At 39.9% G+C, this 72,089-nt stretch overlaps 3 protein-coding genes and 1 long non-coding RNA gene across 4 annotated transcripts in view; 2 read left to right on the forward strand and 2 right to left on the reverse strand.

The window, feature by feature from the left end:
* Positions 1 to 13,626: 13,626 nt before the first annotated feature.
* Positions 13,627 to 37,488, forward strand: map3k10 (mitogen-activated protein kinase kinase kinase 10). Its single transcript, XM_002938812.5, has 11 exons — positions 13,627 to 14,658; positions 17,897 to 19,065; positions 27,182 to 27,362; positions 29,536 to 29,684; positions 29,892 to 30,067; positions 32,645 to 32,885; positions 33,181 to 33,303; positions 33,788 to 33,929; positions 34,733 to 34,845; positions 34,966 to 35,685; positions 36,271 to 37,488. The coding sequence occupies exons 2-11, from the start codon at positions 18,321 to 18,323 to the stop codon at positions 36,651 to 36,653; spliced, it is 2,973 nt and encodes a 990-aa protein (XP_002938858.3). The 5' UTR covers positions 13,627 to 14,658; positions 17,897 to 18,320; the 3' UTR covers positions 36,654 to 37,488.
* Positions 37,489 to 44,889: 7,401 nt separating this feature from the next.
* Positions 44,890 to 57,732, reverse strand: ttc9b (tetratricopeptide repeat domain 9B). Its single transcript, NM_001078791.2, has 3 exons — positions 57,304 to 57,732; positions 51,018 to 51,200; positions 44,890 to 47,124 (listed from the first exon to the last, which is right to left on the reverse strand). The coding sequence occupies exons 1-3, from the start codon at positions 57,668 to 57,670 to the stop codon at positions 47,030 to 47,032; spliced, it is 645 nt and encodes a 214-aa protein (NP_001072259.2). The 5' UTR covers positions 57,671 to 57,732; the 3' UTR covers positions 44,890 to 47,029.
* A 4,065-nt stretch (positions 57,733 to 61,797) lies between these two features.
* LOC116406758 lies at positions 61,798 to 71,832 on the forward strand. Its single transcript, XR_004219798.1, has 3 exons — positions 61,798 to 62,005; positions 66,021 to 66,081; positions 71,749 to 71,832. It is a non-coding gene; the product is annotated as an uncharacterized LOC116406758 (long non-coding RNA).
* The window catches only part of cntd2 (cyclin N-terminal domain containing 2), an 11,401-nt gene continuing 6,787 nt past the window's right edge, over positions 67,476 to 72,089 (reverse strand). The window contains 3 exon segments of the mRNA NM_001078818.1: positions 67,476 to 69,549; positions 69,668 to 69,846; positions 71,781 to 71,939. Coding sequence (NP_001072286.1) covers positions 69,363 to 69,549; positions 69,668 to 69,846; positions 71,781 to 71,939 — 525 coding nt within the window. The 3' untranslated portion in view covers positions 67,476 to 69,362.

Below are 72,089 nucleotides of genomic sequence, written 5' to 3' on the forward strand. Positions count from 1 at the left end.
GTTTCCAGATAAGGGATCCCATACCTGTACTGGCTTTAGGGCTTAATCATTAGTGCTGAACACCCACAGAATGTAAAATACATTTCTTAAATATATTTTGTGTTGATATGTATTATTACATGAATAGCTAATTTAACATTGTTAGAACGTAGCCATGTTTTTCTTGCAGACACTGGCCTGAAGATTGCCTTACCTTAAATCACAAATGCTCCACTTATTTACTAATGCTTCACACACATCAGTCAACACACTGCTCTTACCCATTTAAAACTTCTCAACCAAAATATTTCAGTGCCAAAAACAAATGACTTATCAACATCTTAATTTTACTTGATTCTGTCTAGGCTAGGCTTGTCTATCTAAGCCAGTGATCCCCAACCAGTGGCTCGGGGGCAACATGTTGCTCCCCAACCCCTTGGATGTTGCTCTCAGTCCCCCCAAACCAGGTAGTTATTTTTGAATTCCTGACTTGGGGGCAAGTTTTGGTTCAATAAAAACAAGATTTACTGCCAAATAAAGCCTCCTGTAAGCTGATAGTGTGCATAGAGGCTGCCTAATAGCCAATCACAGCCCTTATTTGGCACCTCCATGAACTTTTATGGTGCTTGTGTTGCTTCCCAAGTCTTTTTACATTTGACTTTGGCTCACAAATAAGAAAGGTTGGGGACCCCTGATCTAAGCCATTAGTCTGCCTGGCTAGTTGGCTCATTCATACATTCACTGTATTCCAATTGGCAGCTTCTAGTTATTTTGCACATAATGCACAGTATGAATGTTTGAAGAGCTTTATTTTTGCAAAAATTCAACCAATTTTTCTTTATGTGCAGCTTCCTTATAGTATAAATTCCTTAATCAGGAGCCTTGTTTATTTTCATATTGTGAGACATATCTGTTAAGACATTCGTTATGATATTTTGCTTTACATTCATGTCTCGTGAATGACAACATTTTTGAAATATAGGACATTTGAAATTAACATTTAGATGTCTCTTTAAGGTAGGGTGCCTATGAAACAAATCATTCTACATGGTTGCAATAGAAACTAATAGGAAGCAATTTAACCTTGTACATTCATTATTAATAAGTGTACTGCATAACACCTTTACAACAAGCTAATTAAAATAGTAAGGGGAAACTTACAAACCTATGTGACAAATTATTTTGAATGCTACAGGGAATGTGATGTATATTTCTGGGTCAGCTATTGACCCCAACATTGTTTTGTTTAGTTACGACTATAAAAATTTGGACAAAAAGTTTACTTTCTGATAACTTTTTCTCTGACTTCAACATTTTTAAACTCAGCAGAATTGTTTTACCCTCAATAAGGATTAATCATATAAATTACATCAAATACATATCAGTAACAATTGAATTTTTGAAAGTGGTGTTTAAATAAATTTGGCTATTTTTATGCTACCCTACTCCAAAATGTATTTTTCTTATGTCAAAAAGTTGGAGCAAAATATTTTCACCAGTTTAATTACATCATTTAGAATTTGACGTTATAACTGGCAGCAAAATTTAATTAGTTACGCCAAGAACGTAAAAACTGCCGTAAGATTAGTCAGACAGGTTAGTATGAAGTAATTCAGAACTCTAACTTTAGAAATTACAATTTTATGCTAAATTGTGCAAAATTGCCTTGTTTACAAAATTAAGCAAGGCTGGTGTGGTTAAAAACATTTTAGAGTAGGGTAAAAATTAAACTGTTAACTTTTCTGTCCTAAACTAACAATCATCTCACTGGGAATTCCCCACCTAAGGCTAATGTCACACAATGGGGCACATTTACTAAGACACGAATCTGAACCGAATTGGAAAAATTCCGATTTGAAAACAAACATTTTGCGACTTTTTCGTATTTTTTGCGATTTTTTCGGCATCTTTACGACTTTTTCGTTACCAATACGATTTGCGCGAAAAAATGCGAGTTTTTCGTAGCCATTCCGAAAGTTGTGCAAAATCTGCCGATTTTTTCGTAGCGTTAAAACTTGCGCGAAAAGTTGCGCCTTTTTCGTAGCGTTAAAACTTAAAAGGTGTGACGTTTCGCGCAAGTTTTAACGCTACGAAAAATCGCCAGATTTTGCACAACTTTCGGAATGGCTACGAAAAACTCGCGTTTTTTCGCACAAATCGTATTAGTAACGAAAAAGTTGCGACATTTTTCCGAAAAAATCGCAAAATACCGATCATTATGAAAAAACCGCAATCGGACGCATTCGGCCCGTTCGTGGGTTAGTAAATGTGCCCCAATGTGTATGGCGTATATTTTCGGCAAGCAGAAAAACACTTGCAGAGAATATGCGCCATACGCTCCTACCTGTGCCTGCTCCCGAATGAATGGAATACGCTCGGGTGCAGGCACATGTAGCAGAAATCTTAATCAGAAAGACTTTTTATTCTTATTCATTTTTAGGCGGATATCGGCTACGTGTGCCTGCACCCGAGTGTATTCAGTTAATTAGGATGCAGGCACAGGTAGGATTGTATGGAGCGTATTTTCAGCAATTGATTTTCGGCTTGCCGAAAATATACGCCATATGCATGGTGTGGCATTAGCATTAACTTAAAAAAGCTCAAAAAGGGGCCGTGTTAAGGCCTAAAATTTTGCGTGTTGTTGGAGATCCAAGCCATGAATTTCCAATAAAGGCTGTTTAAAATTTTCACTTTGGATGGTACTGTGACTTCTACTACTAGCTTCTGAGCAGTTGATGTGTGGACAACTTGTAATGGGCACCAGCTTAAGAACTTTAGAGTGGTGAGTGCTGACTAATCTACAAAGGAGCACAGAGACCTACAGCTGCCCCATAAATAAAGTGAAGCCTGCGTTCATCAGTGCTGTGTTCATGAGGGTTAGAGGGCCATACAGTGAAAAAATTTGCTCATTTGGTGAGTGCATCTTTTTCTGAGTTTGACCTGATCATTAGGCCAGTGATCAGGTCACACATGTTGGGGGTGAAGAAAGGGTTACTGTGGTCTACAACTGAACCAAGATTTTTAATCTGCTCAACTGCTATGAGAACAAGAGCTAAATAAATATCAATTAGGTAAGCCATTCTTTTGGATTCAGAAATGGACGTAGGACTAGGATGCCAACTCAATATTACCTGAGCTGGCAGTCAAAAAATTGCCTGTGCGTGGCTTCTTGAACATTCTAATTTGAATATTTTGATCTTTGCCAGTCCACAAAGTCACTCCCACAATCCACCCCAAACCTCTTACTTTAGTAAATCCCACCTCTTTTTGAGTCTTCACATTATAACTAGCTCTTGCAAAACAGTACTGCTGGAATGTATGACTAAAGGTGGCCATACACGCACCGATAATATCGTACGAAACGAGGTTTCGTACGATATTCGGTGCGTGTATGGTATGTCGGCGAGTCGACCGATATCGCAGGAGGCTGCTGATATCGGCCGACTCGCCGATTGGACCAGTTGGAAAATTTTGATCGGGCGCCATAGAAGGCGCCTGATCAAAATCTCCCTTCAGCGCTGAATCGGCAGAAGGAGGTAGAAATCCTATTGTTTCTACCTCCTTATCTGCCGATTCAGCCCTGAATGGTGTGTGGCACATCTGATGATGTTTCGTGCGATCGTCAGATCGCCACGTGTATGGCCAGCTTTAGGCTATAATGTAACATTTAGCAGCCAGAAAATATTTTATTACACTCAGTTTGGCAGTTTTGTAACTATAATCGTATGATAAAAATAATTAAATATGATCCTTTACGCTGCAAAGTTAGTGATGCAGAGTCACTGCACAAGCTCTAACTAGGCAGTTTCTTGAAAAAACAGAGATTTTAAAGACTATATCTGCTACACTATTTAAAGTTATTTGGACATCCTGGCAACCAATGTCAACAGAAGTCACTTCTTTAATGAACAGATCTTCATTCTCTTTGATGGCATATTTGTGTGCACTTACAAAAAAAATCTATACACGTATATGCTGGTCAGGGAAAGCCACTAAAGCTCCAAATAAACTACCAACTTGGCAATTTCTTCACAGGAAACCATGCTATGGGGTAATATCCAGATAATGACATTTATGGTAAAAGCCTATTTCTTACTTCACCAAGTGCTGGAATTGATATTTTTGTCTTGTTTTCATTTTATTGCTTTGTTTGTGGGACAATATGCAATGTGTGCTTTCTCTAGCAGCAAGTAATAATTATTTATGTTGAACTTTTTTAAAATGAAAAACTGAAGTGTCACAAACATAACACTTTGGATACCTCTGTTAATGCTTACCAGTATGCTATTCTTATGAATGTTTCAGGTATGCAAACTGCAGTTTCATACTTGCAAACTGACTGTACAAAAAATATTTTAATAATTTAATATTCCTATAATATTTATATTTAGTATAGATCTAGATCTTTGCAGTTCTTACTTCATGGAAATTAGTTTTGATGAACTACTTCAGGCACCATGTTTATTTCATCTGTAGTAATTCATAAATAAAAATACATGATTTTTTTTGCAGTGTGTCTTCTTTATGTGTCCAATTAGCTTAGCTTGAAACCTACCTTACTGAAAAGCAATAAGAGTGCTTCTGTGCCATATTACCCAGCTCTTTCATGAATTAAGCACACAGGGATCAGGTTCACTTTGTTGCTCTGCCATAAAAGGAACAAAGAGATCTGATCTTATCAACAATTGATGAGAGAGGTTTATTTATTAAGATATCCTTGTTGTAAAAGAACATAAATTATCAATATTATCAGCATTTTATTATGAACAAAAAGAACAATTTCATGTTGACAGTAAGATTATATGTAGTGTGCTATTGATTTGACTATAATTTGTGCTATAATCGTATTCTGTCAGCAGAGGTGCTACTGAGCCACAGCCTTTATGTATATAAAGGCAAGTTATAATTAGCAAAAGAAGACAACGACTTACAATTTTTTTTTGTTGTACCCTACATTAAAGTAAATAGCAAACCTTTATGTTAATACAAACTGCCCAGGTATAATCCTGACAAGAATATAGCATTTTATAGGTAGTTTTATCATTTATATCCTATCTGGGCTGCTATTCTGTGTATATAATGATTTAGGACAGATTACCGTTGGAACGCTGATCTATAATGGCTATTTTTCACAAGATGCCATTGAAATACTGCCTCACCATGCTCAGGAAAAACCTTTAAAACCACAGCTACTGGAAGTCAAGATGCCTGAACTGCATTGATATCAACCAAGGAATGACTTCCAAAAGCTATGCGAGTGGACAGCAACAGAGCAGCATGTAGTCAGAATGGAAGCTATAACCAGAATTATTTCCAGGATCAGCACTCCCTTTGCAATTTGGTGTTCTTTATTATACAAACATTATACAGGGTTTATATTGTTTAATAAGAGAATATGACAGTTTCCTGGAATATTATGTATTTGTAAAAATACCCACTGTTCTTTATTACTGGTCACAAATAAACTTATTTCTGAAATGTAAAATTCCTTGCTCCAGTCATAAGGCTGTAGTAAAGAAACGTAACAGAAGATGTCACTGTGGAATAGGTTAAGACTTACAATAAACCAGGAGCAGTGCTAACCTTTCACAGGCATTTGTATTTTGCTTCTATCACCATTAGCGTTAAGTTTTGCATTTGTTTAGGATTTTAATTAAAATAGGAAAACTCTGGAACATAGACAATATATATGAGAATTATTTTAGTAAGTTGGTGCTTGTGTTACAGCAGTGCTGTTTTCAAGAGGGTCGGACTGTGGGTGGCACATAGGTGCCAGAAACCTAAGTTAAGGAGCCCCAGCAGCAGGGCCAGACCTAGGGGTAGGCAGAAGATGCACATGTCTAGAGTGCAATGGTCTGGAAGGTGCCTGAGTTCGGAATTTTGTCCTCCCACTGCTCCCAAGTCTCCCTCATATTACTTTTCACCCCCATCTTCAGCGCTACTGTGCGTGCTCATTTGCGCATACGTCTGCAAGAACTTGCACTGTGGGGTTATAACAGGGTGAGATGAATCCTTTAGTGCTGTGCACTTGCATCTGGGACTTTTGTAAATAATCCCTATAATATATATAAGATATATATATATAATCTTTGCTTTGTTTGGTTAACAGCTTTATTGTTCTAATGGCTATGCAGAAGGGTCTACCATGTTCTTAGTTAGTCACTAACCACACCTATAGGTGGGGGTCAAAGGCACATTTTTATTTCCTTTTTAACCCTAAAGCTAGTAAGAACTTGAAGTTGAAGAGTTGAAGAAGGTTCTTCCTAATATTTTTCAAGAAGTTTTAAGGTTTTATGCAATGTGAATCTGAATTAGTTACTAATCAGTACCTGAATTGTATAGATACTGCAAATTGTGAGTCGTCCCTAATCTCTGGTACACTGCCAGCAGGCCAGCGATTTGAAAGAAGATAGTAAGCTACAGAGAGCATACACTGTATATAGAAAGTCTACACACAGGTTTTTGTTAAATAAAGAAAAAAAACTGAGATAAAACCTGTCAGAACCTATTCCACTTATTCCATCGTAAAATTGCAGTCTATACAAAGAAGTTAAAAACTCAGAAACTTTTTAATAAAAGAAGGTAAAGCAAGCATACAAAAACCTGGTTGCATTACTGCTCTTAGTATAAAGCCACACGAAGCGTATGGCGAAAAATGATTGTCGTTAATATGCTCCATACACTCCTACCTGTGCCTGCACCCGAATGAATTGAATACGCTCAGGCAGATGTAGCCAATATCCGCCTAAAAATGTGAAACTTTGCATTTTCTCGTGTTTTTATGCGGATATCGGCTACATGTGCCTGCACCTGAGCGTATTCAATTCATTCGGGTGCAGGCACAGGTAGTGGCAGTTTCAAGCATGTGGAGCACATTCTCGGCAAGCATTTTTTGGCTTGCTGAGAATATGTGTCATAAGCTACGTGTGGCATTAGCCTTAAAGTATGTGGCTGCATTCAGTTGCATCAAATAGTAGTTAGTATACACCTGGCATGAATTAAAGCAAAACTATACCCCCAGAATGGATACGTAACCAACAGATAGTTTATTTTATGTTAATTGACCTATTAAAGAAGCTAAACTTTGCTGAAAGGTAGACCCAGTCTCCCTCAACCATGTGGAAAAATGTATTATGATCTGATGAGACCAAGTTGAACTATTTGTCCATAATTCCAAAAGGCATGTTTGGCACAAAAGTAACACAGCAGGTCATCACAAGAACACAATGGCCACAGTGAAAGATGGTGGAGGCAGCATCATACTTCTTTGAGGCTACTTTTTAACAGCTGAAACTGGTTCTTTAGTCAAGGTGGATGAAATTATGAATGGTATCAGTCTATTTTGTCGCAAAACTTTTAAGCATCTGCTAGGAAGCTCAAGATGAATAGGAACTTCACCTTTCATTATGACAACAGCCCAAACAGATATCTAAATCACCAAAGGAGGATCAATGTTTCGGAATGGCCCAGCCAGAGGCCAGACCTTAATCCCATTGAATATCTGTGGGTTGACCTGAAAAGAGCTGTGCACCGGAGATGCCCTTGCAATTTTACAGATCTGGAAAATTCTTGCAAGGAGTGGGCAAAAATTGCCAAGTCCAGATGTGCTAAAGTGATAGACTGATTGATTGCAGTTTTGCAGTAAAGGTGAAAATTGTTCTGAAAGGGTTTATCTTGGTTTCTTTTTTTAATAAACAAAAAAGTACCATTTTGCAAGAGTGCACATAAGTGTACATAAAGGCAAAGATCTTCATTTCTAAAGAGCTGAGGCTTCCTTGAGCTGGTACAGAACCCCAAAACATAAGATGTTGAAGTTCTATCTTAGTTCTTTATTGAATTTAGTTTTCTTTGAACTTGTATTACTTTGCATAAACTTACATACATGCAAAACCAGGATTAAAGCCTTTACCTGCCCCCAAAAATCCTATACAAGGAGGGTGAGTTCTAGTTTCACCTTTTGATCAATATGCCCCTTTGTTACTAATCTGCTGTTTCACTCCGCCAGTTGTTAGATCAACTCCCTTCTTGAAAATGCAGAATGTAGAATTAAATTCTATAATAGTTTTAAATATGTAACTGATAATGTTTTGAGAATTTTGACAACTCTTAGGGCTCTGGCACACGGGGGAGATTAGTCGCCCACGATAAAACTCCCTGTTCGCGGGCGACTAATCTCCCCGAGTTGCCTACCCCTGCCATCCCACCGGCGAACATGTAAGTCGCCGGCGGGATGGCAGACGCGGCGGGGCAATTTCCGGAAATCGCCGAAAAAGACTCGCGAGTTTTTTCGGCGATTTGCGCGAAATCGCGCCGCCGCGTCTGCCATCCCGCCGGCAACTTACATGTTCGCCGGTGGGATGGCAGGGGGAAGGCAACTCGGGGAGATTAGTCGCCCGCGAGCAGGGAGTTTTGCCGCGGGCGACTAATCTCCCCGTGTACCAGAGCCCTTAAACTAAGCTTTTCAGCAATAGCCCAGAGAACGTTGAGCATGTGCATTGTCAGTGTGATTCAAAAGATGGCCTAACAACATCTGAGATGGAGCAGCTGTGGACAACTACGGACAAGGAATGGATCATTCCACTCCACTTCCACTCCTTTTGCTTTCTAAGCATGCCTTTTCTCTCAGACTATGAAGACCTCAAAGAAGGGCCTACTTGGCATGCTTCTGCTTCAATTATAATCAATCAGGCATGTAAACTAGGCAACTCTTTGAGGTCATCATGGTCAAAGAAAGAAGGAACTGGCTGTAATAAAGAAATTAAATGAATCTGGATGCAGGGAGAAAGGCAATTTAGGGGATTTAAAAAACATTTTTTTTTTACATATAGTTATAAAGTGTTCAATTGTCAAGCTTGGTATTATAAACACTTTTGGATGTTATAAAACATGTCTTGTAGGTGTGTCACAAATTGTGACATGCTTATAGGTAGGTAGCGTCGGTCACTGTGTGGCAAAGGGTATAGAGGCTATGCTTCTCTTTGGTAACTTGGACCAATGCTAGCCATGCTTTTTGCTACCTATAAGTATGTTGTGTTTGTACATTGCCTCTGTGTATACAAATCTGTTATTATGACTCTCAACAGTTAATTATCACAGTATTAGTAAATCCCTGAGTATATTTGTGCAGCTGTTTCCTCATTGCTCACTTTTCATTATTTCAGACACCCACAGTAATTATAGTACTGGCTATGGAAATAATCTGGTATAAATGAGCTGTCTAGCTATATTGACTGGCTAAAAAGGTCATTGCCCCACATCAAGTAAGAAACTGCAGCGCCCCTCCTACAATTCCAAGGAGAGCAGAGCTGGAGAAGGAATTTAAGGACTGCGGAAAAACAGGAACTTCTCAGTTTCGAGTGATAAAAACAAATACCCCTTCACACATATCATCTGTTAAATATTAACAAGAGAACCGCCATTATTCTTCTGAACCCTTTCCATTCTAGATCTCAGTTTATAAAGGTTTGCAGGTATGAAACTAATTATTATAAATTATGCCATTACCTGTACTTCTAGAGGAAGTGGGAAGATGTTGCATGTGACAAAATTCTCACTAATACAATATTTCCCAGATATATTTATTAATAGTATTACGCACCTATTTTTTAATGTCTTTCTGAATGTGATGTTATTAATAATAACACCAAAAACCTTACAAAATACCTGTTGAGGTTATTTAGTACTCAAATTCATTAAAGTGACCTACATTTAACCACCACATTTATTACATGATGAGATTTAATGTGGATAAATGTAAGGTCATGCACCTGGGATGTAAAAATATGTAAGCCCCGTATACCCTTAATGGGACTGCACTAGGCAAATCCATAATGGAGAAGGACCTTTCAGTCCTTGTAGATAATAAACTTGGCTGTAGCAAGCAATGACAGGCAGCAGCTGCAAGGGCAAACAAGGTTTTGAGCTGTATTAAAAGGGGTATAGATTCACGGGAGGAGGGGGTTATTCTTCCCCTTTACAGAGCACTGGTAAGGCCCCATCTAGAATATGCTGTTCAGTTTTGGTCTCCAGTGCTCAAACGGGACATTATTGAGTTAGAGAGGGTCCAGAGAAGGGCAACTAAGCTGGTAAAGGGTATGGAAAGTCTCAGTTATGAAGAAAGACTGGCCAAGTTGGGTCTGTTTACACTGGAGAAGAGGCGCTTAAGAGGTGACATGATAACTATGTATAAATATATAAAGGGATCATATAATAACCTTTCTAATGTTTTATTTACCAGTAGGTCCTTCCAATGGACACGAGGGCATCCACTCCGTTTAGAAGAAGGGAGGTTCCATTTAAATATTTGGAAAGGATTTTTTACTGTGAGAGCTGTGAAGTTGTGGAATTCCCTCCCCGAATCAGTCGTACTGGCTGATACATTATATAGCTTTAAGAAGGGGCTGGATGGATTCTTAGCAAGTGAGGGAATACAGGGTTATGGGAGATAGCTCTTAGTACAAGTTGATCCAGGGACTGGTCCGATTGCCATCTTGGAGTCAGGAAGGAATTTGTTTCCCCTCTGCGGCAAATTAGAGAGGCTTCAGATGGGTTTTTTTTGCCTTCTTCTGGATCAACTAGTAGTTAGGCAGGTTATATATAGGCATTATGGTTGAACTTGATGGACGTATGTCTTTTTTCAACCCAACTTACTATGTTACTATGTTACATGGAGTAATGTGAATCTAATGTTCTTTTAACCATATATTCAATGATTATGTACTTTCTATTTGTTCCTTTGGTTCCAATAGGTATTGTCTAGGTCAGTGTTACTCACTGGAGTGATATAGTTAGCCATTTGTTCATATTGTAGGTTTGACTTTATTGTTTTAATGGAGGGTATGTAGCTTGCCAGTGTCTTGCAATCAGCAACCTTGCTGCCATTGTAATGTGGAAGGTAAGATTTCTATGTGACTTTTTAAAGTTAGGTGTACTGGTTGTTTTGTTGCATGTTAAAATAACAACCGAGTTCCATGAGTCTCTTATTAAAGGGCAGCTCTGTCAGACATGTTACATTTCTTAGGTGATATAGCCCCTCTAAAAGTTTGGTACAGTATTGGGGTATAATTTGTGCAGGGTAACTGGTGTATTTCACCAGCATCATATGGATTTTGTTTGAGCTGCTAAGTGGCTGGTATGTTTTGAGAACTTATTTGGGATAGATGGTATTTTATATCAATATGCTAGTGGAAATTATCTAAGATGCAAATCGGCTTTAGCCGATAGGAAGTCATTTATGTGAGCCCAGATGATAGTTCAATAGTTGTCATCTTAAAATATACATAAATCTCTCAGGATGGGGGCCATTAAAATCTTCTGCAAGGTTAGATCCAGCTACCAAAGCACCAACCTCCTATTGGTGAATGTTGCGGAAAGCAGGTTGTATTACAGAAATACTAATTAGATTTAGCACACCAATAATTTCTTATAAGCCATTTGGATGTCTGGTAAATATGAACAGGTTGAAGACCTCATTAATAGCTTACTGTATTATGGTAGGTACAGGTATAAAATGCATTAAAATGATGTTCAAATACTTGTGAATTTGTTGTTTACCATTTTCTGGTAAAAAGGCAAATTTATTAAAAAGCTTGTGGCAGACAGTCTAAATCCTTGACAAAACAGAAAGCAGATGGATCAGTGGATTATGTCTGCTGTTTCTATGTGACGTCCAACCCATATATTGTGCCCTGTCTCTTGTTTGTAGGGTTAATTTACCACGTGTATTTGGGTGTGACCTTTGTTAAAGAACAGGAATGCAGTTTAACCTGTTTAGCGAGTTGCTATTTGACTCTACGTTCCTGTACACCAGAAACCAACGCCTTCTAAGGTCAGCCTATACCCTCATAACAGCACTTAAATATGCATGAGTATGTTTTCTGCTATACTATAAATGAGGGATTATTGATATACCTTTACTCAAAATTTCTCTCATTGGTTGGCATACATAAGACATATGTCAGTATTAATTAAAAAATTAAAAAATAGTGATTAATTTATTTGTACGTACGCAATTTTTGAGCTTTGGTTTTAAAAATATTTGATTTAGATAGCCTATAAAAGTCTTTAGGGCTGCCAAAGAATACATGCTAAAATATCCCCATAAAGATGGCAAAAAATGCAGCGTGTCAGACTGTGTGCATTGTTGTAACTGCCATTGTTTCTTAGTTTCTACATGTGTTGTGAAAGTTTATAGTATATTGTGATTTCCAGCTAGGCATCAGCAGGTGTTCGCAAGTTTTCACACTTCTTCAGTGCAACACTATGGAATTTCTTAAATCATGTGATGTGTAGGTTCCTCAGTATTCACTAGGGGCCACCTATTCCAACAGAAAAGGAAGTAATACACCTGTGCATTGCTGATATTGTGTTCTCACAGTGTACAGTCAGGAGACTGCTTCTACGTATATTCACCTGCCAATGAGCAAACACAGGAAGGATCTGCCTCTGTCTGACAAGCCCACAATCCACCCACAGTGCTTCTTAGTCATGGCTGGGACTACATTACCCACAAGCCTCTGATTTTCCGTAGGAGGAGTCAGTATACTGATTGTACAAGACCAAAGGTTGTTGAACAGGGAGATTTAGAGTAAAAACAGGTTGATGCTGTTTATTGTACATTAGCGTGGGTTATACATTACACCAGCTAAAACCTGAAACTGTGGCAGTTTTCTATTTGTAATCACCCCTTACACAAAATCTAGCTCCTTAATTATTTACTAGTATCCATTTCATTGCATTGTTGAAAGTTTTTAACTCTGTAGTTACATTTAAGGAACATTATAAATCATTTTTTAATGCTGATAACTATCCCAGTGTCAATAGTTTTTGTAAATATCATATATTAAAATTATTGGACTTGTTGGATGATATGTAGTATTATTTGCAGCTCCCCACTCTTGACTCTTTTAGGGTAATGGCAGACAGTGTGATTTGTTACCTGCGCTACATGCATATGACAAATCTAATGAGAATACCTTACTGTTAGTGTCAATGTGAATTGCCATCATTGAAACATATGAATTACATAACAACTGAAAATGGACTTTTGCTGCAATTCATATTTGTTACTGACACCAATGCTAAGGTATTCTCATAAAATTTGTTATCTCCAGGTAGTGCAGATTTCCCCCAAGTGACAAATCTCCCAGTGTGCCATCACAAGAGGGGCTTTAGTATGTTGGGTAAAACAGATTTCCCACAGGTGACAAATCTCATCTGCAGGTCCGATTTAACATCATTTTTGATAGTGGCTATCTATAGCATCTTACAGCAGCCTCTCTGGCATTTGCCAAAATCCACAGATTGCCAGTCCAAGCCCACTTATTTGCCACTGTCATTAAATAGACTCATGTTCTGTTCTGGAAATACTTCTCCCCTCACATTTTTATTTTCAGACATGAAGAGGCGTATTTACTAATACAAAATTGAAAATACAACAAAAAACTTTAAGCCCTAGTGCCAAACGATCAATCTCAAGGAAGACACAGGCCACCCAACCAGTTTGCTGATAAAAAATCAAACCTGCCCAATCCAAATCTGGATGATTCTGGCTAGATATGCATCAGGTAGGCCACATCGCCAGCTTAAATCAGGGAAAGATGCCCTCATTTTATAACTAAAATTACATTCATGGATGACTTCGCAGGGGAAGTGTAGGTACGTGGGATGAGAAAGCAGAGCGAATGGAAAACAAACGATTCTGCAGCCCTTAGGAAGAATGGAGGAAAGCCAAGGCATGACGTCGCACGGAGGAGGGTCCATGGATAATGTCGCATGGAGGAAGACCCAGGGATATCAACCCTGGGAGGAGGGAGGAGAATGAATGAGAAAGCTGGGACCTGTCATAAGAAAGTAAGATGAGATCCCGTAACTTAAATGGCAGGCAGGAGAGGGTTCGGACGGGGATGAATGAGGCAGGCGGGACCTGTCGGCACAAAGTAAAAGGAGATCGCATAGCTGTTAGCGGCAGTAGGGGAAGGATTTCTTAGCAATACAGAGGTTTTAAAAGGGGTTAGGGCAGGAAGCACTTGAATTTGGTCCATAGATGTCCTAAAATGGACACCATACAACTCCTATAATTTACGTATAGGGTCCAGTATTTCTACAGAGCAAATGAACTGGATAGCAGGTGCAAGGCAAAGCGACTGGTTTGTCACAGCCTTCCTCTATATAAATATACGATACACTTACAGACACAGCCAGACAATGAGTTTATTATCGCAAGGCTTCACCTTCGTCCCCAGGGAGACCATGGCGCTACCTGCTGGTTTGGCTTTGCAATTGTCCCTTCCTGCAATAAAAACTACATTCCCCGGCATGCACCGCGGCGTCGGCTGGGAGGTGGAGAGGATTGTGTGTTTGGACTGCCTGGAACAGCTGACAGCCTGAGTAAGGTGAATGGACACCATTACTCTAGGGAAAAGGGGGCTACAAGCAAAGGGTTAAAGGCTAGATTCGTGCAGGTGATGGGGAAGCCGCCTTGTGATGAGGGATGGAGAGAGGATGATGGAGATCGAGCTGCCTTCACACAGGCTAGTGGGAGAAGAGCTCTCTTCAATACATGCAAACAACCTGTGAATATAGAGCTTGCATTCCCTGACATAGGAACTCTAACGCTATGAGAAATGAGCAGCCCAAAGGAAAGTGTGGCCAACCATTCCTCTGGTGTGAATGGGAGAGGTGAGTGGGCTGCTACAGTGGGTGTGTTATTTGTGGGCACAGGGAGGCTGGCACACACCAGGGTGCTAATAGCAATGCATACAGAAGAGAGACATCTTTATTAAACACTAAGCTTGTCCCTGATAATATCTAATGTTAAATAATATACTGTTCTATTCCCATACATTAGCAAGACATTTGCCTACATAATGCACTTAGCACCCCAAATATTTACCATTTGATGAGCCTGTCACTGATATAATAGGCAACAGTATACCAAATATTAGCTGAATTTGCCATATATTATCAAAAAACAGACCTTGTTATCTTGTCCGAGGACATACTTTATTAAATCTTTATACATTAGCCAGAAACTCAGCACTGTGTGGACCTGTCGATTTATATAATGCATTCAGTATGTTCCCATATATTAACTAGAAAACTAGACCTGTGCGAGCTTGTCCCTAATTTTATTCATTCAATAAATGCCTAATAAATGGTCAGAAACCCAGCACATTGCAATGTTTTACCAGATATAATGCATTCATTAGGTCCCATATATAAGACAGAAACCTAGACCTGAGGGAGCCTGTTTCTAATAATGTGCATTCACTAGATACAGAAACCCTTAAGTTTGTAAACCTGGCCCCTGATATTGTACTGTTTACCTTGTCTGCATTTGTCCCTACTGATGTCCCTGATAAGATCCCCATATATTAGCCAGAAACCAAGCACTTTGTGAGCCTGTCCCTTATGATATACATAAATCATTCATCATACATAAGCCAGAATCACAGCATTTTGGCAGTCTGTTGCTGATAATGTTTGATAGAAGATCCATTTATGAATTATGATTGCCTTGCAGGAGCCAATACCTAAGAATAGGCAGTTAATAGATTCCCTGACATAACAACAAAACCTGAGATGTGTGATTTCGTTCTTGTTATTTTTCACTATTTAATACCCCTTCATTATTCATAAATCCATTGCTGCTTCTTTTGTCCCTGAAATATTCATAATCGGGTCCCAATACCATGCACGGAATAATATTCCTTACATATTTATATTTATTCCTTTCATATTTATTACAGAATTGTTGTGTATGCTCAAAAAATGAGTAGGTATAGATAGTGTTTGGCAACAACACAGGACTTACTCCAGAAGAGTAAATCAGCCAGAAACCCTGCAGTGAGTAAGCCCACCCTATATTATGACTAGTTATTCAAATTCCTATACATAAATCAGTAACCCAACATTGGGAAAGCCAAGGCAGGATCTTGCGGTGTTATTTTATTCACATATATTGGCAGGAATTCAGCAGTCATATGGTATGAGTAGATTCCCATACAGTAACCAAAAAGCCTAGTTATTTGTAAACTTTCCCAAGATTTTGTGCAGGCAGGAGATCCCCTGTACACTGAGCTGAAATCCAAATTTATGAACGTAGGTGATAAAAAGTGCAAGTGCAGTAGTTTATATAAACCAATCAGCTATTAATTTTGACCAAATTAGAAAGCTTGTCCCTGATCACTCTGTAGATACTCTGTAGATCAACCAAATATTTACTATACAGTAAATACTATAAGATCCTGTCCCTCAAAATGGGCAGTCTGTATATTCTCAATATTAACAAGAAACCCAACGCTATGGAAGACTGCTGTCGCCATGTAAAAATAAGTAGATTCCTGCTGCATTAAGCAGAGACCTAGAAGAGTTTGAATCTGTACTTGATAATTTACAGTCATTAGTCCCCCCCATGCATTAACCAGAAATCCAACGCTTTGAGACAAAGTGGTTCTAGTAGATCCCCTTACATTAGCAAGAAAGAGAGTACTGTAGGAGCCTGACTCCTGTAATGTACTCTCCAGGGACTCACTTGCATTACATACAAACTCTGCATTGTTTGAGTTCCTGATTATGTTGAGTTACGACATCACCTTACATTAGGGCAAAGCCCATCACAGGATGATTAATATAATCCAACATTATGTAGAAACAAATACTCCCTGAGCCGGTCCCTGATAATATGGTTAGGAAATAACCCCTCTTAAGACAGAATATTTAAAATTAGGACATGCTTGTACAGGTATCGGACCCCTTATCCGGAAACCCGTTATCCAGAAAGCTCCGAATTACGGAATGCCCGTCTCCCATAGACTCCATTTTAATCAAATAATTCAGAATTTTAAAACTGATTTCCTTTTTCTATGTAGAAAAAAAACAGAACCTTGTAATTGATTCCAACTAAGATATAATTAATCCTTATTGGATGCAAAACAATCCTATTGGGTTTAATTTATGTTTTATTGATTTTTTAGTAGACTTTAGGTATTGAGATCCAAATTACGGAAAGACCCCTTATCCGGAATACCCTTGGTCCCGTGCATTCTGGATAATGGGTCCTATACCTGTATTAAGTATTGCAACTGAAATTGTGTTTATATTGTAATTTGTACTTGGGACAAAAAAAACCAACAACAATATTAAAACTACAAACAAAATAACATAACAAATACAAAAATACTTCTGAGATTGTTCCTACAATGTAGTGAGGATGTCGCCTTACTTTAGGCTAAAACCAGCACTATCTTGATGGTCTGAGGACATGTATGACCTCGGAATGGTATTATCATACAAGATGTAAGCAATCCCTTAGACTGAAACTGTGACAGGTAGAGGGAGACAACTGTCATTAGAGTGTCACATACAAGCATCGTGTTTCTATACAGCAAACAAAGGCGTAAGCAAATTCTTAACCCTGTATGGGACAGAGCTTCCATCAGTAAACAGCACTTTTGTTTATACACGCTTTCATGTATCCATAGCATTGCAACTGAGTGCAAAACTGTGGCTATCTACAGCTTTAATATTGAGGCACTGGTGTAAATAAATGGAGGAGAGATGTATTTCTTGTGCAGATTTTGTTGTGTAAAATAAAAAATGTCCCAAGACAGATTCAATAGAATATAAAATCTTTTTATTGTGGGAAGGCTTTTTAATCCACTAACAGATCTTGACAGCAGTTTTTATTCTGATATACCATGATGCTTAAAAATATACATTTCCTACTTAAGGTTTTACACAGACCTAAAGCAACTAATGCAATGCTTTACACTTGTTTTTCATTTGTACATAAATACCTACATATTTTCACCTGTATTTTAAAAAGCACTCAAGCCAGCATGCTAAATATAACTTCATGTCTACTTCCGATGGTTATAACAGAAGTATAACATATGTTTTGTTTTTATTCTGACAGTTCCCTTCCACAGATATTTGTGACTACTGAAGTACCTGCTTGTCTTGCACAACGGAAGCCAGGAAAGTCACATATTATAAAAGCATTCCTTCAAAGGGAGTATTTAAGCTTTCTGAAGGTCAATACACTGAAGAGTTTAGGCCTGGAAATAACTTGATCTAAAACTACTTTTTTTAATGTGACATTTGGCCTGAAAAGAAATTGTTTTTGTTATCTGAATGGAGGCAAAGGTTCTATTTGGGGAAGGCATAGGTAGAGACTAGTGATGGGGAAAATTGGCAGACAGGATACGATCAGTTCTATGGATGGGTGGACCTGGACGTTTTTAGAATCCTTGTCAACCATCTTTAATTACTCATACAAGCCAGTACCCAAACTAAGCATAATGGGACATTTTCTAGCACCACTTCTTCTCTGAGTTATTATGATGGATGGTCCTCAGAAAAATGAGGGCTTTTTATGGCAGAGCTCGAAAGACAATAAAGAAAATGGGGTGTGGAATGAGGTGCAGAGTTATGGGGTCTCTAATCCATTATGGATGGCAGTTTTCGATTATGAGGCCACTGCAGAAGAGGAGTTAACCTTACATAGGGGAGACTTGGTTGAGATACTCTCAAAGGACTCTACAGTTTCTGGTGATGAGGGTTGGTGGACAGGAAAAATTAAAGACAAGGTGGGCATCTTCCCCAGTAATTATGTAGTGAGTGACAATAAATACACCACCCTAACAGGAGCCCCAAAGCAATGCCCACTCCCACTAGAAATCGAGTTTGAAGAGCTGAACCTGGAGGAGATCATTGGGGTGGGAGGATTTGGAAAGGTCTATAAGGGATTATGGAGAGGTGACGAAGTTGCAGTAAAAGCTGTCCGACATGACCCAGATGAAGATATCAATGTGACTGCTGAGAATGTGCGACAGGAAGCCAAGCTCTTCTGCATGTTGTGCCACCCCAACATCATAGCCCTAAAAGGGGTGTGCTTAAAACCGCCTCATCTTTGCCTGGTTATGGAGTATGCCAGAGGCGGACCATTACACAGAGCCCTGGCTGGGAAGAAGGTTCCAGCTCATGTATTGGTAAACTGGGCAGTGCAGATAGCCAGAGGCATGAACTATCTCCACAATGAGGCCATTGTTCCTATTATACATAGGGATCTAAAATCCAGCAACAGTAAGTGTTAAATCGAGAACTTTTACATATATGTATATAGATGTTTTATGTATGTGTTTATAAATACGTAGGTAGTTATTTGATTGTATTTGAGATATATACATGTAATGTGATGTTGGGCTGTTGACAAACACACACTTTTACTCTCACTTATACTCACTGTGAGAGGCTAACCTGGCCAAGCCACATCTTTTTAATAAAAAAATTTGATTTAGTTGCTATGTGCATGTGTTTGTACAGCCCCTGAACTATTTATGCTAGTGCTGTCCAACTTCTGTGGTACCGAGGGCCAGAATTTTTCTGGCCTCTGTGGTGAAGGGCCGAAAATAGAAGCCAGTTTTGACACTCCCCCTTTTTAAACTGCACCCACTTCAAACCACACCCATGTTATCACAAGAGCTTTTAAGACCATACCCACATAAATGGAGGTTGCGCAGCAAAAATCCAAATGGTTGGTGCTCACAGGTGCTACAGGTCAAATCCTCCCCTGCTTGCAGCTTATGAAAGGAGAAGACTGCCTATTGACCAATGCCCTTTTTTTAAAGGCATAAAATCACCATTAAAGGGACAGATGTGGGGGTGCTACAACCATATGGAAGTTTGCCTATTCTTCCTGCAGAGTAACTCTAAAATATACTGCTAAAATATACAAAAAAAAGGTCCAAATTAACTACAAGTATACAAAAGAGAGAGGGGGATTGATCAATGCACATTCCCTGGTCCCCTGTTCCATTTTCGCTAATGCATGTATTTTTAAGGCAGCGTAGGGAGTATGGCACACTCAGACAGGGTAGGGCAGGCAGAATATGTCACACACAGGCAGCATAGGGAAGGCAGAGTATGGCACACACAAGCAGGGTAGGGCAGGCAGAGTATGACACACAAAGGCAGCATAGGGCAGGCAGAGTATGGCGCACATAGGCAGCATAGGGCAGGCAACATATAGAGTGACACAATGCTGGCACTGCTCCTACAGTCTGACTGAGGTGTGAACTGGTAAACAATGTGGACTCTTACAGTCTGAGCCTGAGTTGTGAACAATGCAGGGACTAAACGGTGTGAACCATACAGGGGTTAAAGGTGTGAACAGTACAGGAAATTACACTTGTAAATACTACAGGGGTTTACAGCCTGAATCTGAGGTGTGAACAATGCAGGGGGCCAGTTAATCTCACAAAGCTAAGCAGTCACAGCAGCCAGACAGGTGGGGGGCCACACAGAGGGAACCGTGTGTCAAATGCAGCACTGATTTATGCAATGTTTAGGTGTGTGTGGTTGTGTACAACAGGGGTTGCCTGTGTTTGCCCTTTAGGCTGATGCCAGACGTGGCGTTTTTGTGCTGCGTATTTTCTCCGCCTAAAAACGCCGCACAACCCACACAGCCCCTGGCTATGGCGTTTTTCAGCCTAGTACTGGTGACGTAGCAAATCCCGTTTCCATGGTGCTAATAGTGCAAAATAGTAAAAACCGCTGCGTATTTCCGCAAGGTCTGGCAGCTGCCTTTGTGTATACATAGAAATAGGTTGCTGTGCAAATAACGGCGTTTTTCGGCAAACACATGAAAAGTCCGTGGTAACGTGTTTTCTAGCGTATTTACGCATAGTGTGTTTTATATCAAGACTGTTTAAGTTATTTCTATGGATTATGATATAGTGCGTTTTTCAGCTGCTGAGAGAATTAGAAAATACGCAGCGTAAAAACGCCTCGTCTGGCATCAGCCTTACTTGTACATTTATTTATGTCACAGTGGAATTGTATGACTTTGGGTGGGCTAACCCCCCCCCAATACTTGCTTTTATTCAGTGCAGTAACCGTGTTTTTTTTAATTGTAGAATTTATTTATTAATTTTATTTATTGCCATATTTATACTTGCCATGGCAAATACAGTGGTAAGTGTAATGCATATCATAGCTCCATGGCCTTTGTAAAGTTGCTGGGCTAAAGCCTATATCTGATTCATATATTGGTAGTTTTATTGAGCTATAAGTGGAGAATTCTGTCTTTCTTTTTTCTTTTACTGCTTTAAAATACAAATTTGTACCAAGAAAATTAGTCTTGATGTGTGTGCAGCAAGAGAAAATTTATTACATGATTATTATACTACATTACATCAACTGCAGTTTAGTGGGGTTTCTCAGTCAAAATGACTGTTCCCAATTACAGTTGTGTAACATGTAATTATAAGTTCAAAACTTGCTACAGGCAGCACTTTACGGGTTAACCCTAGGGTTAACTGAATCCAGAAGTCGCTTACATTCTGGGTGTTGGAGAGATCTTTTAATTAAAGTCTGCCTAGTAGTATAAAACTGTTTAGAACTGCAAATATCTCAGAAACCATGTTAAACAGCAATGTAAATTGTAAGTGCTCAGAGGACCTCTATGAATAATTTTATACCCATTCATATTTTGTGATTTAGATCCCCCTATGGCTATGACCATAATGACCATGTATGTCACTGACAGGCCATCCCACAGCCCAGTCGGGTTGAAGCTTAAGTACTGTAACTACCTACATGATTTGGCACTATATCCATCTATTAAATCAGTTAATACCTTTAAAAGTCTGCCAGTGTATGACCACCTTTAGCCTGTACTAAGGTTCACCTGAGGCTCCAAGCTGACTTGGCACTATTCCGTGACAATGCGCCCCAAACACTATTGTGAGCTGTGCTTAATTAGTTTTGTTTATGAAATGTCTCCAGCATTAAATGCAGTTACTGTAACTCCAGCTGTTAGTTCCTTAAAGTTTGCAATCAAGTATTATTCTGACTTTCTCCTTTAATGATCTGCAGTACAAATGGGCTAATGTGCATTGTACACCGGGTGTGATGGCAGCCCTTTAAATGTCATAGCCCAGATGTAAGACTCTTTTCTTAAAGACTATTTCCTGACATAAGTTGCAAAGATGAAATACCCTTTGTGCCATAATCCTAAAGATAGCATTTAATTTAGGGATGCACCAAATCCAGAATTCAGTAAGGGATTTGGCCAGATCCATGCTTCTGGCCGAACCAAATCTGAATCCTAAAAATCATGTGACTTTTTGTCACATAAACATGGAAGTTTAATTTTTTTTCTCAGTGTGCTGCGCGCAAGACGACCATTAACCCTTCTGGAATAGGATGAAAAAGGGCACTATTTACTGATATCTATACCAGTTTGGGGAGATTCTTTTACAGGTCACTTAACATCATATAAACTGTAAGTTGGTTAGGTATTCATTCTGGGGTATAGTTTTCCTTTAAACCACTTTACAATATACGTTTATTTTAAATGATTTCTGCATTTACTCCTGGTTCGAACTCCTTGTTCACCTTTAAATTAACTTTTAGTATGATGTAGATAGTGATATTCTAAAACAGTTTGCGATTGGTCTTCATTTTTTATTATGTTTGGTTTTTGAAGTACATTTTGTTCAGCAGCTCTCCATTTGAAAGCTGGAAAGAGTTGGAAGAAAAGGACTAATAATAATGAAACTATAACGAATAAAAAAATGAAAACCAATTGAAAAGTTGTTAAGACCTGGCCATTTTATAACATACTAAAAGTTAATTTGAAAGTGAACTACCCCTTTAAAACAATGCAGCAGAAGTAAGTTCTCCTTCAGCTGGCTTTTGCCACATTGCTTTGGTTATCAAAACCAGTGATGCAGTGAGTTGAAAGGAACAGACAAAAAACAGTGTTGGGGTGGGGGCAGTTGACCCCCCACAGGGTCCAATAACGGCAGTGATCTGGATCCGGGATGATGGCCTTTAAACTTCTAGTTCTGCTACTGACAAAAAAGTGCTTTAGATGGGAAATATATTTACATTCATATTCCATCTGAAGCACCTAAATGTTGACTTATGTATATTAGCCAATCATGTGCATAGTAAGGGGGCCAGACTGCTCACTTGCCGAGCACTTGTGCCCTGGGGTGTCCTGTTTTCTTCATCGAGCACCACATTGCTCAGCGCAGAGAGCAGCGTCAGGAGGCCATCACAGCCCTCGACTTAATGCATGTTCTAACCTAGGGCATTCTTTACAAAGACCCTTACCTTTTGTCCTTTCAAAAGTTATTGAGTTACCAATTGTTGCTAAAATATTCCAAGGAGCTTTTACTGTAGATCAGTCATAGGCACCTAAAATATTTAGTCACACCCCTCAACATTATCTTTGTGAAAATCAAAACATTTGGGCCATAATGCTGGCACACAGGCTGGGTCATTTTCTCTGCTACCATATATGCACCTGCATCAAAAAAAATCTGCTGCCTTGAATACCTGGTATGTGTGTGCATTCTGACAGGCACTGGATCAACCTGTTAGCGCAGACACAGTGAGTGGATTTTGGTGGAAGTACTAAGGTATGCATTTTGTCTTAAAAGAATGTGTGCTAACAGTGCAATTTCATGGCTGTGCTGTTAAAAGTGGGATAACTGGATGGTATATTTATTGTGGTTAAACAGTTGTATCCACTGATGGTTAAAGCTTATTGTTTTCCCCTAAATTATGCAAGGCCTGTGTCTGGAGTTAACCTGAGGGGATGTATGTTGTGCTTCAGCACATTAACATGGGAGTAAGGTATTGTGTACATAAACTGCCTTTCCTCTGCTGCACTTGTCATTTTCTGGCAGGCAGTTGGTGATAAATGTGCCCCATTTATGTTAAGAGGCACACATACAAGGACATTTATTAGTAATGGAGAAGAAACACTTTCTTCTAATATTCTCCATTCCCCCACATCCATTTAACATTCATGTTAACGCCCCATTGAAAATAAATTGGGCACATTTTTCACCCATGTGAGGCCAGCCAGGGAATGGAAAACACAGTGAAGTTAAAGCAGTACAGTGATCCCCAACCAGTGGCTTGTGAGCAACATGTTGCAGATTTACTACAAAATAAAACCTGTAAGCTGATTGTGCTGAGTGTGCATAGAGGCTGCCTAATAGCCAATCTTAGCCCTTATTTTGCACCTGAACTTTTATGGTGCTTGCGTTGCTCTCCAAGTCTTTTTACATTCAACTGTGGCTCACGAGTAAGAAAGGTTGGGGATCCCTGTAGTAGTACATACATAAGTAGTGCATACATACGTAAGTTCTAAGAAGGGTATCTGAATGAATATTGCAATTAGCCTTATGTTAAAAGTAAATGTTGATTGTATACAGTATTGGTAAAAGTAAGAAAATATTATTTATTTTTTGTTTGTGTGCAAAAAGGTTTCACGTTTCAATACCTTAAGGGAATCTTGCTCTCCATGGGGTGAGAAGGTTCTCTCCAATTAAACAAAAAGGCGCGTTTAAATATATACATATATATGTTTGTTTATTAAAATCAGTTACTCCAACTTTTTTTGTTTGGTGAGCGCTCTTTCTTTCTTTCTTTCTTTCTTTCTTTCTCTCTCTCTCTCTCTGCATCCTGATATCACTATGTAGACTTAATGACACATATATGTGCGTGTGTATACAGAGAGTACACATGAGGCCTTTACTGTAGTTCCTAACACAGATGACAATTTATTGAAGTGCTCTCATCTATATCAGCCAGCTATAAAGCTTTGGTTCTTTACAACTGTTCCAAGAATGCTAACAGTTGTTCCTTTGGTTTCATTGGGATAATGCATTGGCAAAACTTGCAACTTAGTTTAGAGATGTAGTACAATGCACTGCTCCCAGTAGTATGAAATGGTTACTTATCTCTGTTTATGTTGCTTATGAGATACCACAATGCTCCCAGGAAATCTTAAGTCTGGTAGCTGTTTGGGGACAGTCAGGGGCTCCATAAGAACACAAAGCATCCTATGGCAAATCACCTGGTGGACTAGAAGCAGAGAAAGGGCCCTGGTTGTATTAATTCCTTTTCAATAAAAATGTCTTTTAAAGGGGAAGTTTGCCTCTTTAAAATCATATATAAATTAAAGGCTTTCTCTAAATAAATCCTCTATCATCTGACATCTATTGAAAAGTCTCCCTCCTCTCCTAAATAATTACTATTTTAATCTCCCCATTACTACACCCCCCCACCAATAATCAAAGATTCCACTCCCCAAGGGGTGGTCATGGGTCCCCTTTGCCCTTTTTCCTCCCTAACTCAAGTTGTATTACTACACAAAAGTAAGGTTATATATGTGTATATATATATATATATATATATATATATATATATATATATATATATATATATATATAGTAGCATAGAATTATATAATATTAAAGTTATATAATTCTGAGTGTAAAAAGACATTCAGTTTTTGGTCTAATATGCTAGTGCGTGCACTAAGATGTGGACAAGGAAGGGGAACCCAGGAAGCAAATAAGTTATAAGCAAATGAGTTTTGAAATAGTATTTCTTTTGACAGGGTTTTGTTTTCCTCTTACCACCATGCCCAAAAAAAATGGTGTGCTCGCCCCTTAAGGCAGTGGCACACAGGAAGTCACCTGCAGTTTAATATCGGTTACTGCACGCGACTAATCTCCTGAAATGCCTTCACACCGGCAATAGAATGAATGATGGTAGGAAGGCATACGTGGTGATAATTTTCTCGGGCTGCCTGTGCAGGGAAATAAAGTGCCACGTATGCCTTGCCGATGGCGATTCACTTTATTGTAGCTGGGAAGACATTTCAGGGAGATTAGTCACCTGCAGTTAAATCTCGCTGTGTGCCACTGCCCTTAGGCAGCAGGGTTTCGAAGAGGTTGTAGATTGTAGATGTTGCCTGCATAGTCAGTTATACCTTAGCTGGCCAACTCAATACCTTTGTATGAGAGTGGTAGAGCCAATAACATTCTAAAACTGCTAGCATCTCAGAAATTACTACACATTTACAGAAGCAGTTGGTTGTACGTGTGTACGTGTGGGAAATTGTTAGCCTAAAAATCATGCACCATGTAGTGATTTTCCTGGTCTAAAAAAAGTCAACTTATTTAGAATGACCACCTTCATGTTACCATTATGACTTTAGTTTCTTTGTTGTAGGCAAAAGGTGATAAGAGACTACCCTTACAAAGCTATAAGCAAAAAATAAAATTCATAAGAAAGTTTATAACTCATTTATATATGTTTATATATATATATATATATATATATATATATATATATAATGTCTTAGGTCATCTTAAAGGTAAAGACAAGCTGTTTTTCACATTTTACTGTGTTGAATAATTCACTCCCCCTATCCCCAAACACCACTACAAAACACTAAATATTGTATGTTGTGCCTCTATTGATTTCTTTCCTGCTACCCTACCTATGCTCAGAAAAGCTCACTGTGTGTCCTTTTTGCTTCTTCATCATTTTATATAGTCCCATAGCCCAGCAACACTTGACTTCATCCATCCTATCCTGTTGTTTATTTAATAGGTGTTGGTGGAACATAGCACCATTAAAAAGGCCATATATAAACCAGAACTGAATCAACTTGAAGGTTGAGTTTGCCTTTGTATAATGTGGGCTAATACATATTCTTCAGGGCTCCCTGCCCTGAAGAAAAGATTGTAAGCTCTTCAGGGCAGGGAGCTCATCCCAGCTGTGTACTGAAACTTAGGTATTTATTGTCATTTATATATAATAACTACACCCCTTTTTGTGTTACACCTTGTAAAGCACTGCATCCATTTGTAATGATATATAAATAAATACAATGCAATATACAATACAATACAACCCTGAAATACAGTGTGGTACACATGGATAGACACATACAATGAAAGAAAAAAAACACACCCTTTTAAATGTATACATTTTTTCTGATGCACTGCAATGCTGTATGACGTGCATATATTTCCTGACGTATCTGGTATTTAGTACAACCAAAGCACCAAACAATCTGCTGCCCTACAGTCCAGAAAGCGGTGTCTTGCTGATACACTGCTGGCACCACTGTCCCTAAAACAAAGCAATTTGCCATGTGCAGGAGTAACAACAATGATCAATTATGTAAATATTCTGTGCAAATTCTATATGTATGACATTATGTATGATTTATAACCCTACAAACTCCTTCACCTCTAATTATTTCTTTCCCTGTTACTTTGTAATAAAAAATGTGGATGCAATGAGTAGCATTATGACCATGTTATTTATTTAAATGAAATTATTAAATTGTTACTGACTTTGCCATTTGCACATCCCACAGTCCTTATATTAGAAAAAGTGGAGCATGATGACTTGTTTAACAAGACACTGAAAATCACAGATTTTGGACTGGCCAGGGAGTGGCAGAAGACAACCAAGATGAGTGCAGCTGGTACCTATGCTTGGATGGCCCCAGAAGTTATCCGTTTATCTCTCTTTTCTAAGAGCAGTGATGTGTGGAGGTAAATGTCCCCGTGGCTGCACTTTTTAGCAATAGTGGTAAAGAATTCATCTCTCATAGCAAGATGTTCATCTGTTAGTTGCTGACACTATCCCTATCTTTAAAAGCAGCTTTTATTTCAAGAACATTTTCACTGTTCTTTTGTGTTAAGTAGTCTGTCTTTGTTTTCCCATTGCTAGTTTCATAATGTACCTGATAACACTCATTGTGAGTTAGAGCTGGGCGGTATGACCAAAAATTTATATCACGGTATTTTTCAAAATTATATCGGTGTCACGGTATTTGACGGTATTTTTTCTTTCCATGCATGATTAAGTGTTAACCCCATTTCCTAATAAATTAGAGTCAGGCAAGCGAAGGATAGGCAACAGAAAGTCGTAAGGTAAATCAGGCAGGCTTAGTTTCCCAGGCAAGGCCGCAGACAACATAGCACAGGAGGAGGCGTTTGATAGCTTTAAATACCCCCCACGCATGCGCAGAACCGGCGCCGTCAGAGCGTCACGGACGTGCACGCTTTGACATGTACGTGCACCTGGATGCGCGTGCGCAACGTCCCGCGGACAACAGGACGCGCGTGCACGCAAGGAGGTGCACGAGACCGGGCCGCACGGGTGAGTACCCTGACACCCCGGTATTGCGGTATCTGAAAAATGAATATAGTTTTAAAAAAAAACACCGGTATTCTGTATTAAACGGTATATCGCCCAGCCCTATTGAGAGTGCCAGTTTATCTACAGTATTCCACAGTGTTTGTGTTCCTCCTCTGTACCCCTAAAAGTTTCCTCTTATTCATCTCTGTCACTTTTCCCTGATGTTCATTTGTTCCAGTGTTTCTTTTTCTGTTCTTTTGTATCAGCCTTACTCCGTCTGTATGCACAGTGTATCTCTTAGCTTGCTCTAGCCCAGTGCTGTCCATCTTCTGTGGTGCAGAGGGCTGGAATTTCTCTAGCATACATGGTGGAGGGCCGCTAATGGAAGCCAGTTTGACCACTCCCCTTTTTAAAACTGCACCCACATCAAACCACACCCATTTATCACAATGGTGGTAGTGCAATAGAAACCCAAATGCTTGGTCCTCACTGCGGGGATATCAACCATCATTGATATGTGAAAGAATTGTCATATTAAGTCATATGCCTTAAATCCATATGCCTCCTCCACCTCTCCTGTAAATAGCACAGCAACCCACAGCATATTTACACACCTTAGGGACCATTTAATGGCTATTTCCAACTACTGACAAACTTCCAGAACAAACACCTGCCAGGTTCACCTCCCACAGGCAGCATAGGGCAAGCAGAGTATGGCGCACATAGGCAGCACTCTGCCTGCCCTATGCTGCCTGTGTGTTCCATACTCTGCCTGCCCTATGCTGCCTATGTGCCATACTCTGCCTACCCTATGCTGCCTGTGTGTGCCATACAGTACATACAATGTCTGAGGTGTGAACAGATGAACAATGTGGGTGACTACAGCCTGAGGTGTGAACTCTGCAGGGGGTGAACAATGCAAAGGATAAAAGGTGTGAACAGTACAGGGGAATACATTTTCTAAAAATACAGGGGGATTACAGCCTGAATCTGAGGGGAGAACCATGCAGGGGGACAGTTAATCTCAGTACTGATACCATTTAAAGCTTACTGAAAAGTAAGCCATCAAAGCAGTCAGACAGGTGGAGGGCCACAAAGAGTGGCTGTGGGCCGCCAGTTGGACAGCACTGCTCTAGGCTATTGTCCATTATTAAATATACCAGTTTGTCCCCCTTTAGTATATTTTTGCCTGACAATTTCTGGCTTCTAACTGCATCAGTCAACTTCCTCAATCCCTTTGTACCAGTCTATCTATTTTCACCCATCCGACACCAGCTGTATTTTAATTTATCTTAGCCTGGTGTGACACTTGCCAGTATCTCTCTCACTTCTCCTGAGCCTTCTCCCTCTTTATTTTCCTGTGGCAGTCATTTCTGGTTATGTCGATCTGTCTCCTACTTCTTACATGCTCTTATGCCCCCATTGCTTTTTTAGTTCCCCTATTTTTTTTTCTATTTTCATCTTGTCTGCATCCTTCTAATCGGATTATTTTCATGTGACATTCCCCCTTACATAGGATGGTGTTGTTTTATGTGTGAATGTAATAAATAATAAAAATAATAAATATATCTATATCTGCTGCAGTTTTGGGGTACTTTTGTGGGAGCTTCTCACAGGAGAGGTACCATATCGGGAGATAGATGCTCTTGCTGTAGCTTATGGTGTGGCCATGAACAAGCTTACCCTGCCGATCCCATCGACTTGTCCGGAGCCTTTTGTACGGATCCTTGAAGGTAATCAGGACATAATGGCTGTGAAAACTAAACGTAATACAAGTAGTGCTGTAGAAAGTTGTCTTTCACAGCTCATACTATAGCTTTTAACACTTCAAGCCAGAGGAGGGCTCTTGATCTGTTTTGTTTAGCCACAAACATTAATGATTTAGGCTCCTCATGTTATTGGAAATGTGTTAATTTTACAAAATATTCTTTTGGCTGTAGCATGTTGGGATCCGGACCCTCACAGCAGACCTTCGTTTTCTTGTATTCTCGAACAATTGACCACTATAGAACAATCAGCCATGTTTCAAATGCCCTTGGAGTCCTTTCACTCTCTTCAGGAAGACTGGAGGCTGGAAATCCAGCAGATGTTTGATGAACTGAGGACCAAAGAGAAGGTAAATAGAGGAGAGGTTAGGGGAAGAAGCCATCAGTACTATTGAGTATGTTGCTACAGTTCAGTTACATTTTAAAGAATAAGTAAACCTATTTTTAAAAAATCACTAAAATTACTCTGCACAGCCCCAGAATAACATACCTTTCTCCCTGCATCCAAATTTATTTTGTTTCTCTATAACAAGCAGCTGAATGGCATCTCTTTTACTGACTTGTCTAGCATGAAGCCCGCCCCCTTTTGCTTAAGGAGCTACCTACTGTACGTGCCTGATTGATTTTAATTGAAGCAGAAGCACTGAGAATGCTCAGTAGGAACCTCTTTGAGGTCTTCATAGTCATAGAGAGAAGGAGTGCTCAGAGCGCACAAGGGGGCAGAGCTTCATGCTAGACCAGGAAGTCATTAAAAGAGCTGCAGTTCAGCTGATTGTAATAAAGAAACAAAATAAAATTGCATGCAGGGAGAAAGGTATGTTATTCTGGGGGTTGTTTAGAGTAGTTTTAGGGGATTTCCAAATAAAAGGCTTACTTATCCTTTAATATGTGTTATGTTACATGTGGTGTTTTTGTGCCCATTGTCACTTGTCAAAGAATTTAAGGCAATGCATTCTATGTAATAGCAAGGTGATAGCACAATCAACCTGAAGCAAATTTGCTAGGAAGAATGGCCCCATTTCAATCCCTAAGGGCTGTGACACACGGGGAGATTAGTGGTCGCGTGACAATTCTCACCAAAATGCCATCCGACCGGCGAGAAATCTCCCCATGTGTCACAGCCCTAACTGCCCTAACAGTGTGAAGCTGGTATATGACTAACCCAAAAGATCACAATACTGTAAACAAGCAGCTCTGCAAGATATTAAATGTGTAGGGATTGAACACTTGATTTTTTTTGTAATAAACACATTTTAAAAACGCTTTGAAATACAAATATCAAAATACTATTTCAGAGGAGGATTTTTTGTTTAGTAAATCAAGTAAACTGCTCAAGGGTCTGAATACTTTTTCAAGGCATTGTACATATTCTACCCCAGTGTATCATTCAGTTAATTTGTCTCCTTCCTAAACACTAATTATTGAAAAAGGGCACTTAATCAGATTTGTGTCTTAAAGGAACAGTAACACCAAAAAATTAAAGAGTTTTAAAGTAAATGAAATATAATGTACTGTTGCCCTGCACTGGTAAAATTTGTGTGTTTGCTACAGTAACTCTACTATAGTTTATATATAATAAGCTGCTGTGTAGCCCCGGGGGCAGCCATTCAAGCTGGAAAAAAGGAGAAAAGGCACAGGTTTTATAGCAGATAACTGATAAGCTCTGTAGAATACAATAGTGTTTTATCTGTTATCTGCTAAGTGCCTGTGTTTTTTCTCCTTTGATTGGCTGCCTCCATGGCTACATAGCTGCATTCTTTATATAAACCATAGTAGTGTTTCTGAGGCAAAACACCAGTTGTACCAGTGCAGGGCAGAAGTACATTATATTGGAATTTCTTTCATGCACTTGAATTTTTTGGTGTTACTGTTCCTTTAAGGAGAATGAGAGAAAAATGTGGGACAGGATTTTATCTGTATTTACATCTTCCAGTGCAACTGAGTGTTTCATGCCTTAAATAGACACTGAATTTACATTACAATAGGCTAGAAGCCACTAATGCTATATAGGTTTCAAAACTTTTATACATATACACTTGTATCCATATCACAAATAAAGACAAATCCTGACCATGGAAGGCCATATTTTCCTGTTCACATCAGATATTCTACTAGCAGGTTTACTAATATTGGAGCTACAATGGCTGTAATGACATGGTTACATAGCAAGATTTTAAAACATTATAAACTTACAAACAGTTAAGCAATCTACCTTTATAACAAGTATATACAGTGCAACTGCAGCTACATTGTGTATTTTCACACTATGCAGAGACATGTCCAGATTTCTGCACACATTTAAAGCATGGTGCTTCACTTATGGTCAGTTCCAGAATTCAGTTGGCTGTCTGGCCTTCACACAAACTATACATGCACAATATAATGTGAATATTCCTGTGAGCACCTTAAATGCAGGGCAGATCTTTCTTAGAGTCCATTTAAAGCAAACATTTCTTATTTATTTTAAAGATTTCCATTTTCAATGTAATGGTAAAACAGTTCCTTGTACTAGATCCTAACTAAGCTACATAAATCCATGTTGGTGGCAAAGCAGTCCTATTTTTTTCCTTTTACCAAGTATTCCAGAAAATATGTCCCATATTTGTAAGCGTTTATTTGTACAAGTATAGTGTACAAGGGAAATTAATATCAATTATACCTTAAAGAAATCAACAAAACTGACTTGGCAGTAGCCAGACTAACTTTATTTTCTGGTGAGAGGTCTGTCACTGACTTGCTTATCTCTAAAATCATATTTTTGGTTGGAAATTTATCTGTACAGTGTTTTTTGCACTTCCCTTGCATTGTATGGTAATCCTGATGAAGACTGTGTGACCCTTTAATTCTTCTTCCATATAATTGTTGGTTTCCTCTTTTTGGAACCATGTATTCACTTCTCCATCATTACATTATCTGCCATTGTACAGGAACTGCGTAGTCGCGAGGAGGAGCTGGTAAGAGCAGCTGAAGAACAGAGGATTTTGGAGGAAATGCTGAAGAGGAGAGAGCAAGAGTTGGCTGAGAGGGAGATTGACATTGTAGAGCGAGAACTGAACATAATCATGTATCAGATGTATCAGGAAAAGCCTAAGGTGAAAAAACGCAAGGGCAATTTCAAGAAAAGCCGATTAAAACTCAAGGATGGCAACCGGATCAGCTTACCCTCAGGTAGGGGGCCAGAGGCAAAATATGGTAGTGAATGACTATATGCAACAGTAGCTTGGGGCACATTCTTCTTTCGTGCAATGTAATCACTGAAGGTATTCGACATACAGAATAACAGCTCAAGGACAAATCCTGAACAGACATTCGATTTGAAAATTACTGGCTTGTTCTAGATTAAACCTTGTGTCTGTGTTGGTAGAAAAACAGAAATCTGTTCTTGTGCAGTGGGCTCTGGGTACATATCTGTTTTTGTCTCTCTTGGTTCACTATAACTTTAACGTTTATTTTTTGCCTTCAGGTTTTGAACATAAGATTACAGTCCAGGCATCTCCAACTTTGGACAAATGTAAGGGACAAGGATCAAGCAGCTATAGCCCACCTGGGAGTCCCCTAATAATTCCGAGGCTGAGAGCTATTAGATGTGAGTTACACTCCAGCACTAAATGTCATAGCAAAATAAAGGCTTAACACCTTATCCAGTCAGCTCTTTTAATGTTTGATTTAAGGTATATCTTGGATTAAATTTATCATTGGGATAGCTATGTGCTTGTGGCAAATATTTGTATATATTTTAGTGACATCACCACCACCACATCAGTTGAAATTCTGCACCTAACCAAAGTAAGTAGATTGTGAAGGAGGCTGTTCTCACACTATCACCAATGACCGTAAAAACAAGGAGGATTGATGAACAGCAACGGGTTTCTAAAGGCTTTCTCACACAGGTCTAAAGTTGGATTATTTTGTAATACTTTCCAGTAGTGTTTGTGCAGTCTATTATTTAATAAAGCTTGCCACTTTCCCAAAAACAGATAGGGACAACTGTATATGGGCAATAATCTTTTTGTTTGAAAGTCCTAAAAAAATCATGGAAACAAAAGAAAATACATTTCTTTCTCCCACAGTGACGCCTGTTGATGGCAGTAAGACATGGGGGCGCAGTTCTGTACTGAAGAAAGATGAGGTAAACACATCAAATAAGAAGAAAGGCAGGACTTGGGGACCTAGCTCTACACAGCAAAAGGAACGCGCAGGAGGAGAAGAAAGGTACCTTATAATCCATTCTCTTTCATTGACCACTGATGCCAAATGATGCTATAGTATAATGGCATGACTTACCTTTCAGTGGCAGCTCAATGTAACAGCAGGACTTACCTGCCTATTAGGGCCAACTCAGTATATGTTCATGATGCTCCTCAGAATTTTCAGGACTTAGCTGCTGCTTATGGCCTACTCATGATAAATTGCAGGAGTTATGTTGCCACACAAGATAAAGATAACAAGGGTTCGCTCAATGCAGATAAACTATGCATTGCACAAATACATCACACATTCCCAGCATATTTTTTGTAATAGATTAGGCTGTCTTCCACCACAAATGCATAAAATAAATCAAAAGGTCAGCGCCAACCAACCTATGTTCCTTAACATGCACTAGAGCTAATCGGTATGTCTCCTCAACATACCCTATAATGGGTCAGTTTGTATCCCCCAGCAATCCTTTGCAATGAATGGTCTCTCTCCTTAGCATCTCCATTTGATCGGTTGGCACACCACGTACTTGATCAGCATGTCTTCCTTAGGTCTGCATATTTCTGTCATGGCCCAGGGCAACCATACCTTGAGCAACCCCTCCAAAAAACACACACCCACAGTTTGACAGTGGCTAAAATCGCCAACAATAGCCACATTATTTGCAGTCATTACTTGCTGCTTAGGGACAATTCTGTGTAATTGTAGGAACTTCAAGTTTAATAAAATGCTTTGGAGACACAAAGAACATAGCTTTTAGCCAGCCAGTGAAAGTCATTTTGATTCCTACTAATGACCTACAAAATCTTTATCTGCAGGCTGAAGACTCTTGGAGAAGGCAGCAAACAGTGGTCAAGCAGTGCTCCCAACCTGGGCAAATCTCCTAAGCACACTCCCATAAGTGTGGGGTTTGCCAGCCTCACTGAAATGGGTAAGAGTCCCTTGAATAATGTAATTGTAGTGCATTAGGGCAAAAGGTAGGTTGGGAATAGCTGGGTTTTTTTTTTTATTTGCCACTGTACTGTTTAATCTATTGTTTTTTGGTTTCCAGAGGAATACGCAGATGCTGATGGCTCTGTTCCACAGTCCCCCTACTCTGCACAGTCCTACCTCACACTGCCTGCCCAGTCTGACCTTAGAAATCATCCAGAGGACACATCACAGGCTGCAGCACCCTCCTCAGACAGCCCTAAACGTGGTTCCCAGTCACGTCGGAAAAGTGAACTTGTGTTGCTCGGGTGTGCGTCTCTCTTAGCTGCTGTTGCATTAGGGAGTGACTTATCAGAGATGGTGCCTCAGGAAGAGAAGAGAAAGGGCATCTTTCAGTGGGCAGGGAGAGGTCCCAGACGGCGTACCAGTTCTCCCAGCCGCCCTATGTCTTATGGTGAAGAATCTGTGATTCCATCCAGCTCAGTTACTCTCATTTCCTTGTCTTCCATCTCAGACTGCAATTCTACAAGGTCTTTGATTCGGTCGGATAGTGATGACATCGGACTGGACTCTGACACCATGTCTACTGGGAGGGTGGTAAAAGAGGACAGAGGACAGCAACCAAATGTTGGCACCAACCCTCTTGTAGACTATAAAGTGGAAAGTTTTAAGAGGGATCCAAAGCAATCTCTGACACCCACCCATGTCACAGCAGGAAGGAATAACACAAATGAAACCAGAGGACACAGGAGAACCCCTTCCGATGGAGCCATAAGGCAGGTGACGCAGGGTCATAAACGCTCTCCGTCTGATGGAAGTGCCCCTTTTCAATGTGAACCAGGTGAGTAGTCTTATCCACCAACCACACAATAACATTGCTTTGGGTCTTGTCCTTTGTACTGTACTTAAAGTAGTAAAAAAAGCCTCATGTGAATTTAGAATTCCAATGCTCAGAAGTAGAGAATCAATCAAAGTGCAAGAGTTATATACATTTGTAAGACAATAAACACTTTATATACATTTATGTGACAATAAACACTTTATAAGACCTGTGAGAGTAGATCATTATCTATTATGAAGCGTACTATTGTGCTGGCTGCACCTAGGTATTCTGAACTGAATGATGTAAGTGTCTATATCTTGTTTACACATATATCCTGTATATAGGTATTAATTCAGCACTTTAAAATCATAGTCCTCTTGGTTGAGATATTGAATTGTGTAATCATGCACCAATCTAAAGGTTTCTTACAGACTTATTTTGTATGTATGCATGCAGTCATCATCCTTAGTTCAGTAGTTTGCACCACATGACTAAAGCTCATTGTTTAGTGAAAACTCACTTCCTTAGTTTTTTTTAGTATCTTGGCAATAATTCCTAATCAATCCTCTATATACTGACAGATCTGTCCCTTTCCTTTTTCAGGTTCCAAAGAACCATCTCCTTTCCCTCGCCTTCCTGATCCCCATTTTGTGTTCCCTCCTCCTGTCCGACGTAAGGACACAGGAGTAGAAAGGCCAACATCTCTAGAATTTGCCCCCAGGCCTCGACCATCTTCCAGTCGTCCTCGAATGGATCCCTGGAAGTTTGTTTCTCTCTCACAAACTCATAGCTCATCTCCCTCTAGTGGTGGGGGTGATGCATGCTCCAGTGGATCAGCAGAGGGACCTCGAGTAGCTGAAGTAGAGGAGACACTACTTGATATGGAGGTGGAAGGACAAAGACTAGACAGCACAGTACCTTTGTGTGGACTGGGTTTGAGGCCAACAACTGACCCTTTTATAAATATGGGAACAGATGTGTCTTAGTGGAAGGATGACATATTTCACTTCTGCAGCATAAAGTTGGAAGTGGGGTGCTTTTATGAATGTGTTTTGTGGTTGTAACCCAACAGCTATAAAAAAAAATTCTAAGTAATTAAAAGGGGTAACCCACTTTACTGCTTATGAAAATCCTGAAGCAAAACAAGGAGAGTGCTGGGTGTAGACTAAGTATACCTCACAGTGTCAGTCTTGGGGAGTATGGAAAAGCTTCTCTTTCTTCTGTGGCAACTGGAATCTAAAGGACCATATGAAAGCCCTTCTAAACCTCCATGAGTTAATTAAGGTGCAGTGATCTGGTCTTTTTGGATAGCAGCAGGTAAACATTAAGAGAGATAAATAAGTGTCTCTGTAACTTTAACAGGGGCAATGTAAGATAATACAGGGGTATCCCTGAAAGTAGATGAGTTGCAGGCTGCAATGCAGTCCAAATTACAGGTAAGAGTACAGATATATATTCCACACTACAGCCTACCTCATCCTGGTAGTGCTATATGAAGGAACCATGAACAGGCAGCTATACAAATAAAGCAAGACTGCATGACTGCTATAGTCTTATTTATTAACTTGGCACATGGAAGGGTAATGCTTTTAGCAACTGGGGTTGGTGTCCAAGAAGTTCTCTGGTCTCTTTCAGTTAAAACTCAATATCTTTTGGGTTAGATATATCCATTTATCTGAGCCTGTCTTATACTCTGCTGTCAAGTGCCCATCTTCTGTTAGCCTGAAAGGGGGTGGGAGCAGTAACTGGAAAATTTGTCTCTTGTGTATTCAAATGAAACCAATAAATGTGGGTTGGGCCAGAAACCTGATTGAGAAGCAATCATTAATATGTAATTTTTTTTGTTATTATGCAGTCTTCCCCTAAATATGCCTAAGAGTTATACCAGTTATGCATCTGAGGTTATATTTGCAAAGTATATATAAGGTGGCATTTACTAAAACGCAACATTTTCAGATCAGCTTTTTAATGGCAAAAAAGTTGTAGAAAAAGAAGCATTTGATGCATTGAAGCATTATGATTTATTATGCGACAAAACTGCGCAAATTCAGAATCTGAAAATGCTCATGATTTTTCTCTGACTTCTCCAAATACCACAAATACTTTCTGCTACTTCGAGTAAGCTAGCTTTAAAGGACATGTAAACACCACATACAAAAATGTAATCAGTGAACAGCCTCTTTGAAATCTTTCAGTACCTGCCACTCTGGTTGTCCAGAGTTTAATTGTAAGGCTGCAACATCTCCTTAGTCACTTAGATTTCCTTCCTCCTGTAACCCACTCGGCCCCCTCCCTCAGGAATTTGCTTTGGCTGTTGGCTTGTGGGCATGCTCAGTTGTTCTAAGCTCAGATTACTAAACACGCCCCCCAGTCTTGCAGCCAGTGAAGAGATGGCATTGCTGGTTCACATAGAAACTCAACTCTAGCTGTCTGCTTCATTTTTTTTCTCCTGAGCTCAGCTTTACCATTACAGAGCTCAAACAAAGCAGAACTTTTTTTCTGCCGGTGTGAGCCTGTATTCTTGATGAAATGTATGCTGAATAAGGGTCTGTGTCTGTATGGTGTTTGAAAATTTAAATGTATCCAGTTATGTATCAGTGGAAAAATGACCACCAGGTGAAAGCTGCTATTTGATTTAGGAAAATGTGATGGTGCTGGCAAGAGGAGGGGATACGTTTACATTTACATTTATAAAGCGCCAACATATTCCGCAGCGCTGTACAATAAGTGGGTTACATACATTGGACATACAGAGTAACATATAAAGCAACCAATAACCGATACAAGAGGTGAAGAGAGCCCTGCCCAAAAGAGCTTACAATCTACAAATTCAGCACAAATAATGCCATTTCGGTGGAGGAGATATGCCCAACTGATATACATTGTAGGCAAATGTAGGCTTTACATGTCCTTTAAGGGTTACTTCTGCCCTTTCTAAAAATACACATCAACTGCCATTGTGTTTGAAAATAAAAACAACCAAATAAGAAGCATTGAGTATGAACATGCTAGATTGCAGCTGTGCACCTACCCACAGCACTCAATATTCGGTGCTAGTTGTCTAATTAAAACAAATTTTTGATGGTAATTCCAGTGATGTAATTTAGTACAGCGTGTTATTAAATCAGGCCTACAGTGTAAAACATTTGCTTTCCAGTCCCTGTTGCTGCAAAAAACAAAAAAATCTATCAAAAGAAAAACTGAGAAAGATGGGTACCACCATGGTAACTTTCATCTTGTGGGTCCTAACCCATAGTTTCCAGCTTGGTAATAAACTGGCCACTAAGGTGTTCACTACCATTCTATACTTTATGTATCTTTATCAGGCAAATTAATCATTTAACACATGGCACCCAGTACTGCACTTGATGCCAATATAGTTTTGGCTTTTGAGCAAAGGATATGGTTCTTATCTATGGCCACACACCAACATATCCTAATGATAGGTGTCTTATGAGCAACATATTTGTTTGGTAGACTGTGAGATCCTTTGCAGCCCCAAGGTCTTCTGAGATGTTAGCAACACTACAGGTTATCCTGCCATAAACAACTGAGAGGATTGCCCTAATGCAGACTTTGCACATTTTTGGTAAGCTGATCATTTGGCCCAGCTGTCTATCTCATAGAATGTTGTTGGTTGTGGTTTCATCGTAGCTGGATCTGAGATTTGGCTGACTAATTCACATCCAAATTCTAGGTAATGTGCAGAGGCTCCACATTAGTATGTATGTCTGCCCCATCCATACACAGAAAAAGTGACATACATTTCAACTTACAGAGTTAAGAGCAGTTCAGTTACAGAATAACTTTTAGAATGATGTATGTGGTTATACTATTTTACAATTTGCTACTGGTTTTTGTGTTTTTTTTTATTGTAGCCTGTTGTTGTGCAGCTTTCCTGTTTGGGATTTTATGGGTGCTGTGCTCCCACTTTCCTTGGGAGGACAATGGTTCAATGGTTTGAATGGAAGCTGAAAAATGAGTAGGACAGAGCATGAAAAGAGAGACAAATAGCTCTATACATTTAAAGTGGACCTGTCACCCAGGCATAAAAAGCTGTATAATAAAATTTCAAATTAAATTCATTTTTTTATTAACACATCCATACCCATTATAAAAGCATTTAAAAATCCCAACTGTCAATCATATATTGCCTGTCCTGCCTCTATGCCTTAGGTATAAAGGTGGGGCAGACAGTTACTTTCACTTTTCAGAACTTCTTAGATGTTGCTGCACTCCTCACATTCCCCCCTCCCTTCTCACAATCTAATTTTGTAACCGGTGCATGGACATGGGCATAGGTCCCCCCATACCCAATATAAACAAACATGATGTGATGAACTTGATTTTGTCTTTGCACAAATGTAAAATATGTTAAAACGATGGCCATACACTGCCAGATCCACCAAACAAGCAGTACGTGACTGAGTCATTGGTACCAGGACCAACAATCATATAAGCCTGATATAATTGTTGGCCCTGGGGCCAAAGATTGGATCTTTTACTGAGGCCTATGGAGGACCATTTTATGGGAGCCCCATCAGCGCGTTATTGTGCTCCTTGTCCAATGCCATTTTCAAAACTATCTGATTGATATCTAGTAGATTTTTAGTCATAAATCAGTTGGGCAGGCCTGCCAGCTGCCGACTCTCCAGCTTTTATTTACCATGTATGGCCACTTGAACTCAAGCAACTTATGGCAGTCAGAATAGACAAGTCGTATTAAAAATAAAATAACGGTGGTACAAATGTCAAGATGGAGACAGAGGCAGAATAGAAAGTCTTATTTTTTAAAAAATATATGAATTGCAATTCTCTTAAAAGATTGCACTTTGCTTTATCTGAAAGTAAACTTCACCTTTTAAAGAACAATTTTGGTGATTAAATCTCTTTTGGCTTTACCGCAATCCATTGGTTCCCAGGATGTCACATTAAGAGGTTATGACCCCAGAAACAATGCTATTAATCAGAAGCTCACACTAAAAATGTAAAATAAACTAATTTATTTTCTAATCCCTATCGTTTGTGGTGCTTATACAGTATATTTTTTACTGATGTCCTTGGTTCTGTGACGCTATAATGTAATTAAAGAAAGACAGCTGGCAACATCTACAGGTAACTGTCAAAATCAGGACAACAAAATGAAGGACACAAAGTTCTCCAAAGCAGTTATTTGTAAAGAGTTAAAGGTATAGTTTGTTTTTTATATAAGAATAGTGGTTATGGTATGAAGAAAAAAAATCTCCCGTTTCAAATTTAACAATTTACTTCCTTTGGAAAAAAACTGTAAGAAATTTGCAGTTGGGATGAGCAAATTAGAGGGTGTTAGAGGCCAGAACAGAATTGAGCCCTAACACTCTATTGAGCAAAAAATGGCGAGCAGCCAAATGTTTTGTGATAAATTGAGAAATATCCTCTCTATCTTTGATAAATGTCACCATCTCTGACAGGAATATGTTCATGATGATCGAATAAGTATTGCTGTATGGTGAAAACTGCTTAAAAATTGTTTTGGCAGAACACAAAGACAAATAACTAATTACTCAAAATAAAGGCAGGTTCAAGTGTTGCTAAGATTGCATTTGCCCACAAGATACTAAAAGTACATGTTTAGGTGAAGTTTCTGCTTAAACCAACTAACTACCTCTAGAAGCTCCCTTGTGCAACTACAGCGGCATCACTCAGTGACTATAGCGACTGTGTTTAGAGAACATCACTGTCTTACCTAAAATGTACAGGAAAGTGTGCATTTAAGGTGCATAATGTGGACTGCAGGGGGATGCCTAGTGGAGATAAGGTTAATATTCCCACTCAGTCAGGTAATTATGTGGCATCTGAGAGAAGAGCAGCCTGTGAAGGTAAAAGGTTTGTTCACATATCTGTGGGCTCTTTCTTGGATGTGTGAAGGAGAGACACAGTCCTGGTTGCTCCTAGTGTTTGAGAGGAGGCCTGAGACACAGGGAGTGTTTAATAAAGAGAGTCAGCATACCTGAGCTTGAGAGAGAAAGTGAGTCCCATGGGGCCTTTGGCCAGGGTCGGACTGGGCTGCCGGGATACCGAGAAAAACCCTGGTGGCCCTGACCCGACCCTTGCCAGCACTCCCCCTGCTTACCGTTCCACCCCTGATGTGTTCAATTATGCATGCTCAGGGGAGGACATAGGGTTGGGGACCCTGTGGGGTCGCTCAGCGGGGGCCCTGTGGGGGGGGGTGCGGGGGATGCGGCTGGCAGGGGCACCTGCAGGGCACCTGGGGCAGTAGCCCCGGTGGGCCCTGCACCCCCCAGTCCGACCCTGCTTGTGGCTGTGCCTGGAGAAAGACAATGTTTGAAGAGAGTGCAGCAGTGAAGCTGACTTGGAAGTAGGCTGTGTAGAGCCGGACTTATAGAGAGAAGTTATCTCTATACTGTGCTAACCTGATTTACAATTTCAGTGTGCAGAGGCCACCCCTGTTCCCTGCCCCTGGCCAGGATCATGCCCATCCAGCTCACATACGGAGCACTGGGGACAGGATGCGCTGAAGTTTTCTGCACATTCTGTCCCCAGTGCTCCAAAGTTTATTTCAAGTTTAGGTGGGCTGGGCAATATGCCACCCCTAAAATTGTGCTGCCCTAGGCCTCACCACAAATCAGTGACCTTCTAAATTGTGGTGGCCTGGGAGAGGCCTGAGGTACAGTGGTGGAACTACCAGGGGGTGCACCTGGGCCTGCTGCTTGCACCCGTTCAAGGACTGCCATCTTATATATGTGAGTCCTGGGCCTGCACCCCCTTGGGGCCTGCTGCTTGCACCGATTAAAGGACTGCCATCTTATATATGTGAGTCCTGGGCCTGCACCCTCTAGCGGCCTGCTACTTGCACCGGTTCAAGGACTGCCATCTTATATATGTGAGTCCTGGGCCCGAACCCCCTTGGGGCCTGCTGCTTGCACCGGTTCAAGGACTGCCATCTTATATATGTGAGTCCTGGGCCCGAACACCCTTGGGGCCTGCTGCTTGCACCGGTTCAAGGACTGCCATCTTATATATGTGAGTCCTGGGCCCGAACCCCCTTGGGGCCTGCTGCTTGCACCGGTTCAAGGACTGCCATCTTATATATGTGAGTCCTGGGCCCGAACCCCCTTGGGGCCTGCTGCTTGCACCGGTTCTAGGACTGCCATTATATATATGTGAGTGCTGGGCCCATACCCCCTCAGGGCCTGCTGCTTGCACCGGTGCGAGGACTGCAATCTTATATATGAGAGTCTGTTGTATTTCGATGCCATATGAAGACAAGCACCTTGTTAATTTGTTTTGAATGCGTAATTAAAGGCAAATTTTTCTTATAGTCTAATTTTTCTACATCATTTGGGCAGTTCTTCTCTCCATGAAAAATGATTCCTATTCCTTCATTGCTTGGGGCACTGTGTTCTGCACCCTTGCTCACATTGCCACCCTTCACAAGAGAGCATATCTGCCCAAAGAAGTCCAAACAGGGCTTATGCTGCGCCTTGCTAGCACAGACTCTTCTCCTAATGCATGCTGAATGGCATTCTAGTAAGGGACCTAAGTACTACATTTAAATGGTGAGTGAAAGTTGTACATCTTTGCATGCCATTTACAGTCAGCTGTGAATCTGCACCAGTGGAACAGGGCACAAATTGCTCAGCTATCTCTCTGTGTTGGGGCAGAAATTAGATGCCCTCTGTGCAGAAACTGTTTTGGGGAAAAGGGTGAACCACAATTGCAGAATATGTTTATTGTGTTTATTGCAGTTTTAGTATCCAAATGAAATACCAGTAACAGCTCCTGGTCTCTCCTTCACCTTCCTGTGTAAGTTGGTCTGTGTGTGCCAGACAACAGGTAATGGTTTACCACACCCAGGCAACAAAAATCCACAGTTGTTTTGCATGTTAAAGATTAGCAATGAGCAGATTTATAGGCTGGAACAGTAAATTTGTGCAACCTGACCATCATGGTTACAGCCAAATTGTACATGATCCATGATGGACGCAGACACACTTAGTGCCTGTGGCACACAAACTACTAACCTGTGGGGCTCATTTATCAACAATAGGCAAATCTGCCTTTTTTTAGCTACATGCAGGTAGAACAATGAATGCAACAAATTGATTGGTTGGCATGGGTTACTGCCCTTTTGGAAATTTGCCCAGTGTTGATAAATGATGCCAAGTTGTGTTCTCTGGGGGTTTTAAAATAGCAAAGCAGTGTAGTTGTGGAATTCTCTAGAAGAAGTTGAAGAACAGAATGCTTGTCTGAGAGAGAGAAGTACCTTCAGCTTCTTGATGGAAGTAGCTCTGGAAAACAAAAATCCAGCCCAACTCTAACTGTTCCTCATGGTAAAAGAGAATTAAGCATTTAATTTCTGAAAATCACTTTCTTTGTGCTGTCGTAATTTACATTGACTGGCAGAGCCAGGTCCAGACTGTTGATCTGTGTATTCTGCCCAATGCCAGAGGAGCTGATGTAAGATACTATAGCCAGTCACTTTTTAGTGGGCCTAGCAGGGGGCTTTTTGTGCTTCTGTGTAATAAAATTGCCAGGGCCTATTTACACCACCTCTCTCTCTGCCTGCTACTTTAACATACCTCCAAGCTATATCTATGAATATTCTTTGCAATCAAGCAAAAGGATTAATAGGATTAAATATAACGTACTTTTGAAGACATGTTAACCTTCTAATAAAGTACTACCAATGCTATAGCGCTTACCAAAATGAACCTTTTTCCAGAATGCCACTCTTTTTCTAGAAAGCTCTTATCTAATCATTGTTCCTGATGCAGTGTTCCTGACTGATTTGCATCCCATTACTTTTAGTGGCTGCCAATTAACCATATTGAAATAAGCAAGGAAAAGCCAGGACTTTAAGATGACGAAGTCTGTATCAGCATTCTGGAGACAGGGCACTTAGTTTGCTAGCAGTTAGTTTGAAGAATGATATGTACTGGAAAAATATTTATTTTGGTAAATGTTTCTAAATTGGTGCTGCTTCGCTGAATGTGAACATCCCCTAATTAAACTAATACCTTAAACTAATACCTAAGGTCATATTGTCTGAGTGTCTATAAATATGGAAAATATTGACAATCACAGGAGGGATTAATGTCTTTGCACTCTATAAAACCACATGACATCCTTTTCCAACAGGGGAACTGTATGACCACAGGCAAAATAGGAATCCATCTTGTTATACAGGATACATTTGAAAAAAAAATTGAAAGGGGGAAGTACACAAACAAAATTTTCTATTTTTATTTACAAAACAAAAGTCCAGTATTCATTTGGTGGCTTGATAAATCAGTATGTGACCAACACAGCATTGTTTCACCTAGCCAGAACATGTAACTTCATTTACGTAGGAACAGCAGTCAGACGTTCTACACTGTATTAATTTGTACCAGGAGTCTATGATACACACTTCTGCCTCTGTAGGGCTTATGCTTAATTGACAGAAACCGCTGGCTCTGCTGCAAATTGTTAATGAGCAAATATGTTACAAAGCTCATCAGAATTGTGAATGAACCCCTTGGGATCCTTCTGTGGTGAATCCTTGCGTTTCTATTGATCTTTTTATCAATCGTTTTTTTTTTCCCCTACGTCAGGGTTATTTGGGCTTGAGTCACTGATGTTGTATAATGTAAAAATAGCTTTAAACCTTGTAATGAGATTCTGTTAACATGCTATCACAAACATCAGTGCCCATAAACCCGTTTTAAACCCAACAGACATAACAAATGTCCCATGAATACATTGATGGCATTTTTGTTACCAGTGTAAACAGGGGAAAAAGGGAAATTAGCAACTAAAGACTTTAGGAACAGGTGCAAAGGTGAATTCTCCTCTCTATTTAAGGATGGGTGAACCTTGTTTGTGTTTAAATCTCTTCTGTGTAGAAAATAGAGTTTTCAGTATTGCCTCTGTAGATTTAAATTCAAAATAAAGTCAAATAAAGATTGCAGAAAAAAAGTATTTTTCCTTAGTGCCCTCTAAAGCGTAGGTATTTCCTGGCTCTGCACCCTGAGGAATGTAGGGGCACTAAAACAACTTGCACTTATACCATTAGATATATATGTATAAGAACAAATGGAACCTGTAAAAGCAAAAGTGCTGGAAGCCTTTCATTTTTGCTGTAAAGTGTAAGGATGACTTTGGTCATGCATGCCATCTGATTCTAGACAAATGGCCCAGGCAGGCCTGAAACACTGCCACATTCATGTCTTTTTTTTTAGTTTGCAAAGCATGAATTGCGCCTATACAGTGCCACATTTATTTATTTTATTATGGGCCTATATTATGGACCTTAGCAGACTGGGCTATTTTTTGCAGGCACTTGTCACCTAAGGGTGTTTTTCCCTGGTGATAGCACACTATTCCATCAGCCTTTGTGGAGCTACACAGATTGGCCTGAAAATGTATGCTTTAGTGTTTTCAGGCCAATCTTCACTCCGTATAGCTCCACACAGGCCAACACCAGGCCTGGCAATTGAACTAAAAGGGTGAGTGCATGACAGTGCATCGCTTCCTCCGTCTGTATACAAATGCTACTGTATGTGTGCTGTTGCATTAATCTGAACTTTAATCTGCCCTTAATCTAAACAGTCATCTGAAACCCTAGACCAGTGTTTTTCAACCTTTTTTGGGCAAAGGCACACTTGTTTCATGAAAAAAATCACGAGGCACACCACCATTAGAAAATGTTAAAAAATTTAACTCTGTGCCCAGCAGCAGTGCCCCCCTAGTACATTGGTGCCCAGCAGCAGTGCCCCCCTAGTACATTGGTGCCAAGAGCAGTGCCCCCCTAGTACATTGGTGCCCTGCCTACGGCACACCAGGCAACATCTCGCGGCACACTAGTGTGCCGCGGAACAGTGGTTGAAAAACGCTGCCCTAGACCATCAGTGGGTATTCAGACTATAGCTATTATATGCCTGTGCAGAGAAAAACTGCCAAGTCTATTGAACATCGTTGTGGTTTTATAAATCATACATGAGGCTTACTCAATAAGCACTACAGAGGTCTCATATATTATATAGGTATATATATATATATATCTATATGCATATATATATATATATATATATATATACATCTATACAAACAAACATATATTTACATATAGGTAGTCAATGTGAGCAAAAGAGAAATGTGGATTTTAGACAGATTTTTTTTTTTCAGAAAGACACTTGAACAGTTTGACATCTGGCTAGTGGTACTCTCCTGATTATATTCAGTATCCTCATACACTGGCGGATACTAAAACAGGCTGGTTTAGCTGGCCATGGCTTTACATTGCAGCAGGTCATTCCATTCCTTAGATGGCATCCTAAGTCTGATAAAGGGCTAGAGAATGTATGAGGGAAGGAGTTAGTTATCCAATAACTTCTTTTAATCCTTTCCTCTCTTGTTGGCTGGATCTCTGCACCTTCATCTCTGTCAGCTGGATGTACCGAAGAACATTGGTATCTAAAATAGAGAAGTGAGAGATTCAATCTAACAATCTAACACAATAGCCAGAACTTTAAACGATAACTTTGGAAAAACTTATAAAGATATGTTTGCTTAGGAAATGTGTTTTAGAAATAAGGATTCTACAAGAAGCCATACCTTTCCCCCATTCCCAATTCCCTTTGTGCAAGTCCCAAAATCTCTAATTCGTTTCTGGCTAAAGGTGGCCATACACGGGAAGATTTACTCATTTGGCGAGTTTGTCAAGCGGGGCTGCATCATCAAGGCGATGTGGTCCTCTTTCTGATGGAAAATCAAACCTGCCTGATCAAGATTTGCCCAATTTTAGGCCAGATCTTGTTCAGGTAGGCCCTTCGAGGGAGCCCATACACGGGTAGATAAGCTGGCGAATTGGTCTAAAGGACCTGAATTGGCAGCTTAATTCTGCCCTTGTACGGCCAATTGCGCTCTCTGCACTAGCAGAGCTGAATTTCCATTTTAAAAAATGGAAATTCAGCTCTTAAAGTTATCAGGAACAGCTTTTTGCCGTCCCTGGTAAACTCAGGGGCGCTGCTTGCCTCATGGTAGTAGCAGCCCTGTGGCCACCTTTACATCATTTAAATCTATTCTGACTTTTTGATTTGTTGCCAAGTGTAATGGTGGCCATACATGCACCAATGTTATTGTACGAAAAGATACTATCATATGCACGAACGATAATCAGTGTGTGGATGGTGGGAGATGAGGCAACTGGTGTCGGTAAAAGCCTTGAATATCGGTTATCTCCTTGATGGGACAGGTCTGAAAATTTTGATGGGGCGCCTTTGAGGGTGCCCAAACATCGTAAACATTAATACTTAATAATTGGTTCAGCTCTTAACATTAGTAGAGTGGACAAAGGATCTTTCACGACCAATGGTCATGGGAAAGATCGTATTGTAGAATGTATGGCCATATGATATGGTATGAACCATACTATATTAGAACAACATAATAATGATAATGTAATATTCAGATATAGATAAGGGCAATGGCACACACAGTGTTTTCATATCCACTAAAACATCTTAGACTCACTATTATGTCACCACGGTAAAATTCCACTCTCTCATACTCTCTTTACATTCCCATGTAAATTTTAGAGGCAAATGTATCAATGGGTGAAAGTTAGAATCCACCATTTGATAAATACACCTCTAAAAATCCCAGAGGAATAGAGAGTGAGGGAATTTTACTATGTGAGCTCTAATTTCATACTTTACATTAATGTGAATGGAATGCAACCTATAGATAACACAGACAAATATCCCTGCAAAAGAGACTGGGGTAGTCAGAAGTTTTCAGTATGGATGTTTGTCCCCTTACATAGGCCAGTAGTCTGCCAACTAGTCAGGAGTGACCAAGTCAGCAGCAAATGTCTTCCTTGTCAGTTGGAACCTTACTTTTTTTTTTTTTAAAGCAACATAAATGGGGCAGGATAACTAACCAGATCTAAAACAGGTCATAATAAAATTGATTTCCTTTCTAGACTATAGAAGCAAAATCATTACTCAACAAAAGGCATATTCCACCCACTCACTCCTCAATCTGTTTGTATATGTCACAAAGCATAATTACTGTATATCAGTAAAGGAAAACACATCCAAATATCTCATGATATCACATAAACACTTTGTAAACCACAGGCAAACATGCAGTACCAGATCACATGCCATTATATCACAAATCAAAGCCTCTCTGTGTAAAAAATACCCACAAAAATAAAAAGTTAGTTAAATGGTTGTTTTTCTGAATAGTATTACTAGAATAAAAGAAGCTTTTACACACCCTTAATATAGGTATGTGTAGAGAAAAATGTATTGGGAGGGGCTATGCAGAAATCTGTATAACCCTATTCAGATATACTGGATTTCAATATTCTTCCTCCTTAGGTTGTTGGCACACAGGAATATTTGCAGATATGTGCTGTATTGTGCTCACACAGACCAGTTAAAGTTGCCACCTAACTGGTATGCTAAAATGATGTCTGATTCCAGTATTATTAATACTGACGAAATAACTTTTTTGTAGAAAAGGTGGGAACCTTAAGACCAGTGTTATAGACATTTTCTGTATAGTGGGCCTACACCACACACATTTGTAAGCTAAATTATGTTAAAATAATTATTTTTTACAGGCAAATCTATAGAGCCCTATAGCAGGAAGGATGGGCCACCAAATTGCTTATAGGGATTTATCCAGCCCAGCAATTCCTATGACTAACATGGATGGGACAAAGTGTTATCAATAACAAAATAACATAAGGCTACAGTCAGAGGTTTCTCAACCTGCATATAAACTCAGGTTGTATAACAGCCTATCCAACGTTTCTTGATATTACTGCACCTACAGGCACAACATTGGCCTGGGTGCAGACACATAGGGGCACATTTACTAACCCACGAACGGGCCGAATGCGTCCAATTTCGTCTTTTTCGTAATGATCGGTATTTTGCGATTTTTTCGGAAAATTGTCGCGACTTTTTCGTTACCAATACGATTTGCGCGAAAAACGTGAGTTTTTCGTAGCCATTCCGAAAGTTGCACAAAATCTGGCGATTTTTTCGTAGCGTTAAAACTTGCGCGAAAAGTCGAGATTTTTTCGTAGCATTAAAACTTGCGCGAAACATCACGCCTTTTAAGTTTTAACGATACGGAAAAGGTGCGACTTTTCGCACTAGTTTTAACGCTACGAAAAAGCCGCAACTTTTCGCACAAGTTTTAACGCTACAAAAAATCGCCAGATTTTGCGCAACTTTCGGAATGGCTACGAAAAACTCGCGTTTTTTCGCGCAAATCGTATTGGTAACGAAAAAGTTGCGATAATTTCCGAAAAGTCGTAAAGGCGCCGAAAAAATTGCAAAAAATACGAAAAAGTCGCAAAATTTTCGTTTTCCAATCGGAATTTTTCCAATTCGGTTGGAATTCGTGACTTAGTAAATCAGCCCCATAGAGTGAATTTTGGTATGAAAATGCATTCTCTCTCCCCTTTCCATTTTGATATCCATCCATGTGTCTTCACCCATATATTGCAATATATTCAAGCTGGCATACTGTATCAGTGTGGCACCCAGGTACGCTACTGCGCTGCTCTGCTCTTTTTAAGGTTGGGTTTTTCTGTAGGGCCAGTATTTAAAGTTATAGACTATGCAAGGGGGGTGGATGCAGGAAGCAGGGAGTGGATGCAGGCCAGTTAAGGGAGCTTTTATACCTGGGGGGTGGTGTAGTTCTCCTTTAAGAATTCTACTGCTTTATTATACATTTTACACAGGGCTGAGCTTTACCTGCATCTTACTTGCTTTCAAGATTAAGCTCCCAAATGGTTGCCGTTTTTATTGGCTCCACCGCTGGGATCAACTGACTGTAGCTGGGAATGATGGGAGCTACAACATGGAGCTGGCCATTGCTCCTGTATTAACTATAGCAAAAAAAGGGAATACGTGAGTGCAGAGGACCTCTTTTGCCGATCACTAAGTCATAGCCCCCCCGACGTCAGTAGACCCTTCCCTGATGTCCGCCCACCCTGCCTCCGTGTCATCACTGCCCACATCTCTGCCCAGATTACCTGTAAAAGTAAAGGTGTCGACTCTGGCTGGTGCTGGGCCACTTCTAATAAAAATTGGATTGAAGTACTGTCATTTATTCTATGTTACCAGGTATCAGTGGCAGCACAAGTAACATTGATTATAATGCAGTACATCTCTATGAACTGTTTATAAGCCATTAAATGACCCATAGAGTTGTACCTCTGTAGACTGAAAGGAACTGTGTCTGTAACAGGGAAATGAAATTCATTTAAAAAAGCACTGCATGCCTAGGCTTCATACATACACATATAATATTACACTCCAGGCCCCTGTGCAGTACAGTACCTGAGGGCTCCCGCCTTCTGGCTTCCTTCAAATACAGCAGGGCATTGCTATAGTCCCCTAGGTGGTAGAAGGCGATGCCAGCTCGGTAGGTGGCTTTGAAGTTGCTGTTCTGTCTCTCCAACACCTTCAGGCAATATTCCTTTACCCGCTCATAGTTCACCAGCTCCGACTGCAGCAAACAGGCTGTGGGCAGATGGAGAAAGAGGTGGGATGAGCATTTAGGAGTGGTTCTCTGTAATTATTATGCGCTGCTGTCTGGGGCCCACCTTTATTATATCATCACAGAGAGCTCATTACAGAACCTGCTGTGCATATTGTAATGGAGCGCAAATGATCAGATACACAGCCCCTAAAGAGCCAGCAGGCTGGGGCATCAAACATCCACTTCTAACTCCACTGTACATTGCTCCACTGTCAGTTGCTGTTTTTAGTCTGTGGGGAACCCTTCCTGCAGCCCTAGACTGTTTCACTGGGATGTAAACGGTGGAAAGAGAAACTACTTCCCTGTCCCTATCTTTCCCTTCTGCTGGAAAACTGTTGGCAATTAAGGGACTCTATGTTATGGTGTCCCAGTCTTATTGTAAATATCACAACCAGATCAACCTCTTTATTGGGGTTGCCTATAAAAAAGCATTCCGCAGAGCTTTCAAATGGATGTCTTCAACTCCAATGTACTCTTAAAGGAGAAGGAAAGTCAAAGTCACTTGGGGGTGCCAAAATGTTAGGCACCCCCAAGTGACTTCAATAGCCTACCTTTTACCCCGGGCTGGTGCCCCTGTTCAGAGAGAACAGCACCAGCCCGGGGTACCTGCAGCGCCTCCTCCTTCCTGTAGCGCTGCACGCGCATGCGCAGTAGAGTGAAAAGCCAAACTTTAACAGAGAAGTCGGCTCTTTCACTCTACTGCGCATGCACCTGTCCCGGACAAACAGCAGCAGCGCGAGCAGGAAGGAGGAAGCGCTGTGCTCCAGCTACCCCGGGCTGGTGCTGTTTTCTCCTAACAGGGGCACCAGCCCAGGGTACAAGGTAAGCGATTAAAGTTGCCTTTCCTTCTCCTTTAAGGGGGTGACCAGTCAGCCTACTCTAAGCTGTACTCATTGTGACATGCTGTCTGCCTGTACACCTAAATTTTAGGGGAAATTAGCTATGGTAGGCAGGGAAGCAGAGGATCAGTAGCATAGAGACAGGGACACTACTTCTTCAGGCAAACAGTTCATCAAACATATTCATGATTTGTCTTTTCTTTGAGGCTCTCACCTTTCAGGGTAACTCTCACACTCTAGAACCTTTTCCCGGGGCTTCTTACCATCCCCAGTGACTATCACACATCCACTGTGACACTCACACTCGTAAACACTTGGGCTACTCACTCAGCTATGCCATCTCTCCCTTCCTGGGATACCAGCTCACTAGCTTCTGGCACACTTTACCTCACTATACTTTGTCGTATTCAGCTTTTCCTAAACTGCTAACATGAAATCAGCATTAGTTGCTTCAAAACCAGGCATTTTTCCTGGTACTAATTGTATCCCACCTTTAACACTGGTGGAAACAGTGTTCTTATTCCTTGCATCTCTCACAAGGTGTATGTGCATACATCTAAAACATAAATGCCAATATTTAAAAAATATTTCCAAAGAAACTTTTCCCCTGCACTTTTGCACTAGACATGAATGTGCTGTACCTCTAATCTCTATGGAAAGCTAAAGTGAGCAATATAATGAAGGACACTGTTGGCACTGGGTATATCCCTGTCACTGCAAAGCTTCCTTCAGTTTTTATCGCATCCAATAGCAATCCATCAGCAGGTAGCTTTTGCTAGTCACCTGTTGAAAGCAAGCATTTAATTGGTTGTTATGGGTTACTGCACCTGGGCAAACTGTGCACTTTTTTATGACACATGCCTTTTTATGAAATGAAACACATATACAGTTTGTCCTTCCCACCGTATGGTGGTGGCTTTAGTGTTATGCAGTCACACTGACAAACAGGAGTTATAGATATTGCAGTCTGTCCCACCCCCCAGACAGGGTGTTACAGAGAGATGGGAGCAGTAGAACATGGGTCCTTTCCATCTCAATGCCAAGTCGCAGTGATAGAGACAGAATACAATGCTAGAGCTTACACTCAAGTCCTTCCTCTTTAGGGTAAAGGTAACACAAAAAGTATATATTCAAACAACAATGTGTTCCTGTTTTTTAGTGATATTATTACCCAGACAGGTATGTACCTATGGAGCTAATTAGATGTTTAGCCCATTATTATTACTGTGATGGGCAGGCTTGGCATTGGCTAGTATACAGTATATATCAGAGCTAGGTTAATTTTGTCATCCACAGGAACCAATTTACCTTCACCATGCCAGTTAAGCAATGTTCTCTGCCATATAACAGCACGCCCACCATGGTATCTTCTGAAGAAGAACTGTCACTGCGGAAGCAGATTTTCTTATTAGACAATGCTCTTCCGCTCCCTCTGGCCCACACCTGGTGCTTGAGCACCATTACTACCCCTAATAACTTGCCACCCTAGACTTAGGCCTACATGGCCTTTCTGCAAATCAAGACCTGGCCACCCAAAGCTTTTTAGGAAGATGATTTGTTACATATGAGAAACCATGCATCAGGACTCGATACCCCAGGGTTCTCCAGCTGTCCCTCAGCTTAATCTTTCTATTGTTAAAGGAGAAAGAAATGCAAAGTCACTTGGGGGTGCCAAAATGTTAGGCACCCCCAAGTGACTTTAATCGCCTGCCTTTTATCCCGGGTTGGTGCCCCTGTACGGAGAGAACAGCACCAGCCCGGGGTACCTGCAGTGCTTCCCCCTTCCTGTCTCGCCTTGCGCGCATGCGCAGTAGAGTGAAAAGCCGAACTTTAACAGAGAAGTCTGCATTTCACTCTACTGCGCATGCGCCGACCGCTGGCATTTTCGGAAAAGGAAGCAGGAAGGAGGAAGCGCTACGCTCCAGATACCCCGGGCTGGTGCTGTTTTCTCCGTACAGGGGCACCATCCCAGGGTACAATGTAAGCGATGAAAGTCACTTGGGGGTGCCTAACATTTTGGCACCCGCAAGTGATTTTGCCTTTCCTTCTCCTTTAAACCAGGGGAACTTATTGCAAAAATGAAAAATGTATATAAGTTTCTTCTCCTGGTAATAAGAATCTTTCTAAATATAATCAGTTAAAAATGTTGGACCAATGTGGGGTCCCTGGTTAGACATGCATTTGTTAGAATTATCCTGATACAAAATATCACTGTTGCTATATAATAAAGTGATTACATTTAACACTTGTACTGGATACTGTTTTTACCCCCTTTTCCCTTCTGTCTGACTGCACACTAATCATCTATACACTTGTTGTAGATGTTCTGGTAGTGAAAAAGGGGAAAGGTTCCACGACACAGCTTTATTCTAAACCAAGTAACTGTAATCAGTTGTTACATTGAGGCAGTTTCAGTCCCATGCATGTTAAAAAGTCAACTCCTTTGAGTCAGTTTTTCAGGGTTAAAAGGTTGGTGCATTAGGCATTTTAGAATAAATTGTAGGCCAGGGGTTACCCTGGAGAGGTTCTTGTTGGAGCACAAAACAGGATAACTAAAGATAGTGGTTGGTGAGTAAGAAACAATGCATACAATTTCTTACCCAGTTTCAAACAGAGTAGTATACAGTAGTGTACATAAACATTGGGGTATGTTGAAATTAACATCAGCATATTCTGACATTAAAGAATTTCAGTCTTTCCTGATGCTATATAGGAAGAGCCGCACAATACAGTCCCAATTGGTCTGATACAAGTACACTGGGGGGCTTGGTACAAATCTTCATAAGAATATGAAACCAGGGCATGTATCCTTGTCTATCATGCAAGCAGTGTAGTTTTGTGATTTTGTGGCAACCTTATTTACACATCCGAGAACTGGTATGGAAGTTATTATACCCGTTTAACTAAATTTGTGGTGTATGTCATGGTCTGTCTATCTGTCTAGTATGTAGGGAATACCAATTTAAAAAGCATTTCCCATCATTGTAAGGAAAGGTAACATGAAATTACCAGTATCCAGACATTTTGTTAAATGTGGGCACAATGAAAATCATTTGTGGTTCATGGTCTTAGCGATAGTTCCTATTCTCTGGAGGGGTGGAGAAAAGGATATTGAGGAAACATGAGGTGTGGTGGATCCACCATTTAAATACTTTAGCACCACATGGATTAAAGGGGTGGTTCACCTTTATTACAGTTTGGAATTATAAATAGATACAGTCATTTAAACTATATTTGCAATTTGGTTTAATTTAAAAAAAAAAAAAAAAAATGGATTGTTTTCAAAATAGCTACCTGCAAAGGTAGTGCCTCATAGAAACTTAGGTCTCTCATTTCTGCCCAAGCAAGGGGGATCACCAACACCCTAGCTGTATAAGGTCCTGTCCACTTCAGAATGATGTTACCAGCAGTCGAGTAAGGAGTGGAGCGAGCGCAGGCATAGATCGCTACTGCCCATGCTCCATTAATCTGCATATGTGTGATCTGATTGACATAATTCAGCCAACTGGACCAATGAATAGCACAAATGGCAAAAGAAGGGCTGTTGCCTGTACTTCCCTGCGATGTAAATTCCCTGACTGACAGAGCGAAGAAACTTTATGAAGAACTTCTTTTACAGGTAGCTATTTTGAAAACAATCCATTTTTTTAAAGCAAATTCCAAATATGATTTCAATGACTATTTATATTTACAGTATATACTATTATTCTGATTTAGGTGCAATATACATCACTGAGTATGATGCACAGGGTGGTGGAATGATGGCCTTGGGTGCAAATACTAGGACTGCAATGACCTAATGTGGGTTTTAAACTATAGAATGCATAGGTCTTTTGTGCCTGCACCTGATAACTTCTTTGGCACCAATCCTGAACACTTTTGCACAGAAAGAAGCTGCATTAATATATCAAAGAGATTACTATCTCTATAAAAGTTAATTTCAACCCTGATAAAGTTAGATGAGATTCTATTGAAATGTGTTGGTTGTTGCCCAAATATTGTTCCCAGAAACTCCAGGGGGAGCACACAGCAGAACAATAACTCACTCACATTAAGTATATAATAAAGCATCATTGGAATCTGGCAAGCTTTGTGATGAACCGTTAAACCTTAAATTTTAGTTGATATTTAAATATTGGATAGTTTACACCATGGACATGTGCCCCTTTCTTTCTATATTGTGGATATTGAACTGTCCTGTGTCCCATAATTACCAGAACTGAGACATAAGGATGAAGTCTTTCTTCCCAAAGTATTTTACTTATTATGTTGTCTACAGTGCAATACACTTCTGTTATATAAACACTCTAGATATAGAACTTATGAGAGGTTTGCTGGGCATTGCCAATGGATTCATTTCCTACATAATATATTGTTTACCCAGGTTAACACCTAAATAATGATTACAGACTTAAGCTGGCCATACACGTGGCGATCTAACGATCATCGTCAGATCCGCCACACACAGTCAGGGCTGAAACAGCAGATAAGGAGGTAGAAACAATAGGATTTCTACCTCCTTCTGCCGATTCAGCCCTGACAGCAGATTTTGGTCAGGCGCCTTCTATGGCGCCCGATCAAAATTTTCTAACCTGGCAGATCGGCGAGTCGTCCGATATCAGCAGCTTCCTGCGATATCGGTCGACTCGCCAACATGCCATACACGCACCGAATATCGTACGAAACGAGGTTTCGTACGATAGTATCGGTGTGTGTATGACCAGCTTTAGTCTTTGAATATAGACCACTTTTGGTTTATGACTTTGCCCCCACCTGTAAAGTTCCTGCAGATGCCCATGAAGACAGAGACTATAGAGAGCATAATGCAGACAGAATGGAGTTATGGCATGTGGACTCCCCACTGCAGGGCAGCACTGGCACATAAGAGACCCACAAGATATGGAGTCTGCCCCTCCTACTGCAGGGTGATACAGAAACAAACAGAACTGACAACTAGTCATTTGTCTATCCTGTTAAAGGGTGAAAAATGTGCACATTTTGTTCTTAGTCACACACCTATAAAATAAATTCTGCAGGTGTCTGTATCACAGGTATGGTACCCACCTGTCTCTCCCTTGCTTTGCACTACTGTGGAATTTAAAGGGTTAATGTGTGCGCCTGTGACTCCCCCACTCTTAGCCATACACCATTCCCACATTCTCTTCCTTCCGCATCAGTAAGCAAAGTAGCTCTGCACATCATCCCCTCCCTCCCTACATCCCTCCCTGCCTCCATCCCCACCTACCAGTCAGGTTGTCATAACACTCAATCTCTGTGGCCTCCACCCGGACTTTCTGAGCATCCGTCAACCTTGCTGCTTCCCTGCCATTTCCTTTCCCATCCTCCCCTTCTTCATGGACGCCCTTGAGCACCAGCAGAGCCCGGTGGTACTTGCCAATAGCATCTCGGAATTTCTTGTCTTTGTAATAGCGATTTCCTTCTGCCTTGAACTCCACAGCCTTCTGGATTCTACCATCCATTTCTGGCTCTGGGATGGGGGCAAGCCTTAAGCCCCCAATGCCAGTCTTTTGGTCTCCCATTGCCCTTACTGGTGGCCCATGCTGGGAATATCCCAAGGCCTGATCTCTTTGGATATATGTCCTGCTTTGCATATGGAAAGAGCCACAGGGATGTGAGGATGCTGAGGATGCTGAAGAGGGACGGAGAGAGGGAGAGAGGGAGGGAGGGAGGAGGAGGAGTGAGCTGCTGCTGTCAGTGCAATTCTCACTGCATTCTGGGTACCACACAACTGAAACCTCCCTCATTTAACTCCTCGCAGGGACACTGTACTACTGAATTTTAGTCATTAAATGATACCAACAAATGCTTCCAAAATATATTTAGGGCTTGTCAAGGTGGCTTGTTCTTGTGTGCAACTATAGAAGAGTTACTGAATGTTAACGTATCAGGCAGGTTGATTTTTATTATTCCTGTTGTTATTATTTACACGTAAAGTGCCAACATATCTGCTGTGCTGTACAATAAATATTTTTTATGACATAATACAAATAAATTAAAAGCCTGATAAAATGTGTGTTGCAGATAAGAGGAATAAGTCTGATAATAGGGAATTGCTTGGTTGGCTGTGTTTGTGTGAACAAAACACACAGTAATGGCTATTAGTACAAATCCAGCCTCCAACCCAGACTCCATTTAAATCAAATAATTCACATTATTAAAAACTTTTTCTCTGTAATAAAAAAACAGGACCTTGTAATATTAATATATAATTAATGCTTATGGGGGGGGGGAAATAATTATATTGGGTTTAATTAATGTTTAAATTATTTTTAGTAGACTTAAGGTACGGAGATCCAACCTTAAGACCCTTATCTGGAAAATCTCAGGTCCTGAGCATTCTGGATAATAGATTCCCATACCTGTATATGTATGGAATTCATCATAGAGTCCAGTTTAGGCAAAAAATAAGTTTTTTTTGTTAATAATTTCTGTAATAATAAAACACTAATCTATTGCGTTTAAATAACCTGTAAAAAGAAAAGGTTGTTATGAACCATTTGGCTTTACCAGTACTAACTTTAGTCAGAAATTGGCCCCCCAAGAATAAAATTGCCCATACATGTAAAGATCTGCTTCTTGGGGCAGGAACTGCATTAACAGGCTGATGTGTTCCTTACCCTCATGGGATTTTAAAACCTGCCCCATCAACATCTGCCTGATGCCTGATATTAGCCACCAAGGTGCCCCCACCGCATCCCCCGCAGCCAGTACAGGGGCCCCTGATCTCTGTTCCATGTACCTGCTCTCAGGAAGAATCTGTGCTTTTCAGTGCAGAAAAAGAAGTTGAGGAAGGGAGCAGATCTGCTTCTTTCAGTCTGCAGAAAAAAACGCAGGTTGACAACGGGGGAGCCAAGGATCTATGTGCCCATGGCCTTAAGGGTAAAGACCAGCTAATAAAAGGGATAAGAGCAAGTATATTTTCACCTCTTATATGTAATTGTTTGTACTTTGTGTTATCTTATTTTTGTAATAATAAACATATTATTTTCCAGAAGTAACGTGTGTTTCTTTTCACTTTGCCACAAGAGCAGAGTTACAGATTATCCAATCTTTACATGGGTATACTGCCCCTCTAATGAACAACTAGTTACTAGTTTAGTCCTTAACCTATAAAATGCAAGTGATCACACATAGTAGTTAGATAAAAACAGATGCACATATGCTAATGTCTGACACAGTTCTGTTTTACAGCAGTCTACATTTAAAGGCATGGTCTAGCAACCCTATGGGGCTGATTTACTAAGACACGATTTCGAATCCGAATTGGAAAAATTCCGATTGGAAACGAACATTTTGCGACTTTTTCGTATTTTTTGCGATTTTCTCGGCGTCTTTACGATTTTTGCGTAAAAACGCGAGTTTTTATAAGTTTTAACGCTACGAAAAAATTGCGACTTTGCACAACTTTCGTAATGGCTACGAAAAACTCGCGTTTTTACGCAAAAATCGTAAAGACGCCGAAAAAAATCGCAAAATTACCGATCATTACGAAAAAAACGCAATCGGACGCATTCGGCCCGTTCGTGGGTTAGTAAATGTGCCCCAATGTGTAGCCCTTTATAAAGTTTTTCAGCATGTAGAGTTTATCTTAAATTAATTTTAATGGCTTTTAAATTATTTCATTTTAGTGAAGTTCTGCACAGTATGGAATTTACTGTCTTGTTGCTGTACCCAATGTCCCAGGCATTTGTCAAAACAAAGTATGAAAAATAGGTCTAACTGAATAAAAAGACAGGTGCTATATAATAATAATAATAATAATCGCTGCCAATGACAAAAACATTTCTAACCTCGCACATGTATGTTTGTGTGTCATATACTATAAGTTTTTCCTCAAAATAGGGTAGCAAATGTAGGGCAGGGCGTTCACCAGTCAAAAATGTTAGCATTGTGTGGTATGGTGACAAAAAGGTCCCAGGTTTCCTGGGGAAAAGTGATTGACAACAGGTATGTTGGGCCACGGATTCTCAGACATTTTTACTGAGGTGAGACCAGCAGTGTTTTGGGGCATAGAAACACTTTGTTTCTCTGCAGTTTTTTAAATTGTTGATCCGGGGCTGGTCTTACTGGGAATCCGCAAGAGCAGGGTGGGTGGATTCCCAAATCCATAGGCCAGGTTTTCAGGAGGCCCTAGGCCTATTTGTAGTACACCTGAAGCTGTGCAGGGGGCTGATGAGCCTGTGTGTGTGAGAGAGAGACACGCTGCTGGATTTGCTCAGCTTCAGGAGAAAGAGAAGCATTTATTTTTGTGTTAGCCAGGAGGCTTGATATTTCTGTTCAAACTGTTGTTTTATACCCCCTGCGAGGGGAAACTTCTGCAGCCGCTGAAAAATAAACGCGGGCAGGAAGCCCTTACACCGGTCTTGGTGTGTGAAGTTGCCTCATTTGCAGCCTACCAGCGAGTGAACCCCCACAATTGTCATATCATTCAGCCCTTGGGCATAAAATAAAGCAAGCCAATAAAGCAACCCATGTCTCCCAGGTATAATGAATATTCAGTTATGCCTAGGAAAAAAAAACTGCTTTGTTTAATATCCTGTAGTCTACACTCTTGGTGGGGGATAAATAACCGAATGCAGATAAATCTTCCTATACTGTAAAAAATACAGTTTATAGCCATGTATTTTCCAGATGAGAAAGTTTGCAGCTTAACTGGCTTAATCTTTTGTCCTGGGTCCCGGGACTGGGGTGTGCGAGGCCACCAGGCCGCCAACCACCCACTCAACCGCTTCCTCACCCTGGGGCAGACAGGTTTTTCCTGGTGTCCCGCTGGCCCAGTCTTACCCTGCTTTTGGTTATATATGATCTGTCAGGAACTGTGTCAGTTTTTTGTGCCTTTTCTATGCAGCAAGATTATATGAGTTACTGCAAAAATAATCCCTAACATATCATGGCAGAACAATGGACTCCATAGATAGGAGTATCCACCACTTCATTAAATCCAGATACACCCTTAGTATTATTTAGAAGGTATTCTATACACCCATAGCATGGGAATATCCTGACTGCTAAGCTATTCTATACACCCATTGCATGGGAATATCCTGACTATTGATGCTATTAAAATATATTTGAGAGCTTATTATCTGCTTAGCCCATGATATTTAGGCAGCAATTTAAATCCTGAAACCTCAAAAAACTTTTAGTTTTTTTAAAAGGGTAAGTGGTACAGATTCAATCAGTATCATAGGGACAACCCTATAGGGATTCACTTGGAAGGTTTGAATTTGATGGATTTTGGTCTTTTTTTAACCCAATTTAACTATGTAACCTATTTAAACAAAAAAGACGTTAAAACCTATCTGCTATTACTTTTTGTATATTCTTTATTTTTCATTTGAACAAGGGAAGGGGAGGGTACAGAAAGAAAGGGGAAGGGGATGGAGATAAAAAGCATGTTATACATTTGGATTCTATGTTCTTAAGCTCTATCTGCTATTACTTTTATAGCTTCAACCAACCACCATTCATTTGATGTGAATATAACATTGGAACCTTTTTGAACATATGACAAGCTTTCTTCAATTGAAAGGATTCCCTAAGTGAGATATTATTAGTAGCCCTATTTTTGTCTGAATCTGTTTAAACATCCCTTTATTATCCTTGACAATGCCCCAATGCTGGGGTAAGTCTTTAGAATTCCTAGTTTTATACTTTCTGTAAAAAATGACTTATTTAGACCTTGCTTTTCTGCAGACAGATTACTGGTACAAATATAATGGAAGGGAGCCTGAGGCTCACAAATACTCCTGGTGTGAGCATTCATGTGGAACAGTGTAGAAACAAGACAGAAACCCAGGACACAACAATCAAGGAAAGGTACAGTCTATGACAAGGTAGGATTGTGTCTGACAAGGGCAAGATTGTATCTCCCTGGAAGAGGTAATAAAAACAATACAAGGGTATAGGTGTCAAGACACACACAGGTAAGCCCTCATGATAAAGAGGCCCTCCAAGCAGTTATATATCAACCAAGGTTTTTAAATTTCTATTGCATTAGCATTACAGTGCTAAATCTAGCAGGGCTTTTTATCAAAGTTCTGCCTGTGTGCATTCTGGACTGCATGAACTTTACAGTACACATGTGCTGTTTGCAGATGAAAATGTCACTGTTGATGATGCAGTTTGTTGTATGAAAATTTGATGGTGTTGGAAAACTGGTGGGATATATGTAGTACAAATGGTATGGTGTGGGTGAGGTAGATGTGCCCAATTTATGTACATGGTAGGAAAATGTAGGGTTTACCTGTCTTTTAAAGATTCTGTGTGTGTGTGTGTGTTAACAAGGAAATTTATGCATGTATATATAATAACAAAGATTATTAAGATTTGTAGAAATTGGTACACAATGTATTATACTGTATTTGAAGCAATGTTTTGTACTCATCTGAGGCCACTGGCAAACTACAGCACCACTGAGCACACATGAAATGGATTTTGGCATGGAAATATGAAAGTATACTTTTGCACATGGATGCAAGGGGGACCAGCCTGTTTTCTGCCTGCATCCTTACACAGGCAAGGGAAACACCTTGGTTCCACTGTCCATAGTACATATCTAGGTGCTAAACTCTACGAGAGGTTTTGATGGATGGTGGTCGGATCAACAGACCACCAACTGACAGAAAAGTCTAATGTGTAAACTACATGGAACATTTTCCATCCAACGCACCTGTCAGATGTGAACACAGCATGCAGTGTCTTAATCTGACAAGATAAATTCTGATGGTGTCTGAGAGACTTTTTACTCAGATCAAAGTATATTTAGTGTTGCATATAGATGCAGGAACAAAACACTCCATCTGACTTTATCTGATCCAACTTACATTACAGTAAGTAATGATTCTGAAGTGTCCTGTAGTATCCTAGAAATTCTTGTGCTGTTGCTGTCACATACTAGCATACAAGCATTTGTTATAATGAAAGCAACCTAAGATGACTATTATTCTGTATCTACTGTATATTGCACCCAATAGGGCTTTGTAACACACACTGAAGGATTCTAAGGAAGGTCCCTTATAAAGGCTGATAGTTTCTGCCCTACCTACATGAGATGTGGCAATACTTTCTAGCAGTGTGCTCTCTGCAGAACAGGAGAAACTGGTAATTCTGGTAATTGAAGTGTACGTTTCAGGTTGGACTAAAAAATCCCATCCCTTTTCCTATGAAAAGTAATAAAGTGGCACATTCTGCTTACTTTCAAATGCATGGCTATTGACCATCAACCCCATCTGTCAAGAGGAGGCAATAGAGACTCCGCCTTACTTAGATACAAATCCCAATGGATACATAAATGACTGTGTGGCCCCACAGGGCTTAAATTAGACTTTACCTTTAGGCTGTTTTATATAAATGACATACTCTTTCTCCCCCCTTACTGCTAATTGCCTTATGTTAGGTTCTGTTATAACCTGCAATGTCAATTCCTGTAGTTTTTGTTACAATGTACTAACTCCTCTTACTATATCTAGTATAAATAATTTTAAAGCAACTGGACTTGTTTGGTAATCATTGAAGACTTTCACTACTCATTCGAGCAGCTTCTTCAGTTCAACCTGAACTGAAGAAGCTGCTCGGATGAGTAGTGAAATGTCTTCAATGATTACCAAACAAGTCCAGTTGTTTTAAATTTATTTATACTAGATATACCATGACCTGGATGAATGAAAATCTTCATAGACATATTCCTCTTACTATAGTTCTGTTACATTTTGCAACTCTTACTATGGATACAGTATTGCATTTCCTTCTACTGGTCTCAGACAAACGTAAGTACTAGAGTATAAGACAGCAGGTGTGCCCCACGGGAGGCAGCAGATCTCCTTCACTCACCAATGGACATGTTGATTAAATAGTACGGACAATACGCGGGCCCCTACTGACAACTCCACTTCTGTTGCGTTTCTGCATAGGGTAAGGGATACCCAATTTATGTTGCCTGCATGGTCGGCATGAGAGAGGTGTAATCGACAACGATGCTTGGTTTATGGATCCCGTAACCGTAACTAATGAGCTCGCTATCATAGCAACGGGTGTACAGCCATAGGCATGCTTTGGCATTGACATTGAACAAACCTTTTGGTGACCAAGGTGTCGGGTGCATGTGCTGTCTGTTGGAAACATCCTTAAAGTGTTCTGCTGATCGGGTCCTAGGACGTGCTAACTATATGGTTATTGCTGAGCCACTCCGGGGACTGGGTACTCTACCACCTCCATGTTACTTACCTGGGGATTCGGTTCTGCACGCAACCATGATTTGTCAACTATGAGGTCTGTGTAACCACTTGGCCACTACTGTATTTATCCACTTGTATCATTGTCAGTTATGTTTATATTATGTTTTATGGCATTGTACTTTTTTGGCTTTATTTATATATTGTTTCATTATTTTGAATGTATGTTTTGGTTGCTTAGCAACAACATTGGCGCCAATTTAGGTTTATAAGCGTTTGTACTGCACTGTGGTGTTGTTGTCCCTTACCAAAGTTCCAATCAGGAACTAAAACGTTGGACTGAATAAAATCCTCAAACTTCTTCACTTGATGACTCCTGTGTAAAAATTCCTGTGAGTGTGGTCACTAACCCCTAGCAGTCTCCTAATCTGCTTCCTTTAGATTTATTTCCTGGTAAACATTAAAGGGGTGGTTTACCTTTAAATTAACTTTTAGAATGATGTAGACAATGATATTCTGAAGGCTATTTGCAATTGGTCTTCATCACCTATCTAGTTGCTAGGGTCTTAACCTTCCAAGCAATTAGGCAGTGGTTTTAAAAAGTGGCTGGAATATCCAATTTTTTGGATGCTGATACCCCTATTTGAAATCTGCAAAGAAGGCAAATTATTCAATACCTTTAAAAAATAATGAATACCAGTTAAAAGGTTGCTTGGAATTGGCAAAACATACTAATAATGAAAAATTACCTTAAAGGTGAACCACCCCTAAAAGTTCTCAAAAGTTCTGTTAGCCATATAAATACTGAGCCCCAAACTGGCCTGGATTTGTTGCTTGTTGGTGCCATTTTAGATCTGCAGGCGCACTCAGCATTCTTTCCAGGCATCTGCACTATTGTTTGCTTGCTCTTTGGTGCCACCTACTGATTTTTTGTTAGTTGTACAGCTGTCTCTCAACCAAAATAGGATAAAGTGGCTACAACATTTCTAGAACTAGCCATTTTGGGGTGCCTAAATTTGCTTTTAATTTTTTTATATATATATTTATAGAAGGTGTAATCTAGTAATCTCAGATTTGACTCCCTCTGCCAGATCTAAATTCATTTGGAGATTAAATCAAGTTTGCCAGTAGCTCCTCGCAGAGGTTTACAACTCTCAGTGTAATCTCTCCAAACCACACAGGTTGCTATTCTTCCCATGTACTGCATCTAGGAATACCATCCCACCCCTTTAAAAAGAGGACCTTATAGAATACACATGCTGCAAGTCCGATGCATGGATCAAGGATTTGTGTGCAGTGTGTGTGTTCAATAAGGTCCTTTTCTTAAAGGGGGAGATGGTAACCCTAACTGCACTCTGCTATCCCTGAACTTGTTTCCATCCAGCAAGTTGCTGTTGAATTTTCCAAACTGGGTTGTGAAGGGCCTGATTTAATACTAAAAAATATTAGGGTAGCCATAGCTAACAGTATATTAAAATGTGGTAGCAGTCAATTTAATTGCATAAAACACAGCTATATTCTATATGCGATAAAAACCGGGTACCAACGTAGTGACATTTTATTGTATCAGAAATACCCCCTCTCCCCATGGCTATCTTTCTCTCCTTAGGAAGTAGTTCAACCCTCCACAAAGTGCATAGAGACACAATGGACAATATTATACACAGCTCTGTGACCATCATTTCTTATGTAAATAGCCCTTTGGTAAAGGTATTTCTTATAGTATTTTCTCTTTTATGTGCACTAATGATGTAGTTTTGGCTCCTAGATGAAAGAATACATCTGATTCCTCTGCCTATTTGATACTGTTTTTTGGCATAGAGCACAGAGTAAGTATATCTGGCACGTAGGTATTCCCACTATAAGGAGGGGCTATAAAATCTGTTCAGTAATTCATTTGTCTATATGATAGGCTAATTTGCAGCACAGGTATGGGCCTGTTATACAGAATGCTTGGGAACTGGGGGTTTTCCAGATAAGGGGTATTTCTGTAATTTGGAAATAATTTAAACATTAAACCCAATAGGATGTTTTGCCTCTAATAAGGATCAATTCTATCTTAGTTGGGATCAAGTACAAGGTACTGTTTTATTATTCCAGAGAAAAAGGTAATCAGTTTTAAAAATTTTAACTATTTTAATTAAAATGGAGTCTATAGGAAATGGCATGGAAAAAGCATTCTAGATAATGGGTTTCTAGGTAATTGATCGCATACTTATGTTGGGACACAGTGATGAGCGAATTTTTTTTGCCAGGCACAAATTCGCTGCAAAATATTTTGTGAAACTGCTGCAAAAATTCACCATGAAAGATAAAAAAAAAAACACCCATTGACCTTAATGTATTTGGAGTGAGAAAGTTGCGTGTCAAAAAAGTTGCAGTCATGTCAAAAAAAGTCACGCATGTAAAAAAGCTGTGCAGTAGTTGCATTTTGCAGAATTTTTTGGCAAAAGGGGACAGATTTGCTCATCACTATTGGCACATAATATTTTTGGGGAAATTTATAATTTCTGTCCAATAGAAAGTATTTATTTACCATGTTAGTTTACATGTCTATGAAGATTCTCATTCATCCAGGTCATAGATTAAGTCTAAAAACAACTGGACTTTTCTGAATTTTTCTTGAAAACGTTTCACCACTCATCCGAGTGGCTTCTTCAGTTCCTTCTAACACCTGTCAGTTTCAGCTAACACCTAACTGAATAAGTTCAATGGAACCATTGTGATTGGATGTCTGTGACTGTACTACCATCAAGAGTTTAAATACCAGGAAATTCCCTACCAGTCATTTGAACTGAAGAAGCCACTCGGATAAGTGGTGAAACGTTTTCAAGATAAACTAAGAAAAGTCCAGTTGTTTTTTAGACATAATTCTACTAGATACTGTATGTTAGTTTACAGCTTACAATCTGCATTTAAATTTCAGATAGCAGCAAGTGGAAGTCTATAAACTATATAAAAGAGCAAAAATGAATAAACATGCCAGTATTCCTAAAATATATACTTTATTATTTATGTATTCTGCTTTTTTCCATTTTGAACACATTCATTCCAGATTTTGTCAAGATTACAATCTACTTACTGGGAAAGTAAATTAAATATAATTAGTTTGGAACAAAATCGTTTAAGGCCGCATTTCTTACACTGACATACACACATTATTTACAAGGTCAACTGGCAATAAAAAGCAGAGTACTAAAATATCTCCTTTCAAACCTCTCAATTTTTTTTTTCAAATACATATTCATTGTTACTTTTTTTTCCCTTACACACACACACACACACCAAAAATAAAAAATGCAATGTTATGGAGCACAGTTATTGGGGCTGTTTGATGGCTTTTCTGCAGTGCACACAAAATATGAGGATATAATTACTTCCTTCTAACTCAGAGACCAGATGCCTGGTCAGAATAATGGCCCTCAGACATTTGGATGAGCTGCTTAGTCTGCACTTAAATGGGAAGTACCAGCAGTTAGGTATTAATTAGGCTTTAAAAGTTTAAATGTGGCATGAACCTTCTAAATTAATTTGTTTCTTTCAGTCCTAGGTAATCTTCTGAAAGGGATGTATTAAATGGGAATTTTTATTATTACCTACTTGTCTGCTTTTGTGTATTATATTTGCACAGACCCTTCTGGCTGCGTCCTGCTACCAATTCAGGGTTTGTTTCACATGCACCACAAATTATATCCTTAATAGTATTTTCTTGTTACCCAGTCCTGCATAGCTAGTATCATCTTTACACAAAATTAGCTTTCTCTCACCTTGTGCGGCTTAGGCATTGAGACATGAGACAGAATACAAGTAGCACGAGTGAAGAGACAGCGGTGGCAATGCTGCACAAGGGGAGCAGAGGTAGTTCATATGCCAGGCCCCAGAGAGACAGAGGTGCTGCACAGAGCACAAAAGGAGCCAGAATAAATGTAAAAAAGGAAACATTACAATTTATGCCAGAAAGCACCAAGAAAAAATCATTTAGGAATAAGCCTACAAGATTAGGTCTCACGTTCTGTTAATATAACTGCAGAAGTGCTGTTCTGGAAGCAGATACCATTCCAGTTAATTAATTTGCTATATCTGTTGATAAACTGTCACAATATTTTTCTCTTTCTAAGGCCCATTTTAGTGATGCCTTTCAACTGCACCACACCACATTGTCCATGTGTTCTATATGTGTACACATTTCCTTTGACATATTTGCAAGCACAAATAAATGTATCTTTATAACAAAGAATTTTCCCAGAAAAGAGCAGAAGCCTGTATGCAAGCAAATCCAGTATTACCTAGCAATTGCCAAGTTTTCTGTGTGTCCTGTTCTGGCCTAAAACAGGGATCTACCCTTAGAAATATGTGAATAGATAAATGCATAAATTCTACATCCTCCCTTCATTTACATTCCTAGAAATAAGCTTGCAGCATGTTAGAGAGGCACTGCCCTTCTATTAACAATGCAGACCATGCTTGATAGAACATTTGATGTGCGGTCAATATGTTGTGTGTTCAATACAATGTTTCACTATCAGGTCAAAATAGATTAATAGCGTTGAACTATAAAGGGGTGATGAGCCACTAAATTATATTTGAATCATTAAATTGTATTTGTTGTAGCCTTCTTGTCTGAACTGGAATTACAATTTATATTTGTATTTTTGGTGACAGTATGCTAATAATGTATCCAATGGTGCAGTTAGGTTTAAAAATATCTGTATATTTACCAGATTTACCTCTAAATGTAGACCTTTAGGACATTCGGCTGTAAGTCTTTTTCTGTATTAACTTGAAAACTGCTATTTACCATGAACATTTGCAGCAAATAGTGTTTTTTGTGTTGCACTAGGAACATGTATCTTTATATTAATGGGCTCATTTGTTCAGCCCTCTTGGTGACTGCACATTAAAGTTTGGGGCCTGAGAATTCTGCTTCCTACTGGGCTTTTTATATTTACAACTATACATACACACTTCTTTCACAAAGAATTCAGCTGTTTGCCAAATCGATCTCTAAAGCCACAAGAGATGTCAACACTAATGAATTGTCATAGTGTTAGATTTCCAGCCCTGAAGTCATGTTAACAATTGATTAGGTTTGTGAGAAAACTGCCAGTGTTCATAACTGAGTGCTCAGTGTCCTCATGCAGCGGGCAAGGTGTTTCGAGTTAGACATGGATGATCCAGAGCTCACACCTAATTTTTGGGGACGGGAGTATTTATGCCAAGTTGATTTGTTTTCCATAGACCCAGCACGAAGCGCTGCCTTTGCCATTAGGTGCTGGCAGTTGATCAGTTGTGCATCACTGAAATGAGAGAAGAATGTAAGAAACCAAGGTCAGAAAATATCATGTAAATCGGGTTTCATGCTGCAATACAATATAATTAAAATGATCAAATGACAGTTACAAAGCTTTCTCAAACCTGTAGGAGAAATACTGTTGTACTCCATGCCACATCTCATCTGATGTAAGAGATCCAGACTCCAGAGACACCCTCTGTGCCAAGCTAAGTGCTCCAATGGCCAGCAGAGCTGGCTCAATCATTGATCCCTCGGCCTCTAGGAGAGTTAATTCCATAAAGTACATAGCAAGGTACAGAATCTGCAAAGGGATCACAGAGAGATAAGGCATTATAGATAAATACAAAACAAATATTGGTTAACGTAACCCACAGGCCCAGCATCCCTGTAGCACATTCATTTCTAAATGGTTCCTTCAACTTCTGATGTCAGCAGTCCATTTACAAAAAGCACTCACCTTGGGTACCATAGAGCTGCAGTACACACAGTCCTGCATGAAAGTGCTATTAGCACTGGTATACTATAACTCTATATTATTGCTAGATAAAGATGCTCCATGCCAATTGTAATTGTTTATCCAGTGCCAGTCACATTCTTTATTCATTATTTAGTGGAAAATTCCATTTAGCTATTGAAACCCTAGAACTGCCCGGCATCTTCCAAAATGCACTTTTTTTCTGGGAAAAAAATACCTATATTTTTTCTTATATCCATATTAATAACAATAGTGTTAAGCATTATTTTTTGCTGGCTAGGCACATGGCAAACTGCAGTGCAAACAAAGAATAAAATAGAACAAGCAATAGAATAAAAACAAGAATAACTTTGCCACTTCACCACTTTCAGAGTAGGGGGCATACAAACACAAGACATACCAGTTTAGATATACAAACAAATTGGCAGCCCATTTCCTATTTGATCAAACAGAAAGTAACTACCAGCAGAAAAATGCAGTTTTCCTAGAGAGGAACGTGACAATCAAAGAAATCAGAGAGTATATTACATTGTTATTACCCATAGGGAGATGTTACATTTAAGGAAATGTGTCTAATCGTCTGCCCTGTTGGCTAATCACCCAGTATGTATGCCGATAATAGTCACTTAGCAATTTGGTGAAGGGGCACAGACCGTGGGTCTCTACCCATGACCTGGTGCATTGTAAATGCGTTGAGTGACATTTGTCTGGATCTTGCCAAATTAGGTCTTGTCTTCAACATCACTTGACTGTGATGTGGCATTGGGCAGAAGAGTCAGAAAAGTTGTAAGTGTAAGCTTATAGTAAATTAGCCCTTCAATTACCACAAGCTACACCGTATTTTATCCCAGATGAGACTGTATCCTTCAGGGGTGAGCCCTCACTTTGTATGGAGGCCAGGCATGTATGTGTTGTATTTCTCAATAAATGGGCGTCAGTGGTTCTTAACCTTGAAACCATGAACTGTTTATTTACACAGCCACTTAGGAGGAATTACAGCACAGAATAGGTAGGTAGTAGCATCTCACAGCACAGGTAGTACTTACAAGGAATAGTCACAATAACCATTTAGCTGCAGGGCACAATGGGTTAACTCCCAGCTTTCAGGTATATGCTTCCAGTGGAACCTGGGTGATCACTATTTAACCCTAGGTCTGTACACTGTTAACCCTACTCTGGGCAGTATTATACCTGGGATTATAATCCCTCTACAATTCCTGGTTGGAGCCAAAATGCTGCTCACTAAATAATAATAATAATCTCTCTGCCTGCTTACTAAGCAAAGACATCACAAAATGGCCTACAGCCTCATGGCTGCTCAGCCTTTTATATCACAGTGTCACCTAATGGCCAAACTGTGGAACTGCACAAAGGGTCATGCTATGACCCAGGAACAAGGGACTTACTTCCCATTACATTAAGGACCCTTCATAGATTTCCAAATACTAGGGGACCACAGAGTTAGAAAAGGTACAATTTACCAGTTCCCTACATAAGGATAAATGGCCAGGACTTTGGTATTACTAAGCACTTGAAGCAAGCCCAGCAAGCAGATTGGTAACAAAAACAATTTTAAAATATGTTTTCTTAAAAAAAAAAACACACACAATAAACAATGTGTTTCTGTGAAATAAATCTGGAAATATTAGGTTTATCATACAGTTTCAGTGCACTGTGAACAAATCTGGAAACATTATCCCAAAGCTGATTTTGTTACTTTTACTACAGGGTTTCCTTGGGTGCCACAGTGACAAGCATACCTTCATGGGGCATTTCCCAATGGTGGAAAGAATGCGAAGAAAGTGCAAGGGATGAATATAATGGAGTTCAAATTTCAAGCGGCTGAGGATCTTCCTTTCCATTTTCAGCAATTCTTTCTTGCTAAAGGCATCTTCCATCATAAAGCAGAGCTCTGCTGGCTATGAAGAAAAGAATGAACTAAACATGGCTGTTTTCTGATAGACTCTGTTTTTCCAAGTTATTCTTATAACTGCCAACCATCATTGCCCTTAGCATATACATAACTGCACCAAGCTGCAGCATTAAATAGACATTATAATACATGTAGG

Source organism: Xenopus tropicalis, chromosome 8 (genome assembly GCF_000004195.4).
Source record: "Xenopus tropicalis strain Nigerian chromosome 8, UCB_Xtro_10.0, whole genome shotgun sequence".
Taxonomy (NCBI): domain Eukaryota; kingdom Metazoa; phylum Chordata; class Amphibia; order Anura; family Pipidae; genus Xenopus; species Xenopus tropicalis.

What these genes read in the sequence shown, in the direction of transcription:
- ttc9b (NM_001078791.2), bottom strand. Translation starts at nt 57,670, where the DNA reads ATGCAAAGCAGGACATATATCCAAAGAGATCAGGCCTTGGGATATTCC. An exon ending in GTGTTATGACAACCTGACTG is followed by an intron (nt 51,201 to 57,303) that starts GTAGGTGGGGAT and finishes ATCTGCCCACAG; the next exon opens with CCTGTTTGCTGCAGTCGGAG. An exon ending in CAGAAGGCGGGAGCCCTCAG is followed by an intron (nt 47,125 to 51,017) that starts GTACTGTACTGC and finishes TCTCTATTTTAG; the next exon opens with ATACCAATGTTCTTCGGTAC.
- map3k10 (XM_002938812.5), top strand. Translation starts at nt 18,321, where the DNA reads ATGATGGATGGTCCTCAGAAAAATGAGGGCTTTTTATGGCAGAGCTCG. An exon ending in AAGAGCAGTGATGTGTGGAG is followed by an intron (nt 27,363 to 29,535) that starts GTAAATGTCCCC and finishes TATCTGCTGCAG; the next exon opens with TTTTGGGGTACTTTTGTGGG. An exon ending in CGCGCAGGAGGAGAAGAAAG is followed by an intron (nt 33,930 to 34,732) that starts GTACCTTATAAT and finishes CTTTATCTGCAG; the next exon opens with GCTGAAGACTCTTGGAGAAG.